Source organism: Cyprinodon tularosa, unplaced genomic scaffold, assembly GCF_016077235.1.
Source record: "Cyprinodon tularosa strain WSP-4 unplaced genomic scaffold, ASM1607723v1 ctg452, whole genome shotgun sequence".
NCBI lineage: Eukaryota > Metazoa > Chordata > Actinopteri > Cyprinodontiformes > Cyprinodontidae > Cyprinodon > Cyprinodon tularosa.
In genome coordinates, this window is record NW_024039177.1 from 201383 (window position 1) to 263667 (window position 62285).

At 40.5% G+C, this 62285-nt stretch overlaps 1 protein-coding gene across 1 annotated transcript; it reads left to right on the forward strand.

Annotated features, from left to right (window-relative positions):
- The first annotated feature begins 6208 nt into the window (after nucleotides 1–6208).
- Nucleotides 6209–55620, forward strand: LOC119793433 (synaptic vesicle glycoprotein 2B-like). Its single transcript, XM_038300649.1, has 15 exons — nucleotides 6209–6352; nucleotides 18029–18527; nucleotides 20152–20378; nucleotides 29021–29201; nucleotides 32673–32824; nucleotides 34681–34814; nucleotides 38316–38405; nucleotides 39428–39541; nucleotides 41361–41449; nucleotides 41555–41630; nucleotides 43171–43259; nucleotides 48929–49062; nucleotides 52161–52361; nucleotides 52440–52599; nucleotides 53130–55620. The coding sequence occupies exons 2-15, from the start codon at nucleotides 18292–18294 to the stop codon at nucleotides 53311–53313; spliced, it is 2067 nt and encodes a 688-aa protein (XP_038156577.1). The 5' UTR covers nucleotides 6209–6352; nucleotides 18029–18291; the 3' UTR covers nucleotides 53314–55620.
- The last annotated feature ends 6665 nt before the right edge of the window (nucleotides 55621–62285 follow it).

Genomic DNA, 62285 nt, shown 5'->3' on the forward strand with positions numbered 1-62285 from the left:
TGTTCCTGCTCCTCTGGTTTTTACCACCCATCTTCTTCCGCTATGTGTCTTTTTTTTTTTTTTTTTAGAAAAGTCTGTATTTATTGCAATGCTCCACTAAGCCCAACACACCACCGTTCTACTGTCTTTTCTTACATTATACAAATATTATATAGCACCTTTTAATTAACTATAGGGACAATGGTTAGTACATGATAAAAAGTTGATCAATGATAGAAACAGACTAAAGAAAAAGGCAGTAAAATAAAAAAGCCCAACATTATATTACAACTCAGTGCACAAATAAGGATACATGGGGTTGGGTGAACATGTTGGTCTTTAATTTGGGTTTAAGAATATGCCTGCTTAATGTCTTCGGAGAGATTGTCTCACAAGGATGGAGCACAAAACGAAGAAACAGGGTCTTCATTTTCTGCCTGCCTCTGGGAAGTAAAATCACCGTTCAGTTAAATAATCCTAACTGAAAACTGTATTTCTGCTCTCTGAACAAATCAATTTTATGGAACAGTTTTACCAAACAGATGACATTCCTCTGTTCCTCCCTCCCATGAACCCTTGTCTAGAGCACTTTATTTTCTGCTCATGTTAATGACATTTATTACATTACTGTCTGCATATTTTCTTGACCTTACAGAACCTTAAAGGCACCTTTAAATTATACATTTAATTCATATTGCTTGTACTGTGAATCTCTCTTTGATTTGAATTTGTGCAGTCAGAACTGACAGCCGACACGCTTCCAGAAGCCAGAATGGCCTCCTGCACCAATCGTTTTACAAGATCTACATCTAGGCTGAAAGAAAATAAAGATTTTTAACACATAATGCATTGTGTTAAAGGAATCCAGCTCCCCTGAAATTGCCCAGAGCGTTTCTTTTTCCTCTAAGTAGCAGGGCTCCCCAATTAATTCATGAATTTTCTGTGGAAAGAGCCGACAGGAGTGCAGGCTGCAGAGGCTGCTGTTTGGGCTCGGCCTGATTTATAATGCATGGACACGAATAGGGGGCAGAGGGTGGGGGGTGAGGAAAAAGGAGGCCGTGAAAAATAGGGGCTGTTTCAGTGGGCTGATAGTCCAGCTGCTAGAAACCTGATGGTCACAATGTAGGAGTCTGGATCCTCTCAGCTCTCCTTCCCATCCAGTTAAAGCTGAACTTTCACTGTAAAACTGAGAACAATTAATGAATATAGGACATGATGATGATGGCCTGCATAAAGTGAGGCAAACATCTATGTAGTTTGTTGTGGAGACGAAGGTCAGGCTAAAATCCACAAGATGCTCTACTCTCTATTTTTTTTGTGTAGTTAAACCTCATTTCCACACATGAAGACAAAATTTCAGACGAAAAGCTAGAAAATATGTCAGTCAGAAGAACCTTCTTCCTGATTTAATATTTAAATCCTGATTTATTGCATCATAAATCTCTTTGTTAGTGTAAATGTGGTGTTACTCAGGTCCAGTAGACCTGATGCATGATTAAAAGGCTGAATGTGGTGCAGGAAACCAGCCGGCGGGCAGGAGGGGGGGGGCGTCCGCTGTACTTTATCAGCATTCTGCTCATTGATCAGTGTTTGCTCCGTCTGCTCCAGCTTGGTCCAATCCAATCTAATGTGCAAAACGTGCCAGATCAGGAAGATCAATCTGAGAAATTCCAGACTTCTGGATCTGATACAGGAAAAAAATGTGCAGAGTCATGGATTCAGCCTGTAGTTAAAGTCAGGATTCTGTTTCTGTGTGGCTCGTCTGTTAGATCCAACAGAAAACTGAAGCATTTATGGAGCCAATGGCCGATTCATGTGTTGATATGAGATTTTTTTTTTTAAGCAAAGAAAGAAAGAAGAGATCAAATTTAAGTTATTAGTAGATTCACACTGATGCTGAGTTCAAACCTGCTGAGCTCACATGTGGTGAAATGATGGCTGTGATTGGCTGTGGACCCGTGGTGTTTCCACGCCGACTGGTTACGTCCGGATAATCCTGCTGAAGTGTTCCGCTGGGATTATGGATGTTCCCCGTTGCGTGGTTGTGTTTGAGCGCCTGCTGGTGTGACCGCAGAGCTGGAGTCACTGTGTTGGGAGTAAAAGGGGATTAAGGTCAGCTGGTCCAAAGCAAGTGCATTTTTAGGGGGGGGCAACCCGTATAATGATGACCTTTGACCTCTTCAGGATCCAATTTAGATCACAGAATTCAGATTTCTGGGTTTGGATGAAAAAAAACAACATTAAATGTAGAATATTTCAGGGTCGGGGCTTCAAACCTGCACAGTTTGGTCTGCTGCCATTTAGCAGGCAGGTCTGGGGTTCAAATCCTGGCATGAAGTCATAATGCATCGGCTTTATTCTCTGCAGCGTCCTACCACAGTCGAAGGACATGCTCAGACATGCGTACCTACTGTACATGGCTGTTTGCTCCATGTCCTGGTGTCCCCTGTGAAGGACTATTGACCTGTCATCCAGGGTCACCAGTGTCTGCAAGGAGAAGCAGGTGAAAATGATTGATTAATAAATATTTTGTATAAATGAAACCCCCTCCTCTGGCTCTATTCTTGTTAAAGGTCCATATTTTCTTACGTTCCCATTCATACATTTCTCTGTAAACTGTCTGGAACCGACCATCTGTGCTCCAGAGCTTCCTGTTTTGTTTCTCTGGCTGCTTTGTGAGCTACAGGTAAATATGAGTGAACTCTCCCTCGGTCTTTGCTGGAATATTTTAATGTCATGGCTTTCTAATCTTGAGTTTTTACTGGGTTAGAAGTTTCTTTTTTGCACAATGTCATATGTACTTCCTGTTCTGGTTTTATTCCATAGGTATTTAGTCAAAGCCTTTATGTTTGGTGTAATAAATGCTTCTCCTTTTCATAGCCTTCCTTCTTCCCGGACCTCATGGCTGCAGGTTGGGGACACTGCTCCTCTTCCATCACTGTTGTTACAGCTCAGTTTCTAAAGCTTTCCTACCTGGAGGTGAACACAGCCACTCCATAGCGAGGGCTCACTCTGACCTAAATAAGTCCAACACTAAACAGAGACTGTAGATATGCTTCATTCTATCTCTATTCTTCCATTCTGCAGAATCTGTTAGTTCAATCTCTAATGTTCTGCTCTTTCTGCTTTTTAAAAAAATATATAATATCAGCCGTGCTGCTGCCATCAACACCTTTGTTTGTAGATGTTCGAGATTGACCTGTTTTCCAGTGTGGTCCTGTTTTTCTGACTGTGACTGGCTGGATGTGCTCTCTTCATCCTCTGACATGGGAGCTGCCTTGGAGCTCGTCTGCTTGGCTGTGTCATTCCTGGACCGGGCCGCCTTTTCCAGCTGCTTTTTGTTTCTCTGCTTCTGTCTCCTTGAACCCCAGTCGGCCTCAGCAGATGGCTGCTCACACTGAGCCTGGTTCTGCTGGAGGTTTCTTCCTCTTAAAGGGGGTTTTTCCTCTCCACTTTCACTAAAAGCATGCTTAGTATGAGGAATTGCCTTCGAGTCAATGAGCTGATGCAATCAACTGGTTTTCCTTAGATAGAAAATGACTGGATGATCTGGTGAACTGTAAAGTGCATTGAGATGAAGTGTTGTAAATTTGGCGCTATAGAAATAAACTGAATTGTATTGATACTGTTGATTCTCATCAGTTGGAGTGAGAGAAAGCGATAATAACTGTCCTGTCTGATAAGAAAAGCACACAGAGCTCTAAAAAGGCTCCGTTTCTTTTCCCTGTCTTTAATTAGGCTGCTCTCTGCTGCGACTGAATCACATGAAAATAAATATCACCTGGAATCTGTTTTCAGGGGCGTGCACACATAGACACTAGGTGGTGCTAAAGCACTAGGAAGTTTGCCCTCTATCAAAGAAAATGCCCTTTTGAAACTCGTTTTTTTATTTTTTTTTTATTATTAATATTAAGATTTTACTGAGGTCGGTTTTGAAATGATCTTTTGAAAACCTGAGCCATTAAAAACGACTGAAACAATGCCCCGAAATGACCGACCTACTTGCGCACACCCGACCAGCCTCTCTCTCTTCCTTTGTCACGTGAACTCGCTCGGTCGCCCGCAGGGCATGCCAGATGCGCAGCATCATAGCAGTTTTCAGATAGCAGGAACGGTCGCTGACAGGCTGCTTCTCCCGTGCCCCATTAGCCAGGTAATATACAGATCAAGCAGAATCATTCTGTTGTGCATTAAAATGTCTCATTCAGCAGCACCAAACACGCATTTTGCCGACTGGTCACCAGATAAACTAGTTGTCTCCTTGTAAGATGCTATTTTACTTTTTATATTTTATATCCATATTTTTATCTTAAGTGTATACATTAGTCTATTTTATTGCATGACGTATACCCACAGTTTTTAGATATTTTTATAATTTTATTTACCTATTCCATATTATATGTTTCATGTTGCACGATTGTACCATAAAAAAATCCTAGTTTGTGAACTCCTTCACTAACAATGGCAATAAACCTGATTCTGATTCTGAAAGTTTTACACTGTAGCCCAAGTCAATGACAGATAACGTGAGGACGACCACATAGGCTACAAATAATTTTGGTAGAGTTTGCAATTGCAAATGTACGGACGAGGATTAGGGCCACTGAAAAAAAAAAATAATAAGTTAACTGATTTTTAAATTTTATTTCAGTTTAGTATGGGAAAAAAGTCAGAATGCTGACTTTAATCTCATAATTCTAACTTTTTTCTCATAATTCTGACTTTTTGCTGAGTATTCTGACTTTAATCTCAGAATTCTGACAATAAAAAAGTCAGAATTCTGACTTTTTTCCCATGTTAAACTGAAATAAAATGTAAAAATCAGTTAACTTTTTTTTTTTTCAGTGGCCCTAATCCTCTTCTGTACAAATCTATGTGTTAAGACAAACGTTTTCTGTTGTATAGGTTTTGTTAAGCAAAATAAATTAACACATTTTGGTCTCTTTATTGTCTCAATTGTATATTGATTTAGTAATTGCAGCATAATGCCAAGAAAGGAGGGTTAATCATAATGAAAAATCTTAAAAGCTTTATTTTTAAGTGGTTTGTGCAGCAGGTATTAAAATAGCTAATATTTTGTAGGCTACCATAAGTCATATCCACGTGACAAGACTTCCAGTCATGTTGCCCTAATAGCCCATTATTTAAACTAATGTGGCATATTTGTTAAAGCTATTATTATTATTATTATCATTATTATTATTATTATTATTATTATTATTGTCATGATGGTTATTATTAATATATTGTAGCCAGTCACAGCAGGGAAGCTCTATACCATCAACATATAACAGGACAGGAGATGAGGAAGAGTTCAGGGAAGACACAGAGACAGAAAAAGACCAGGATGAGGGAGAACAGATAGGTGAGGGAAAACAGGGAGATGAGCCAGATGAAAGAAGTATGCTTTAGTCTGTTCTGTTGGTGGTGTGACTTTTTTCCATTGAAAACTCACGTTTAGAGAATATTACAAATAAAAGTCAAATTTCATTCAACATGCGTTTATTTTTTTTTATAATTAAGTGTTACACGTGCGCTAAAAAGTGCCCCCCCCCCCCCTCCTGAGCACCTGCCCCCCCAAAATGTCTGTGCACGCCTCTGTCTGTTTTTAAGGTGGGACAGCAGGTTCTTCCTCTGCTTCCTCCTGGGAGACAGAAGCAGAAACCGACAGCAATATCTCCCAGCTGGATCACACGTATGATTTAAGCTTAAATGAAAAAACTGAATAAAACACTAATTTTTGGGGGGAGAAAACGGAAAGCAGGTCATGTTTCTGATAGGAGGGAAGGGTTTTGGGAGTAAATGGATCCCGTCTCAGTTTTCATCTTCTCCCTTCATCAATTAATGATGATTTTTTTACTGCAGAAAGACAGACTTGGGCAGCAAGAGAATAAATGTCACAAAAAGAAAAAAATGGAGGTTAAATGTCATTAAAGACTATATGAAAATAAAAGGAGGTAAAAAAACAAAGAGGTGTGTTCTCTGAATCACATCAAGCATCTCTGCTCCAAGTCAACACATCTGTCAACCCTCCTCCTCCTCCTCCTCTCTTCATCCCTCCACCCCCTCCCAGTCAACCATCTGCCTCATCAGATCCCCCCCTTCCCCTCACGGCAAAAAAGTGGCACGGTCCAGCTTATGTCTGAGCGCAGAGGACTGAACCACTGAGGGCGTGGCAGGGTGGAGAGGGCTGGGGGGCGGGGGGAGGAGCGCTGCAGTGAAACTGGGAGGGCTGGCAGCATCAGCAGCATCCTCTAATCTCTCAGCCTGTCCTCAGCGTACGATGCTCTTTACAAAGTCCGCAGCAGATTTATAGTTTCCTGATAAAAAAGGATTTACTTTGAGGTCCGGATCTTCAGTTCCACTGGTCCCGGTAAGAGAAGTAATTCCTTTTTGGGTCAGCTGGAGGTTTAAATTCTGTCTGGGTGAAATTTATTGTAACATTTGATCAAACATTAAATCATAAAAGATTTAACTAAAACAAAGATGTCAGGTCTTCATCTGAACTTTCTCCTCTTGTAAAGGAGGTAAAGCAGGAAAATAAGGATGAACAATGGAAGGAAGGACTTTCAGTTTTATTTCTCACATCAGATCAGGACCTTAGTCCGTTTCTGAGGAGCTGCAGAAGGTTTAAAGCATCTATTCAGCAGGGATTTAGTGCCATCAGCCTTATGCAATCACACACCAAAGCAAACACTCTTCTCACGTTACTATCCTTTTCACTCTGCATGTGAGCTCAAAGGAGCTGATTGTTACTGTCAACCCATCTGCTGTCTGTGGAGCGTACCTTTAAAAGCTGACTACACCTGAGAGCAAAAATATGATGCCTGAATTCTTCCTGGAAAACCAGCACGTCTTTCCTCCTACATGAATCTCCTCTGCTGACCTCCTTCATGATCCGAGAGAAGTCAGAGACTAAAAGCATCAGCATTCAGAGATTTTGAACCCTTTCCTCTGTAGATCTAAAAAGTTTTGGAAGCAGGTCTTTCAGCAGTTTGTTTGTGCTCCGGTTTCCTGTTTGTTATTTAGACAAATGAGTTAAAACTCTTCACAATTTATGTCCAAACTACCTCAAACACAGTGTCCTTCCTTTTTTAAAACTCAGAAAATCTAAAAAAAAGTTTTTGTTTGGTTAAAATGCCACCATATCCTCTCTGGAACCTGCTATGGTCCTGGAACTGACCCATAAACATACTACAAACCTTTGTTAACTGTAATGTGACTCAAATTCAGTCCATCTGTGATTTGAAAATCATCTTTTTTTTAAATTAAAGGCACACTATGCAACATTTTTCAGTTAATTAATGTGTTCCATAACGTTTTGGATGATTAAATGAGTCATTTCAGGTTGAACAAAAGTATTCTCGGCCGTCCTGGTGGTCTGTGGGGGAAATACCGCACTTGCAATTGCAGGAGCACTGACCCGCACCCACAGGCCCAGAAGTCTCGCGAGAGTCGGTCTTGCTTTACGGCGAGAACTGCTACACCACCCAGTTAAAAGCATGCTCGTTGCTAGCACAGTGGCGATCAATAAATCCAGAAAGACAGTACTTAAAATCATGTCATCTTATCTTCAACAAACTGGACTAAACCTAAGGATTTAAGGAAACATAAATAAGATCAAGTAGGTGGCGATAATGCTCCATTTGGTTGCAATTCGCCAGTAAAACAAGAAGAAGAAGAAGAAGACAGTGGCGATCTTTGTGCAGTGCTGCTTTCACACCGGACGCAGCAAAATCGCGTCTGCTGCTTCATTTTTACTGCTTGTACCAGTTAGTTCTGACGCACGGCTGAAGCAGCTTTGCTGCTCTGGCTGCGCGGTGCAAAAGTGTGTCTGACGCGCGTTGGGTTGAGCTTCACTATCCTTTCTCTGCCTTGCAGCTATATTTGCTGTGATCAGTGGGAATAAAGTAGTTTTAATATGTGTTTAAGTGAGAAAATACACCTGAAAACGTAATCAGTGCAGTCAGTTCATTCAGATTATCATCCTCCCTTACAATATTTTTTCTGTCGGAGCCGCTCAGACCCCCACATACCAGCGGTGCGCTGACAGTAGGAATCCCTTCATCAGCAGCCTCTGGCGGGTCACCTCCTCGCAGTTCACCGCGGCAGCTGGCAGGTGTTTTTCATCTAAATAATCCAAACTGCAGGCAGCAGGATAATAAAGCCAACATATTCTGCTGGCAGATTTCTGCATTTTAAGTTAATTTAGGCGTCAATAAACTGTTTAAGAGGAGTGATCATCAGCGCTGTGTCTCTCTCCCTGCCAGCTCCCAGATCAGCTTCTCTGATTGGTTGACGCGGCGCGTCGAGCAGCAAATATTAAATTTTTCCATCTCGAGCAGCTGCGCGTTTGCGGCGCGTCAGATGCTTAGTCATTTGTTGCGTTCGCCTGTCTGCTAAGCTCAAAACAACCGTGCCTGGCTTGACGGAGAAACCAGGAGAACAGCTGTGCATATTTACGACAGTGCACTTTTACTTTCGCCCTCTGGGGGGAGCCTCGCTGGAAAATCAACACCGGTTGCATAGTGTACCTTTAAGACTGTATTGCACAAGCCATTAAGTGCCCAGCCCTAATTTACATTGAAAACCATATATTGGCAGAATAAATCATCTGTTTAATAAAATCATCCTAAATCATTGGATTAATTAATATAAGGCAGCACAAATATTTATTGGTTTTAAAAGGCCTGGCCTCATTTAGCTTCCTGGTACATTCGGACATTCGAATGTAACGAGTACACAAGTGCCACCAGTAGTTCATAGGGTGAAGTGCATCCGACGCCACTGTCACCCCAATCCCAATTTTTTAGGTTTTTCTAACATCTGATTGGTTGAATGGTAAATGCCCCCTACTTATATAGCACTTTTTCAAGTCAGGAGGAATGGCGCCAGCAGGGGGTGGCCACCTCACTTGCCAGTGTAAATTGTAGTACTATCAGTTTAGCATTTCATCCCATTATGCACAGCCAGCGACGTAACACTAAAAATCACGCAATAAACCAATGAGTAGGTGTTAACGTAAGTCTTTATGATTTCTACAGGCAGGTTTACCACAATAATAGATTAAAACCCTGAAATTATGGCTTTTAGTTTCAGTGTGCCACCCCAAGATTTTTAGTGGCCCAATCTGGCCCCCGTATGAAACATTTCTGGAGGCGCCACTGCTTAGGAGACTTAATCAAAGTGTTTCACACTACATTCAGTCGTTCTCTCTCAAACACTGATGGTGGTGAGCTACACTGTAGTCACAGCTGTCCTGGGGCTCACTGACAAAAAGGCTGCTGAACACAGGGGCCACACGGCCCTCTGACCATCATCAGTAGAGGGAAGTTTCTTGCCTATATAGTTCAATGTCTTTGCCTGAGGACAAAACGACATTGAACCAACGACCCTCCTCTTGCAGGGCTGATTCCTGCATCGGATGCCACTGTCAAGTGTTTCTAAAAATTTGCATTTTTTTTTAGAAACATTCAATATTTTTTACTTTTAAAAACTTCTTTGGAGTAGCGAAAAATTAATTTAACATGAAAAATAAATTTTTTTCATATTTATATTTTTCAAATATTAACCTAGCCAATAAAAAAAAGAAAAATGAATAAACGAGAAGTTAATTGGGTCTGACTTCTGTGTTTATCTGGTTCGTCAATCTTTGCATTCTCCTTGGAGCTCATCTGGGCTTCACTCTGCAGAGGAATGGAGGAAGTGTAAATTGAGGGGGAGAGAATTTTGGGGCGGAGCCGAGTGCAGTGTAACTACACCTTGCAAAAAAATGAAAACTAACTGAAACTGTTATAAGAGTTTAGATAATGCAATAAAATGTACTGGATCTTAAGAGAAAAGGTGCTTATTTTCTGATTGTGTCTCTATCATAATGGATTCATATGAGTTGTAGTTTCCGTTTTCTTTTCTTTTTCGATGCATTGCATTACTTACACCAGCAGGTGGATGTTATGGCAATCGTGTAAGTTGTGTTGCTTCAAAGGTCTATCCTTATTTAGGATTTTATTTCTATTATTGTTAGTGTTTTTTAGTCTTGTAAGTCATATTACATAAAAGATTAAAACTATAACTAAAGCAAAAAAAAAAAAAAAAACTAAAAAATCTAACAAATACTGAAAACTAGATAAGTGGTAGATGGTAAAAACTGGAGGAAAATAAAAATGAACCTTGGCTGCTCATATCTGACGCTACAGTAGGAGGCGAGATGCACCACCTCTTTCTGCCCCACTGTGAAGCAGTAGACCTCCTACAGTCTGTTGTCTTCTTGCACGTCTCCTGCTCTATATAGAAACTCTATGCATTATTAATCTGCTCTAAATGACTGGGGTGATGGTGCTCTCTGCAGCTGCTTCAGTTTCCTTGCATCATACACTGTTTCCACCATCGTCACCAGCTACATGGTGCAGGTCTCCCAAAAGTACAAACCCTTCACTGTTCTGCTTTGATTTCTGTTCAGATGAGGGACTAACACGTGCATGAGGAGAAAAATCATGTCAAGATATCTTGTTAGTACCGAAATGTTGAGATCGTAGAATGCTAAAAAGCTTAAAACAGCAATAATTTATTTCCATCTGAGAAATAGAGGTCTATGTGTCTGATCCAAAACCAACAGAAAACAATCAATGTATGGACAAACATTTAATCCCTGCATTTTCTTCAGGTGATAAATATACGGTATAAAATAATATATATAGATTAATCTTAGATCAATAAAACTCCATGCTCTAACCCCAAAATGTAAAAATAAAGATCCTAGAAAACCTGCAAAATGTGTGATATGGTTTTGTAATGTGAATACCTTTATTGTCCCATAATTAGGAAATTTGTTCTCTGCATTTTAACCCATCCCCTTTGGGAGCAGTGGGCTGCCATTGTTTGGCGCCCCGGGAGCAGTGTGTGGTTAAGGGTTTTGCTTAGGAACCCAGAGTGGAGGCGCTGGGGATCGAACCAGGCACTTACAACCTTCTCAGAGCACGAGTGCACTGCTCTAAACACTAGGCAAACACTCCCCTATTTTGATCAGTGGTTCCCAAATATTATATTAGCATAACAAAAATAAAGACTGGGACCCTAAACAAATACATATAACGACGTCCCTCAATTCTTATCTATACTTTTGAAGCAAAGATGTGATATTTATTAATTTAATAACATTTTATTATTTGATTTATAATTTTAAATATATTTTTAACAATTAATTTTTAATTGTGCATTTTACAATTGAATGTACATTAGATAAAAAAATAATGCAAACAATAAGAAGAATAAATAATTGCATGCTAAATCTATTTTTTTATGGGACATTAAAATTTATTTACTCTATGATGTATTTTGCCTCTGTTAAAAAAACAGGCTGAGGGAGGAAGACTAATTAAACTACTGAAAAATGATCCTTCTCCAACAGTACTTCACCCTTAAAGCTAATAAGTGTCATGACTCTGTACTTTTTGGTTCTGTTTAAGTTTTCTTTTTGAGTTTTCAGCTATACTTCTTATTCTTGTCTTTCTGTGTTTTCTAGTTTATTAGTTTAATTTCCATTTTGTGTTATTTCTAGTTGTTTTGAGTTATTTTGTATTTCTTGAGTTACTCTCTGTTGCCCCCTTGTGTTTGTTTCCTTTCCCATTGGCTTGCTTCTAGATGCTTCTATCCACACCTGTTCCTTGTCAGCTCATTAGTCCAGTCTTTGTTCTGTCTCCCATATATACTCTCCTTTTGTTGTTCCTCAGTGCTGGTACCTCGTTAGCTTCTCATGCACGTTTTCCCTGATGTCTCATAGATACATTTTTTTTCCTGTATTTGTTATTTTGGATATTTGAATTCCTGTCTTAGGCTGCTCAGTGGAGCAGTGGGTAGCAGTGCGGTCTTATAGCAAGAAGGTTATGGGTTTTATTCCCGGCCCGGGGCTCCCCTGAGCTTACATAGGTTCTCTCCAGTGACTCCATCTTCCTCCCACAGTCCAAAAACATGACTGTTAGGTTAATTGGCTTCTCTAAAGTCTTCTTAGATGTGAGTGCGTGTGTGAATGGTTGTTTGTCCTGTTTGTCTCTGTGTTGCCCTGTGCTGGACTGGCGACCTCGCAGAATGTACCCCGCCTCTTGCCCGTAGACAGCTGGATATAGGCACCAGCACCCCTCGTGACCCTGTTTGGGATAGTCGGATATCCGGAAAATGTATGGATGGATTCCTGTCTCACTTTCTTCATTAAATCTACAAAACCTCTTCCTCCTCACCTCTTGAAATTTTGAGGACCCTATTCGGGTTCTCAAAACCTAAACCCAACCAATGTTTTGTTTCCAATGTTTTAATCCCCTTCTTTTCCTTTTTTTCCCCCATTACTTGTTACTCTTGACTTTGAAAATGACTTTGAAGTCCATACTGCTTATGGTACGCTTGGCTGTAGCGTGTTGTTACTGACTTTCTTGCTGTGAAAGATATTTGGGACAGACTTCCTTCCAATAAAGATTTGGTATTTTGAGGTTTGTTGGACATTTGTTTATCTCTGTAGGTCCTGATACATTTGCCTTTTAAACACGATGGACCCATAGGTGGGTTCATTTTAGACAGGTGTCTAAGCTAAACAAGCCGACAAATGATTTTCTCACAAATATTTATGGTTTTATCCACATCCAGGATGGTGTCAGGAATCAGTTTCATGTTCAGTAAACAGGCAGAATCCAACAGGAGCCAGAGGACAGGTCAGGCAAACAGATCAGAATGGGAACAGGCAGGCTCAGAGTTCCAAAGGTAGAACGAGTCAAGATCAGGCACTCAGAAAACACTTAAGCTGAAAGACTCTCACCAAGGGGTCGAATAATCTGGCACTGATGATTGTTAAAAGGCAGGTTAAGTAGAGGCTGGAGCAGGTGAATGGTAATGAGAAACTTGATGGAAATAGGTAGGTGCATGAAATGAGTAATCAGGGCAGTCATCTGAGCCAAGACCATGACAGTTATCAATGACAACTCATGATTTCACTCCTTTTATCTTGTGTTTTTCTTTTAGTGTTGCATTCTATCCTGGTATATATGCGCTCATTTTGTCCACTCCAAAGAAGTGTAATATCCAGATGTCTTTTGCCCAAAAGAAAATGTGTTGTGATAATCCACCAAAACTGTTTTTTTTTCCATAGAAAATTAAAAATATTTAAGGAGGGCCGGCCCTCGCACGCTGAAGTTAGTATCACAGATTACCAGTTCAAGCCTGGCCATGTAAACATAGCTAGTGATCTGTCAAAAGGGAGATTTTCCTCTCACTGATGCAGCATGGATGATCGGTGTGAGGGATTGCTACCAAGTCAATTATAAAATGTTATTAAATGTCTACCTGGTCTATATGCTCATCCAGGAAGAACAAACCCTGCAAAGTCATTGACTGGATGAAATCAGCTATTTATCATAGATAGAAAATGTTCAACCAATCTAAACCAAGTTCCATGAAAAAACAAGCTAAAACGTTCAGCCCTGGACAGAAATTATATCCCCAGTTGGTTTTTCTCCTCATGCTGCTCATCCAAACCTATCTTCTTTGGTCTCACCCCTCCAGCAGACATCTTTAAGGATGTTTTGGCGATATAGAGCTGTTATTTCCTCTCCACACTCAACTGATGAATCAATATTCACTTTTTAAAAGACTTTGCTCTTAGATCATATGATAGAGCATCAATTTCTCCTTATTTTCCATTGTTCCGTCAACATTTAACAAGAACATGGAGTGATAAACAATCTGATGATGTAATCAGGGTGAAGGATGCTGTTTGGCTACCTGCCAAACACCTGTGACAGATTCACTGTTTATGAGATTTTTATAAACTTTCTTTAAATCCTTTCGCCTCTTTTGTCTGTTTATTTATATTTTGCTGTCCGCAGATATTAAACAGACTAAACTGTTTGCTATACCTTTTAGTAATTTATTATGACCATATTACCCTCCTTTACTTCATCCTCTCCTTGTTTGATTAATGAATTATAAAGTTTCCAGCAAAAGACATTAACATCCTCCCAGCATCCCATTACAGCCGCATGGTTCGCACTGTTTTAAGAGAAAGTAAAAAAGGCCTTCTATCAATATCTCCACTTGAGCCATATCGGCTTCCAAAGAACTAAATTAATTAAATTTTAGTAATAATTCAAATTATATAATCCACATTTATCATGTAGGGAGCAGATTGAAAGCAAACTTTGAGATACCTGTTAAAATTGGTTTAAAAAGTAAGTTCTGACAAAACCGATTTGTGTCATGATGCTTTTAAGAGATCTGACCCACAAGCAGTAAACTACTCAGAGAACCAGGGGAAAAGTTTAACAGGTTTATTGAGGTGAACCACAGGGGGTGGAATCTGGAACTCAGAGAGTTCTAGAAGTGAGAAGGGAAGTTCACAGTGATTAGTTCAGGGGCCGTAGGAAATTGGATTGAGTTCTTGAATACAGTGGAAAAGTGGTTTATCCAGAGGAAGGGGAACTCGTTGGAGGGTGGACAGGTTGGTTTTGGTTGGACCCTGAGGAGCAATTGAGCAGACCGCCACTTAGATTTTCATAGGAACTTGAATGGGTTGTGTGGAGGTTTTTCCCCTGCTCAGTGAGAACACAAACGAGAAGGCCAAACATCCAGTTTGCAGGAAGGCTTCCTGCCGAAAGGCAAAGACAAAAAAACAACGTTAAACTCAGTGAAACAAAGGCTCAGGTTAGACTCAGCTAATCTCAGCTTTGCTAGAGTACCCAAAACTGGCAAACACTCTGGCGTCAAGATAGTGGCAGTCAACAGCTCAAATACTCCTCAGTGATGAACCAACCAGCCGCAAGTGTGCAGGAGGACCAACAAGGACGGGGCACCACCTGGTGGTGGAGGGAGAGACAAACACAAAAACAACCCACACAAACTGTATTCCTAACAATTTGGAAAAGATGCTTCTGTCTAAGCTGTGATTTTTATAATCCTCCTATTTATATGTAGCTTTTTTATTATACTTTTTACTTTGATTAAGTAGAAGTTGCCCAGACTGTCTGATCACATCATTTAAAATGTTTAATCTAAAGTTTTAATCCTACATTTACTGAGAAATTGAGTAGCTATTTTAGCACCTTTTGACTCCTCCTTGAGTTTTTTTTACCTTCCACCTTTATTTTGGTGAGATGATGATGAAGTTGTGCTACTTTTACTTCTAGTGCTAGGTTACCCTATCTTTTCCACACTAGAAGAATCGATGATGTTGATGACATTGCATCTCTACTTCAAAAACTCCCAGCCATGCTGTGCTACATCATTGTCTCTGTCACATGACCAAACACAGATCACATGTCCAACCCCCTACACCCCCCTCCTGGAACACAAGATGGAAATAGACATTGGTTATTAACATAATCCCCGCTTTAGTTATTGGACAATGACTGAGCAGTCTGATACTGGCATCAATGTCTATATATCGTACATCTCTATCCTAAGGGTTGTGATCAGAGTATAGAGGAAAACGTTGTGGGCACCACTCTGCAGCGCCGGGTCACATTAAATCTCAATGGGTGGATAAACAAAGCTGGTTTGTTTATAACAAAGTGCAGTAATAACCCAGCAGTTTTTTCCCTCTCTGCTAATGCTGCTCTGCTGGTAATCTAATGGACTAATGTTGTGTGATCAGCATCAGCCTCAAGGGGAAGAGAAAAACCACAGAGGCATCTTTTTCTAACACTAATGTTTGCTGTTTTGGCTGATCAACAAAGTGGAAAACTGCTCTGCACTTTATCATCTATCATCTTAACTCTCATGTCAGACAACACTGAATTTACTCCAGTCTATCAATGACCTGCGGCCCATCAGATTAAAATAATATATTTTTACTCAGATAACTTGGAACCAAGAGAACACTTTGATGTCTTTAATTCTCTCCTATAAGACTTTCAGAAAGTTTGGGAAAGAATTCAGGTTTTTATGTTTATCTTAAAAAGATTAATAGAGACATGAACATGAACGTCGTAACAACATTGAAAATTATCTGACCTCATCTAACTTGTGCTACTTTTATTCTAATTTTGTCCATTCAGGGATTTGTAGCAAATTAACACAAAAAAATTAAGTTAAAAAATCCCACAAAAAACCCTAACGCTACCTTTTAATTTAAAGGTATAGTGGAGGATTTTTCATGAATTTTTGAAAAGACCTTCCCTCTCCACTTAAAATAAATGCACGTGCACAACCTTGTACAAGCCCGTCAGAGGGAACGCCTATTAAATGCGTGTGAGAGTGTGCACAAGCCCATTTCTCCTCGTGCACGCTCTGTTTAAAAGTTGCTGTTTGCATCGCTCATTCAAGCTTACTTTCCAGAAGATTTGCAATTTTTCCACTCTTTCAGACTCACCACTGGCAAGTTATAACGGGGACGAGCACATAGGATGCCCTTACATAAACATATCACCAGAATGATTGACAATTAGGAGCATGGATGCAAGATGCAAGAAGTAACTTCAGCATCCAATCACAAAACTGCTGCAGTGGCGCATCAGATGTTTGTAAAGTGAGCTCCTCTGGTGTGACAGCGGTGACAATCACACAAAAAAAGATGGTGGGCCAAGCAGGAGCTTGTGAAAGGTCTAACTCAGGGAAGTGGGCTTACCACTTGGTCCTAGTGACCAAGACGCTTATCTGTGTACTGTAGCGTAACATTATTTTTGGACAGTAAAAAGTGCTGGGGAAAATCGCCCCCTCCAAATGACGTCCATGACCCAAACATGGAGAACATTCACGACTGTCCATGATTAGGACCACTTATTTTGATGATCCATCTGGATAAAGAACATCCTTCACTATATCTTTAGGAGCAGACTTAAAAGAAATGCAACAAGTTTAATGGGTCTCTTATAAGTGCCTGAATGGAGGCTGGGAGGCTCCAGGCTGTATCCTGCTTTTCATCCAGCGGCCTTTAAAGCCTCCTATCTCTTTGTGACAAAAAAAAAATCCACAGTTTTTGTAATCATTCTTGGTGTTTTAAAAAAGCTTGATATACAATATAGCATGACAAGAGCCTTCAGAAGAAAAAGTGGCCCATAGCATAACTAATCCTCTATTATGCTTATGAACACATTAGGCACATTTTCTCAGTTTGATCCCTGGTTGTTACTGTGTTTTCCTGATTGATACTCTTGTTGCTATAGAAAAAAAGGGTCTTAAGCTTCAATCAAGCAGCTTTTATTAATCTCTGCCAGGGAGAACAGATGCAAGTTTTTGCCAGTTTTCTGTCTTTTTCAGTCATCAGACAAAGTGTTGCACTCTTTAAGCTGTGAGGGAGACCTTAATCCACTCACATTTCAGACAGTTAATGTTAAAATAACCTTGAATTAAAGGAGTCTGGCTCCATTTCCAAAATATCTCATACTAAAAAAACAGCTTATCAGGCATTAGTATAATAAGCCTCAGGCTTGGGCTGGTCTAGCAGGTGTTGCCTGACGAATACTTTGATGCTGTTATAAAAACAAAACTTGGTTCCAGGTAATTAGAGATTCGCTTCCATACAGAAAGCCCATATTCTTATCTTCAGCTACCACAGTATAAATGTCAGATTAAATAATACTACTTATACTTCAGCGATAGTATCAAGGTGCAACTTTAGTGTATCTCTTATACTATATCCGTTGGTTGTGCTGTTCTTCTTACATCTCTTTGCAGGTGATGAAGCAGACTGAAGACGTTCTATCATTGTCTCTCTTTCATCTCTTCTTTCTTTCATCTTTTCTCCTTTTTCCTGTTTTTCTTTCCTGTTCTATTTACATTGCAGTGTCCATATAATCTGTAATACTCCCTGCATAATCTTAATAATTCTATTCATATGCATAAATCAATGGCGATAGCTGTACTGCTCCACTTGTGAAAGCAAAATCTTTTGGGCCCTTTTTTGGCATCAAGACAATTATTCTTATTGCCAAACGGCCAGAAAGGTCACTGTTAAAAAAAAAAAAAAAAATATTCAGTTTATAAAATGGAAGAAAATTGGAATAGATGAGATTTTTTCCCACCACACTGTGAAATCACGATGACCTAATCGATATATATTTTTTTATTTCAGAGTCAAACTTCAACCCCAGGGGTTTCTTGGCTTCCAACCAACAATATCTCATTGCAGAGACTTTGACTTCACCCTCTGTGGGAAATGAATGGGAGGCACAACAAGTTGTCGAAACAAATGATAAATTCTCTCTACAGAATTTAGATTTTAGTCACCAAAAACCACATGCAAGAGATTCCCTTCTGTTACCTGATTGAGGAGACCACAAACAATCTGGACGAGGCCTTTTGGATACTTCATCTATAGATAACAACCCAGCTGCAATGGCAGACCATTACCAAAACAACACATATCACCAAGGAGGCGGGGACAGTTATGGGACTTACGGGGAGGGCGGCGGTCATGATGGATACGGATACCAGGCAGATTATCCTCCTCAAGAGGAGGACGCAGCGAGCGACGTGACTGAAGGACACGATGAGGAAGACCAGATGTATGAAGGAGAGTACCAGGGGATCCCACATCCTGACGAGGTCAAAGCTGCGCAGAGAGCTGCACGGTGAGGCACTGCACTGTTTAAACCTTCTGCAGAAAGTTCTCTAAGCACGAAAACTTTCAGGATTTCAATTAAGATGAGGTCCGGGCTTTGACTGGGCCACTGGAAAACTTAGTTTCCTCTCTACACAGGCTGGGTGCTGTCTTTTAGATTGTTGTTCTTCTCTGTTGCCAGGACATCCTTACATGTCTCTCTAGGATACTTTAGTACCTATAGGAGTTCCTGCTCCGCTCAAGACGTGACTTAAAACAAGCTCAAAACATCAGTTTCTTCTAGTGTATCGCTGGCACTGTTACCGGTTTTTTTGTCAGAACGCTGTTTGGTTTTCTCCAAACCTGGCTCTGCTCGTTGTGGCCATTCATCCCTAGAAAATCACGACAGAAGTATAGCACTGCATTTTGATGAGGAGCGCCACCTTATGGCAGCCTGAGTTCATATTTCTTGTTCTCTGATGTATTGTTTAATCTAGACAGTTGAGTGCGTCCTCATCATTACCAGGAACTCTGTGAAGTCTCAATTTGCTGATTCTTTTAGCTACAATGTAGTGCTGCCAGTGGCCATCAGGGGAGCTAAAACTTACAGATCTAGCTCCCCTAGTGGCTGAAAGTTAAACAGCGTTGCATTAAACTTTAAACTGTGCAGCAGAAGAAAAAACAAACCTCTCAGAGAATAAAAATACTTTGCAAGTAAAACGTTGGATATATTCCGGTTGAAAATAAAAAAGCAAAACAACCCCCCCACCTCCAGAAAAACTGCTTCCGGTTGATAGAGCAAAATATTATTGACTGCTTCATCATCCCCTCCAGGGCCATTTTTTTTCCAATCCTGCTGGATTCTTTTTGCTCTTCCCCTTCTCTTCTTTTTCTTTTTTTCTTTATTTGTTGATTCCAAACAGCTTAAAGGTGCATGCTGCCACCAACTGTACAATGTAGCTCTGGATTTACCGACTTTGACTTTTTAACTTAGTATTATTTTAAATAAAACCCAGATAATCCTAATAATCCTAATTTCCTTTCTTTCCCAGCCTATTCCTAATATTCACCGTAAACTCCATCGTCTCAATTGTTTTTGCTTATTTTTACTACTTATTTTACTACTTTACTTCTATGGCAACATTACTGCACCCCTCATTAGCCAGGCATAACTAAGTAAAGTAAGTAAAAGTGAAATCTATTTGTATTGCACTTTTCGCAGATAAAAATCACAAAGTGCTTCACAGCAAAAATGTAATACAACAAAACAATGTAGAATACAATGTATAGCAACATTTTAAAAACAGATGGAAACATACAAACAAAGCCATCAAAACCACATGTCTAATAAAAACACCTGCTTAAATAGCATCGTCTTCAGTTGCTTTTTAAAAGAATCTACACAATTCATACAGCGTAAAGAAGGAGGCAAAGCATTCCACAGCCTTTGAGCCACTGCCTGAAATTAACGATCCCCTCTGGTTTGTGGAACAATGTTTGGCCCGTTGACCTCAGACTATGGGACGGAGTATAGAGCTCTATCAGCCCAGAGATGTAGGGAGGAACTTGACCATGCAGGGCTTTAAAAGTAAGAAAAAGGATTTTAAATTGGATTCTATCAGGTTCAAATGTTGTGTCTCTTTTCTATGTTTCAGAGCAAAGTCCAGAGAAGGCGGTAGTGCCGCTTCTGAACTTGAGGAGTTGTCAGAGCAGTATGAAGACATCATGGAGGACTGTGGCCATGGGAGGTTCCAGTGGACGCTCTTCATTGTGCTGGGTTTGGCGCTGATGGCTGACGGAGTCGAATGCTACGTGGTTGCCTTCGCTCTGCCATCGGCAGAAAAGGATCTCTGTCTGTCCAATGCAGAGAAAGGAATGCTGGGTAAGAGCTGAGATTATAAATCCCACTGAATATTTCCTCTGTGTCACACTGGAGTTGTAGTTAGCTTTGTTTCGTTGCAGCAAAAAAAAGGTCCCAGGTTCAAACCTCAGTCAGCAATGCTTCTCTGTTTGGAGTTTGCATTTTTTCAATATACAGTTGGGTATAACTGTTCCCCAACCACAGTCTAAAGTATGGATTTTAGGTAACTGTCCACTGTGCATGCCCCTTAGATCTTGCCCTGCCTTGGGTCCAGGGCAGGCCAGTGCAAGTAGCTATTACCTTTAAGGCATATAAACAAATAACTGACAGCAGAAAATTAAAAACAAATAAAAAAACAGAAAAAGAATACTCCACTTCTGTACATGGCTATCTCCTATCTACAGCACTCATTTGGCAAGTGGCATCCCTCATATGCATATGTATATCATACATATGTATAAGCTTATAACATCATCCAATGTTGGTCCTTGGGCAAGACCATGAAGGCTGTTGGCCTACATCAAAAAATGAGAGTGAATAATCATAGAAACATAAATGCTCAGATGTCGTCACTCAAACAAGGTCTGCCTGAAGTGTTGAGGAACCAGGAAATGATGACAAGTGGGCTTCTTGAACAAGAAGACAATGGACACAGGAACATAATAATGCATTACTGGAATGCTATTATTCCAGTAACTCTTACTGGCAGCGCTATATGAAAAGGCTATGGGAACTATGGAAGCTTCTCAATACCCACATTCTGAAATAACAGCTAAATGCCTAGTAGCTCAATGTTCCAACAACCACATCCCAGTTTTGCGTATCCCGGACCCGTGACATAATCAATGACCCATCACACCCCCACCTGGGACTGCTTTCCCTGCTGACCTCTGGAAAGAGGCTTTGCAGTATTCTATGCAGGTTCAGGAGATCCTGCAACAGTTTCTTCCCCACGGCGATCAGACTGCTGAACTGTTAAAAAAACTCTAAATCATGTCACAAACTTCATTACACTGATAACACCAAACCAGAAATACTGCATATTTTCATCATATTTATTAATGCTCTGAACTTCCATATCAATGCGTTTTTGCACCATGTTTTTTTTTCTCCCACACTGTTTACATTTGGTCACTGCTGCACTTCATGGATTGGAAATGTTCATTTACCGTCTGAAAGCTGTACAAAATGTATACAAAAATACAATAAAAGTTATCTAAGTCTAGGTTTCACAGTTAGGGTACCAGTAGATCCAACAAATGCAAGCAGTGGGGGACCAAGACACAAGGTCGGATGGGGGTTCCAACATCAGTCCCCCTGATGCCCATTGATGCAAGAACAACTGACCTAAGAAATAGGAAATAGGAAAAGTAAGGGGCTAGCAGATGATCTACTGGATGATGTGACTAACTACGATCCCTAATGTGACCATCGAAAAAAAACAGTGAGCTGATAAATAGTACAGCACTAGAGATCCTAGAAAAGAGCGTCCGTAGTGGCCAATGTAATTCTCCCAGAAGAGATTGGAAGCCAAAATCAGGTAAAATCGAAAGACGTAAACCAACTGTCTGAACTCCAGAGGGAATAATCTGGCAAAGGAAGGCTGCAGAAATACAAATAGATGCCCATTTGTGAGACCCTGTAAACTGCCAAGCAAAGACTCCAAGCCTTGGATGCCAAAGAGATGAAAGCCAGATGAGTGAACAGGCTGTTCTCCAATGAACCAGCTAAGATGTTCTCCCAGTGGGAGGGTAAAAACACACGAGCCAACCCACCAAGGATAGTCCTTGAATAATACTGGAAAAGAGTCTGGGAGAAAGAAGCATTGCAAAATCAATGATGCAAAGTGGTTAAACAACCTAAGAGTTGACTGCGCAAATCTGTCTGAGCAAGGTCCAGTCAACATCACAATGGCAGACCTCCAACAAAGACTCTCAGGTATGAAGAACTGAACAAAATCAGGCCTGGACATGATCCAAACCTACTGGCTGAATAAACTGACTTATCTCCATGAATGCCTAGCAGCACAGATGACCTGGCTTTTGAAGAGTGGTGCCCACACTGAAGGGCTGACTGGGGGTTGAACATTCCTGATAATGAAAGCCCTCAAGAAGGGGACAACCCCAACCAACTATCAGCCAATAAACTGTCTCTCCACAACATGGAAGCTCCTGTCAGGCATCATAATGGCAATGACAAAAAACAAGGAAGAACACATGACAGAGACACAAAGAGGTATGGGTAAAAACACCAGCGGAGCCAAACACCAACTGCTGGTTGACATAACAATCGCCAGAGACTGTACAACCAGGCAAACACACCTGTGCACAGCCTGGGCTGATTACAAGAAAGTCTACAACTCAATGCCACACATGGATCCTGGAATGCCTGAAGGTGTCAACAGCACTCTATGAGTCTTCATCGCAAACTCCAAGGGGCTGTGGAAAACCACACTTGAGACAAACTTTAAGCCCCTTGCAAAAAGCTCCATCAAATGTGGAATATATCGAGGAGATTTTCTGTTACCCTTGCTGTTCTACATAGGCCTGGACACCCTCAGCCAAATAATCAATAACACTGGCCAAAGATACCAACTCAGAAATGGGGCCACTATCCGCCACCTCCTCTACATGGATAATATCGAGCTGTATTCTAAGAGTGAATGAGATATTGACTCACTGATCGACATTACCAGGATTGACAGCAGGGACATTAAAAAATCTACAGATGAGAAAAAGACACATAATAACAAGTAGAGAATGAGCTAAAGAAGTGTTGTTTTTATTTAATCAGAGTCATTGATGCATATTGAGGGGCATGATGGCTTGCAGGCTGGAGTCTGGCTTTTAGAAGGCGGATGATGACTTATAGGCTGGAATCAGGCTTTTAGAAGTCGGATGATGACTTCTAGGCTGGAATCAGGCTTTTAGAAGACATATGATGACTTATAGGCTGGAATCAGGCTTTTAGAAGTCGGATGATGACTTACAGGCTGGAGTCGGGCTTTTAGAAGACATATGATGACTTACAGGCTGGAGTCAGGCTTTTAGAAGGCCTATGACCGTTTACAGGCTGGAGCTGTGCTTTTAGAAGGCTTATGATGACTTACAGGCTGGAGTCAGGCTTTTAGAAGACGTATGATGACTTACAGGCTGGAGTCAGGCTTTTAGAAGGCTTATGATGACTTACAGGCTGGAGTCGGGCTTTTAGAAGGCCTATGACCGTTTACAGGCTGGAGCCGTGCTTTTAGAAGGCTTATGATGACTTACAGGCTGGAGTCAGGCTTTTAGAAGGCTTATGATGACCTATAGGCTGGAGTCGGGCTTTTAGAAGGCCTATGACCGTTTACAGGCTGGAGCTGTGCTTTTAGAAGGCTTATGAGGACTTACAGGCTGGAGTCAGGCTTTTAGAAGACGTATGATGACTTACAGGCTGGAGTCAGGCTTTTAGAAGGCTTATGATGACTTACAGGCTGGAGTCGGGCTTTTAGAAGGCCTATGACCGTTTACAGGCTGGAGCCGTGCTTTTAGAAGGCTTATGATGACTTACAGGCTGGAGTCAGGCTTTTAGAAGGCTTATGATGACTTACAGGCTGGAGCCGTGCTTTTAGAAGGCTTATGATGACTTACAGGCTGGAGTCAGGCTTTTAGAAGGCTTATGATGACTTACAGGCTGGAGTCGGGCTTTTAGAAGGCTTATGATGACTTACAGGCTGGAGTCGTGCTTTTAATATGCCAATCAGGCTGACAGGCTGATGGCAGGTGTTGAACAGGCTGGAGGCAGGTAGAATAGACTGGTGACATGCAGAGGCGTCCGACCAGAGAGTTATATGCTGATAAGAATCCAGTTTGGACAGAGCAAGCACAGGAACTCAGGAATGCAGGCTAGCACACAGTCACTGGGTTGAAACTTATGCAGACAAGGAGGAAACAATCTGGCAAAGACTGCCAGGCAGCAGAGATGGGAAGTAACGAAGTACAAATACTTCGTTACTGTACTCAAGTAGATTTTTCTGATATTTTTACTTTACTTTACTACTTATTTTTATGGCGACTTTTTACTTCTACTCCTTACATTTTTACACAAATATCTGTACTTTCTACTCTTTACATTTTAAAAATTGGCTCGTTACTTTAGTTTTGAATCATTTCAATGGAGTTACCGTTATTATTTTTCATGTCATCCATACCAAATTCAATCTAATTGGATGGGAATCTATCTGCATTTGACGCACCACTACAAGATGAATCGACAGATTCGGCGATATTCATTCGCGGCAAATCATTGCAGCTTGGTGGCGGTGGCGTTAGCATAGTAGTATGGATGACGAGATGATTGAAAATGAACACAACAGAGATCTAGTCCTATTGGCAGACATCCATTTAAAATGTAGGCAATGGCATGAAAAAAGTGGTTTCTACTTTTACTTTTATACTTTAAGTAAATTTACAAGCCTGTACTTTGTTACTTTTACTTGAGTAAAGAAGTTTAATCAGTACTTCCACTTTTACCAGAGTATTTTTTAACACAAGTATCTGTACTTTTACTCAAGTATGGAAAGTGATTACTTTTGCCATCTCTGCCAGGCAGACAGCTACTGGGCTGGAGGAATGAGGTTAATGGGAAAGAGGCAAGTGCATCTGCTCACTTTGATCAACTGACTGGAGCAGAACAGAGAGTGGTTTAGCTCAGCAACACCAAACTTAACGAAACAGGCAGGATTCATCACGGAGATGGATGGGGGATTACGGTTTTCTTCTCCTGGAGTTTTGAAGGATCTAAGCTGAAAGCTGTTTACTTATTGCTTCATATGTGCTCAGTATCATGACAAAAGGAACCAGAACCTCGATGAAAGCAGCCTCTGCAGGGTTCCCAGGTTCCTCTATAGTGATCCATGTTTTGCCTTTATGTTTGTGTATTGTATTCGTGTTTAAAGTATTTATTCGATTTGCTGGTCTACTTTTTTAAAAACAGTGTACTTAAATGTACTGGTAAAGTCACAGTACCTTAACTTTTTGCAAAGGTCTCTCTGGATAGAACCAACTCTCGTCCTGGGATTTAGGAGGCTCTACCTTGGCCCTATTGTGGCTCTACAATACATTATGCCTCATCCAAAACGATTAGGTTGTCCTGAGATTTTTTCTGCATTTCTGCAACTAGATATTTGGGCTGCTGGAGGACATAGGGACCACTTTTCCTCATTCTGCTTCATTCTATATCTGTTTTCCCATTCTGCAGTATTTGCTAGTTCAACCTCTTACTTTATGCTCTCTCTGATTTTTCTCATTGTATTATGTTGATATGGTCTGTTCCTGCTTGGTTGTGACACCATCCTGGAGAGAAATATCAGCAGTGCTGCTGCCTTCAACGCCTTTGTTTATGACAAAGGTATTGATTGCAGCTGTAGACGTGTTTTCAACTGTCTAAAAATTACGGACTTTCACCTTTCACTTTTCAACCAAATGTAGATGTCTGGATGCATATTATGACATATTTTCAATGTCTTTCAACCAACTTTTGCTCGGTGGGTATTCTATCTCTGAAGTACTTTGAGATGTCGTGTTGTGAATTGGCGCTATATAAATGAACTGAACTGAATTGAGTTAAATTTAATAGCCTTTGGATATCTCAGCTGGAGCCAGTAAAACGTCATATCTGGGTTCCTCTCGTCATATCCTCCTGAAATTAATACTGTCACAGTCTTGGTTTGTTAGTTCCTGTTTTCTTGGTTTTCCATTTGTTGTCCTCTGCTGCCCTCTTGTGTCCTCTTTCCCTAACTCTGTTTTCTGTTCTGCCCTCACCTGTTTTCAATCCCCTCGTTAGCCCTCTCTTTGTTTCTGTCCCCTTTAAAAGCCTCCCTCTTCAGTTCCTGTTTGCTTGATGTCTCCCTGGTTCTGGTTCGTTTGTAATTTCTGTTGGATTTTTGATTCCTGCCTCAGCTCCTGTGAACCTTATTAAACCCACTTAAATTCACCTCTGCCAACTTGCCTCTGCATTTGGGTCCTCAGGCCAACACCACATCTTGACAATTACCTCGGTATGTGGAAGTGAATGGGTGTGATCACAGTACCACAATTCAGCCTTAATGAAACTTCATATGTTTTACTGTTGCAAACAAAAACAAATCTATTCTCACGATGTGAGCTCATCTAATAAAGACTGAAAATTGAGTGACTCTGAGGTTATTAAAGCCCGATAGCTTTGTAGAGGGAGCTGTTAATTTTCTCCTGCAGTTTAATTAGCTAATGAGCAGCAGGGACTCAGCTGGATGGATGGTTGGGAGTGCGGAAAAGGGAAATGCAGCAGTCGTCTTTGAGTGTTTATGCTCGTTACTGAGAGTCGGTGCAGCAGAGAGCTTTTATTTAATGATGCAAGGCATTGCTTGAATAGTTTGTGTTGCTGGAGATGGAGGCTGAGGACGATCAGGGGGGAAACAGAAGCTGAAGGTTTCTGGAAAAGGAGTAGAAGAATAGGGAGGCAAATCGAAAAGTGGGGAAAGCAGCATCATCTTAGAACATTAAGATGATGCTGCTCTTCTTCTGGACATCCATTCCATCCAGTAAAACAGGAACAAATGTTTACAATTCATATGTCTTTTATTCTGTTAAAAAGGTATTTGCAACAACATACATTGAGTCTCTATTTAGATTAACGTTCTCAGATTATGGGATGTCAACAGCCTCTGTTTAGGTTTTTGGCCTGATTCAGAGATATGGACTTTTTATAGACCATGTGGGTCAAATACTCTTTAGCTTCAGGTCACAGATGAATGTTTCCTCAGGAATTCAGAGACAGAAATCATTTCATTCCATCAGTTACAGGTCGCTATTATGTTCAGAAGACCCAGACCATCATACTTCCACCACCATGTTTGGCTGTTCTGGTTCTGAAATACTTAGTTTTACATCAGAAATACATGAAAAACATGTTGAGCACATTTCCAATAACATTTATTCCCCTCAGTCCACAGAATATTATCCCAGAGGTCTCAGGGATCATAGAGATGCTTTTCCTTTATTCCAGTCTCTGTCTCTCACTGCCCAATCATGAACTCCAACCTTTACTGGGTGAGATGATGCTTGCAGAGCTTCAGAAGTTGTTCTGGGTCTGGGGTTCTTTTGAGACTTTCTGAGCCAACAGTGAGTTCTCAGAGCAGGTGCAGGCTGGCCTCTCCTGGGGAGGTTCTCTGTCATTTTTTTCCTATGTTTTTCTCTGCACTAACTTTGTGAAACTGAACCAAACAATGTGGTTAATCTCTAAAAAACTCAGACTTTAGCAAAGGAGGGAGACTACTCTCTTACAGCTGGTTTGTTTTGCATAGACTTCAATAAAATCCTTTTTTGAAAATTTCTCTTACAGAATATAATATCTTGTTTTTAAAATTTCTCAATTTGCTAGATGCTAACTGTTGTTTGATCTGAAACATCCCGATAGGATCCAAAAAAACAAAGAAAGAAAGAAAAAAACAGAAAGCAAAGACGTCCCCGCCCCCTCCGCAGACACTCTGCTGCACCTCTCCCGAATTGTAGGTGACCACAGACAGGAGGCCGGCTTGTTTTGTTTTTATGACCGCAATTGCGGCAAAAAATTCATGTTCTGCAAAAAAAGGTGTACTTGAAGATGACAGAAACATTTCTGGACCTGATCTGCCACCTGAATGAAACTGAGAGCAGAGAGAAATCAGAGATCAGCTTCACAATCCTGACACGCCATCAGGTTTCAGTGACCTGGAATTAAAGTCAGATCTTATTTTAAACTATATTCTTTCTTACTGAACATTCTCTTCATATGAGAAGAATGAATCTGACTCTGGATGCTTCAATCATTTGCGTGAAAATATAAGATTTTCTTGCTACTGCTGATGTCATAAATGATCTAACACACCTCCTCAGATTGTAACTAATGAGGAGTGTGTTTTTGACTTTTTTCAGCTCATTCCATCCCTTTAAAGGTAAATTTTGCAGCTTCATCCACCAACAGCCCCCCTTCAGCCTTCCTCCTCCACCTCCTCCTTCTCCCCCTCCTCCCTGCTTCTCTGTCCCATGCCTCCTTGGTCCACCCACCTTCCAGGTTCGATCCAGAGCTGTTTCTACCTCCTATTGTGTTTCTGAGTAAGCAGTGGGCTGGCCGATCAATGCTGCCTGTGCTGACCTTGGAGGGAGCTGCAAGAACTCTCTGCTGCCTCATCCTATGAAAACAGATATATAATGAAGGTTTTATAACTAGAGATTCTTGTGCTGAGTCACAGCGTCAGTTTCCCCCCCCTCTTGCACGTCCATCTGCCCACTCTGGGGAAATGTCATCAGCCAGATGGCTCCTGGCATCGATCAGGTCTGTGTTTGGCAGCATCCAGCTCAAAGCGCTCCGGACATTTCATAAAGAGCTGAGTGAGCAAACATGACTCAGACTTGATTAGCCCAATCAGACTGACTGTCTGACAGGATGAGAAACAGCATTGAACCGAGTCCAGTTCATTTAGGAGTTCTGTCGGAGCACTTTGTTGTTAATGGAAAGCGTTGGTTCTGACGGCATTAAGGGATCAATAAAAACAAAGCAGCAGATTAGGAAACAGATGGAAAAACAAATCCTGCAACTTATTTTTTCTAAATTCTGAGAGAAAATATGAAGTTAAGTGTCTCTCTGTGTGTCTCTGTTCTGTGCAGGTCTGGTGGTCTTCCTGAGCATGATGGTTGGAGCCTTCCTGTGGGGCGGTCTGGCTGATAAAGTAGGCCGGCGGCGCTGCTTGATCTTGGCGTTGGCCATAAACTGCATCTTTGCATTCCTGTCATCGTTTGCTCAGGGTTACGGCTTCTTCCTCTTCTTCAGGCTGCTGTCTGGCATCGGGTAACTTCAACATGTATAAGAACATGTTAAAGTCACTTCTCCCTTTTTAAACCTTTGTCATAGTTCCTGCTAGTTTCTAAAACATAGTTTATCAGTCGATAAATAATTCAAACATCGTGACCTAAAATAGGGCTAATTGATTTTACTGAAAATTAATTATTTTGACATTCCTTTGCACTTACTGCCATTATGCAGATGTTTCCATGGTTACATTGTTTCATGACCTTGAGTTGACATTGAGTTTTAAAGGTTCCCCCCCGCCTCTTTGAAAGAGTTAAATGACCTTTCATAGATTTATATTTCCAATCAATCCATATGCCGTTCTTAAGAACCAACCTGTACCTGTTGTCACGTGTTGGTGGATTTTTGGAGGACCCAAATGCAGAGGCAGAGAGGCTGAGGTGAATACTTGTAGATTTAATGAATAAATTGGTTAACAAAGGCAGTCCAAAAATCCAACTAAAATGTAACAGACCAGAAGCACGGAAACATCAAGGGAAACACGCACAAGGAGCCAGGGAGAGACGAGGTGAGAGGACAACGGCGACGACAGGACCAGCAACAACAAGGAACCAACAAAGAGTGAGAGCAGAGGGAGAGCATATATAGCTGACAGAGACAAAGGGAGGGCTAACGAGCTGACAAGGAGCAGGTCTGAGAGGAGACAACGAGGGAGCCAAGGGGAAAGGAACAAACACACACACACACACAGGGCTACAGAGGACAACAGAAAAACATGAGAACTAACAAATCTAGAAATTACAACAAAAGGAATTAAACCAATAAACTAGGAAACAGAGCAAAGTAAAGCACAATATAACCAAAACCATGACACCTGTGTAATTTTGACTCTGACCTGTTTTTTTCTGTCAAATGCTTTCTAAACTTTTTTCTTTGAAAACTTTTTTTTTCTCTTTAAACGAGGTGTTGATCTCAGATAATCAACTAATCAAAAGAAGTAAATCTGTAAATCAGTAAAACTGCAGTTTTCATCTTAATATCAATAGATAACAGCTGCAAATTTTTAGACTCTAATATTGTGAAAGAAATCTCTGTTTCATTGTGCTAACTGAGAGGTTCATTACTGTTTTTTATGCACAAACCTGCCAGAGATGTTAGTGACTGAGAAGGTAAACCTCAAAGCAGAGCTTTATTAACCTTTATTGTTTTCTGTCAGGAGTCGGGATCAAGCATCAGCTAAACTTTATAGTTTAGCTCATGGCTGTTCTCTAAACCTCAAGGCTAGGAACAACTTTTTAACTTTATAATGTAAAGAATTCATCATCTGCTGTCACTAATCAGTTGAAGCTGACACCAAATAATAGCATCTTTAAGGGGATTGTTGGAGGGTTACAATGAATCTACATGTCACTGGGAGTAAAGGGTTAAGCCAGCAGTGAGTTCTTATTTTATGCAGGTCACCTGCTGGATTGAAGGTTGAATATGATGAATCAAACTGGGGAAAACTGATCCCAGAAGTCTTGACCCACTCTGGGTAGTATCATCATTGCATCCAGCAGCCATGCCTTCCGATTTATAAAGCTCACGTTCCTGCTCCCTCCATTTGCTATTGAATATAAATATTTCCTTCAACTTGTTTAACACACATGGTCATGTTATATGCCTCTACCAAAAAGACTAGAATCCTGTGGATTATGATCAAATTAAATGCTCCAATCGACCATCCTGATGGTGATCTGATCTGCCTTTTTGAAACTAAATATGAGCTACAGCATTACAAATAAAAGAAAAAGCCTAACAATGCAATTATGATCCTTTTATAAAGGTTTGTTAACAGTAGGTCATTGTAATGTTGTTTAAATGGTGGAAGATAATGAAATTTAAGCTTCAAAAACATATATTGATTGGTTTGACTGATATGAAATTAATCGGTATCAGTATTGGCCTTAAAAAGGCGTATCAGTTAATCTCTAGTTAAAGGTCACAGCTGTTGCTCATACTTCTCTTCAGATACGATCCAGCTTGATGTTCCTGGTCTGCAGTGTTCATGAACTGCAGAGATGGAGTTATATATGACCAACAGGCTGGCGGTGGTTGATCCAATGCAAAGGAGACCCAGCTTTGATTGGTTCTGGTAGAAAGGTGTAAGAACACAGAGAGTACTGCAGTTCGATGCCTGATCAGAAATCTATCCCATTCTAAACTCCTACATCAAAGAAAAAGAGCATCAAATATTGACCATGTAGAAGAACAGCAAAAAAACCTGGGTTCTACATTCACCCATATCTTCTATGATGTAGAACTTTAATAAATCTGTTTTATAAAACAATTGTTAAAGCTACAGTGTGTAACTTTTTGCGACATCTAGCGGTCAGACTGCAGACTGCAGCAACATGAACATCCCCCCCCCCCACCGCTTCTCCCCCCCAACAGTACGGCGAGCGTTACGGGACAAAATGTCTTCCACGACGTCCGCATCACCTACCTTCTCAAGTGATGAGGTTTGTTTACATAGATAATTTTACAGATAGTATTTCATTAGTCTGTGTAGGGTATAGATTTCATGTAGACTTAAGATAATAAATATACCCGTTATTTTTTCTACATCGTTGTGACATTTTGGCGATGTCGCAATCACTAGTTTGTTGGCTCTGCGCTGCCGAAGCGCAAAGATGTCTGCCTCCATGGCTGCGAGACCCGCTCCTATGTAATTATAAATAATGAATTCTAAGGCAACGCAAATATTAAGGTTAAGAGGCTGAGCTCGTAGATGATGATAAATAACATAGTTATGTATAATATATTACATTTCTGACTTTATATCCCTGTAATTATTACACACTGTAGCTTTAATGAGCCATAATAATTTAATAATATTTCTCCCCACTAATTAAGGAACAACAACCGTTTTGTGGCAAAGACTCTACCTCCTAATTCCTCAGAATAAACACCCATGCCAGGTTCTTCTATACATCAACCCAAACTTAATATTTAAAATATGTCGCTCAAATTATTTTCTTGGTAGTAATTTATAAAAAATAAAACAAGATTAGTATGCTTCTGCTTCCTTTTATTGCAACAGTGAGAATCCAAACAGAGATGCGCTGTGCCCAACAGAGATGCATGGACCTGCAGCTGCAGCTGGGCCGGTGTTGGGTTGCAGTGATGCAGCACAGTAGCTGTTAGAATAACTGCACTCTGCAGGGACTCAAAATCAAGGTCACACAGACTGAGCTCAGTACAGTGAGCACTGTCTGAAGTCTGCCTGCTAAACCTCACGCAGCATCAGTTTTATGCACAGAAAAGATAAAAAAGTGAGCATTTTAAAGGAAAAAATTAAACCATCCTTGTCTTTAATCTGAAATATTTTGTTTTATCTCTCAGCAGTTTTAAACAAAGATTGATTTATCCTTCATCTTGCTATTATCTGTTTCCCTGCCCTGTGCTTCTCCAGTGAAAACCCTTCACTTACTGCACTCTGTTTTCTGCTTTGGATGTCTCTGCTGTCAGGATCGGTGGCACCGTCCCCATCGTCTACTCCTACTTCTCAGAGTTCCTGCAGATGGACAAGAGAGGGGAGCATCTGTCCTGGCTGTGCATGTTCTGGATGATTGGAGGGATTTATGCATCGTTCACTGCATGGGGAATCATCCCCAGATACGGTATGAATCTTTGTTGAGGGAAGCAGGAGGAGCCATTCCTGCAAAACCAACAGCTCAGTGTATCAGCTGTGCTTAATGAGACATAACTTTTAACCAGGAAACATCACAAGATCAGGCTACTGTAGCTATAATCTCTGGGTACCCCAAGTTTCCAAAAATATTTAAGTCTTCCTAAATGACTCTTAGATATGTGTGTGTGTGAGGATTGTTTGCCCTTGGATGGAGTGGTGACCTGTCAAGGTTTCACTTTCTGATGTACAAAAAGGGGTGATACTTATCCAGGACATTCAAAGATGCTGATTCACTATGTTCATTGAGAAAAACGTTACTAAACCCACTAAAAATAATACTCTTGTCATGGCTCAGAACAAAAGACCCAGTATTCAAGGCAAGACGGACAGTGGGATTACTTAAAAGCCTTTATTACAACAACCGATCTGTGAATCTGCAGTAGCAGCAGCTAGGGCATCTAAAGTAGCAACCTCTGCAGGAGAGAAGAACAGGTTAGTGACCAAAATAATCTTACCGAGGATGATTATGAACGCGTGAGTCACTAACCTGGTTTAACAGTTCAGTCCGTGCCCAAAGAAGGGGGTAGACTCCAGCCGGTTGGCTGACAAGACGTAGAATTTGCAGCACAGAGAACCTGAACCTTGAAGACTGCAGAACAAGCAGGAGATCAGATCCAAGCAGATGAGTGAAGGCAGGATAATCCACAGGGCAAAGTCAGAGGCAGATCCAGGTACAGTCCACTAATAGAATCCAACAGGAGGTCAGGTCAAGCAAACAGATCAGAGCAGGGACTGGCAGGCTCAAAGGTCAGAAGAAAGAAACGGGTCAGGATCAGGCAATCACGACACAATCAGTAACGCTAGAGAACTCTCACACTAAAGACTCCAGAATAATCTGGCACTGATGACTGGGAAAGGGGCCATTTTAGAAGCCTGGATGTCAACGCCACTCCAGACAATTTGAATTGAGAAAGCTTTCTGGATGGTAGGAGAAATGTCTTCAAAGTTGGAAAAACAAAGTCCAGTGGTTTGAATTTTAAACTTTTTTGGAATGACTTTGACATGGTTGACCGAGAATCTTCTCCAGCATCTAATACTCTAAACCATAAATGAACACTGACATTACTTCAAAAGCTTAGATTCATAAGGTTTTGGTGTGAGCTGACATTTCCCTTTGTTCCAGCTTGGTTTATTGGCTGTGGGAACAGTATTCATAGCTAATGATCTATAAAGAGGTGCATCTTATGGTAAACTATTTACCGCATTCAAGTTGAATTACATGTAAAATGTGATAAAGGGCGGGGGATGGGAATGGTGATCCTTCATCAATAGTGTTTTCCAGCCCATATGCCTCCAACTGGACACATTATCTTCTCTATTTCACCCGTTTTGTTTCAGCTGTAATGTCATGTCTTTATCAACATATATAGAAGTAATGACCCAGTTTGGTGAAACAGTTTTTTCAGTTTGTGTTCAAATGGGAGTAAAAATGGGAGTGAAAAGTCCTCAGAAAAATAAAAAGCTCAAGTAAAGTACAGATAGTAAATAAAATATTTAAGTACAAAGTATTTGTACTTAGTTACTTGCCACCTCTGATCCTGGACACAAACTGTGTAGACATTCATATTCAGGTTGGAGAATCACACTGATGAACCCAAAAGTTACAGAATCCCTATTTCAACCTAATCCTTAAAAACATTTGATATCTACAGTTTTTATTTAAAAAAACAGTGCTTCAGTTTCCTGATTTACATATCCATCTTTTAAATTTGATTCACTTATGATTTAAAGCAGAGGAGAGGCATTCCTGTCTGATTGGCTGTTATCGTGTCTTTGTTTATAAAGGTTGGGGTTTCAGTATGGGCTCAGAGCTCCAGTTCCACAGCTGGAGGGTCTTTGTCCTCATCGCTGCTCTTCCGGCCATCGCCTCTCTGGTTGGACTCACCTTTATGCCTGAGAGTCCTCGCTTCCTGCTGGAGGTGAGACCTGCGGACACTTGGCAGCACAGCTCTGAGGGATTTCAGTATCTATGAACTCAGCTTTAAAAGCACAAAACGATAATTTCTGAGTTTTAAAAGAAGTAAAAAAGTTTTAGAGAACATAGCATCACTTGGTGCCTAGAAGTGTTATTTTAGTGACCCCAACTGCTACCTTTGGTCAGCTAGGTGTAATCAGAGCCTTCCTTCATCAGCTTTAGATATTATATGATTATATGATTTCTTCACAAACAGAAATGAACAAATCAAACTGACTAAAGTGCAAGTAATTTAGTGCAAAACGAACAGACAATCCTAACACACAGTAACCTCATGTGCAAAAAAAGGTTATTCTGAGTTTTTTTCAGTAAAAAGTGAACATTTCATCTAATATTAAAAAGTAATCCAATCCACTTTATTTTTATGGAGCATCTAAGGAGGATGAAATGTTTCAAGTTTAGTGTTTAATGTTTCAATCTGGAGGCACCATACCTAGAGCATGAGAGAAATATAGCCTCATTACAATCAGACATTTAATTTTTAATTTTTATCCTGTGCAATTATGTATTTGATTTTCTTTTTTACTTTGATGTCACTTTTAAAGAATTGGCCTTAAAAACTGAGCTGCTGTAATTTGTCTTCACATATGTTGAGCTTGTATGATCAATCAGGCCAGCAACCCTACAGCAAGTGCTGTGGGTTTCAGCCGATCAAATGCACTCATTTGATCAAGTGACACACAAACAGAGACAGCAGATCAGTCCAACATTTCCCCACCATGATTTCAATAAAGGACTCTTAGTGATACTGTTCAGCTGCCATGGAAACTCAGTGTTTTATTCAGTGCAAAAACCCATTTCAACAAGTTCTGGGAACCAAGCGGGTTGAATTGAAATCATGCTTAGAATTCTTCAAAGATAAAATGGTTTTACTATTGATTATAGATGGAGCTAATAATAGCTGCCTTCAACAGCAGTGGTGGTTTGCTTGTGGGGTTCAAAAAAATATATTAATAATGAAACTAATCATAAAGGGTGTTTTCTATGTTTAATGTAAATACTTCAGATAAACATTGATAGGGGGTAGGGCCAGTAATTTTTCAGTTTTAGAAAAACCAAACACACAAACAAAAACAAAACAATAATTAATTGTTTAATGTATGAAGTGAGCCACAGAGCCAAAAAAAGCACAGCAACACCTTCAACTCCAAATCATTGCTTCTGCTGCACTAAAAACAGTGATAAGGAAAAGAAAAAATGGAAATAGAAGAGCATATCATCATAAAAAACTGAGTTAGTATTACGAGTGGTGGGCGGTCAGGGCCATTAAGGCCTTCACTGCTGGCCTAAAATCAATTAGAAACACTAACCTACATTTACAACCTAAAATGTTATTTTCTATCCAATTGCATTTATTGATTGCAAACAATCAATCAAATCAAATCAAGTTTTGCAGCGTTTCTCTTGTGCCCAAAGGTCGTTCTAACCCCTAAACCACTCAATCACTATATAGTGCGGGGACTATATAATGGACTTTATAGCCAACTCAGTTAACTTACCATTTGGACAGATGATCACTAGATTTTCTCCCTGTTGGTCAAGTAACTCCTCCTCCGCGGCGCAGTGCCTGCATCATCTTAGTTATTAGTCACCACTATCGGGTAGCGACAATCTATGACTAAAGTGGGCCGCTGTGACAGCAAATCCCGTAAGTCTGCGATATATCTGCCTCTTCTGATGCCTTTCCTTTCTTCTCATACACTTCATAGACTCTTTTCTCTTACAACACTCGGCCATTTTCAAAGAATCACGTTGAGAAAGGTGAGCTATAATGACTGAAACCGTAGCTCACCCAAGATATACGCCTGAAAGTTCGCATTTGTGCAGAAAAAGATAGCTGACTGGCGATAAGCCAGTAGGACGGCCTTATGTAAACATACCACCGGAATGATTGACAATTTGGAGGACCACTTACTAAGATGATCCACTCGGAAATAAAAAATCATCCTCTATACCTTTAAGGTAGCAACCATCTGCATTTTAGATTAGATTTAAAAAAAAGTTGTTCTGGCCTCAATGGCTGATAGTAAATGGAGATATTAAGACTTCCTGTTAAAAGACAGAAGGATGGAATTGTTTATAAAAAAATCAGCATCTCTGGTGAGTGTGATATATTTAATTGTCATGCTGTATGCGCTATTTTATCTGTTAATTAGCTGCATATTTTATCTGAAAGGCTCCTGGTGCTTTATTTGTGGTGGAACTGTGGTTATAGAGTAAAAGATTGTGGTTGTCTTAACTGGGCTTCTTGCTTAATTGACTTCTTTATTTACACTCACACTAATGTTCCTCTCGGTTATACCTGCGCTTGTTACAGTTCATGTTTGCAAACCATTGGTGATTTCTTTTATTAAAATGGGAAAATGGTGATATTAACCTCTTAGGCAAGAAACCCTTTGTATTACCAAAATAGGATGTGCAATGTTATTAAACATTCAGTGAACAGGAACCTTTGGCAAGCTCCTGTGTCTGTTAGAAGTTGTCTCTAAAGGTGTATGTTATTATTTTATGGGTATACATATTATATACCTATATATATACATATTTAGATTCAGACGTCAAGGGGATACGAAGAACATTAAATGGAGGGGCGCACATTGAAGGTCTAAGTACCAGCTGCAGCACCTGCCACTGAGTTAGGCAAAGGGCCATTAAAGGGGCCAGGACCAGTTCTACAGGGGCACTGGCCCCTACTGTCCCCTGTCTATCACTGCCCATTAATAACCACATTCAATATTTGTGTAATACAGGGTAAAAGAATCACAGAATGAACGAGGAGCAGAAATGGGCCAAAGGATCCAAAACACACGGGTAAATCTACCTCTGACTGGCTGAGAGTTAAATTATAAAGTTCTAGGTCTAGTCTAAACCTAGATAAGTATCTCGATGAAATCCTGTTTTGTGACTTAAATTTGTACATGTAAGACCCCCTCTCAACAGCTCAGACTGATATCAAATTAAAAAGAGGACGGGACATGGAACCAGCAATGAACAGTGAGTAAACATTGAGTTTAGCCACTGAGAGGGTGTGGAAAGTTACTTCAATGGAACAGCTGTGGTAGAAGAGCACAGACACACTGAGGGAGGGAGGGGGGACTGATTGACATTAATAAAGTGAACTAAATTAACCAATCTGGGGAGAAAAACAAAAAAACATAAGAGAATAAAGTGAAAAGCAAACAGAGGAAAGAACCTATACGGTAAAACCTCAACAACAATAATAAACACAGTATGGCAAGAACTAAACAACACCACACTACTCAGACACAATCATGGGTGGATCATGGGTTTTTATTTTATTTGAACGCTACATTGATGGATACGTCCATCTCGGTGTGAGTTTGGTGGATTACAAATCTTGATTTAATGTCCTGAGATAAGAACTGATTACTGCAGAAGCTTCTCTTTGAAAATTATCAAATCTGTGTGATTCTGTGTGGAGCAGCATGCGAAACACGACGAGGCCTGGATGATCCTGAAGCAGGTCCATGATACCAACTGGAGAGCCAAAGGGCAGCCGGAGAAGGTCTTCACTGTGAGTGAATGAAACCACCAGAAATTCATAAACCACTGAAGCAGCTCGTAATACATGCAGATGCAGAAACTCATGATGAAAACATAATTTCACAAACTCTGGGAAGATGTAAAGGTTTTTATATAAAAAAGGTATAAAGCAGATCCTGGGAATAGATCTTTCCTCTGTTGCTGAGCCCTGCTGTCCCAGTTTTTAGCAGACAGCTAAAGGCTGGGTGAGACAAGGAGCTGCTACATGGACACGTCTCATCTGTACGCTAACATGATGTATTTTTAGGATCCAGGTGCTTTTTTATTCATGTTTGAGGAGGAGAGGCTGAATATTTTGTTCTGGTGTTTGAGTAGATCTGATCAGAACCAGCATACGGGTCCATTGGTTTAGTTATTGCTACAGCCATTAAAAGATAGAATATTTCTGTGATGTGAGAAAACATAAACAGAAAATGAAAATAAAAATTAGACATCAATGAGAAAACCCAACATTAAAATCAGAATTAACAGTACGCAAAATAGTAAAATATCCAAATAATTCAGTCAGGTTTCTTTTACCTGCATGCATGGTTTCATTTTCGAGATCTAGCTTTATTTTACTTTCATAATTCTAATACGGTAATTTTTAGATTGTTTAACATGGACTTATTTGATATTTATGTTAAGCTGTGTGTCCTTTATTTCTTCTCAGGTTTAATTTCAGATAATCTGACATGATTTGCAGACACCATCTTGTTTTTTTTTCCTGCTAGATATTGAATCCAGTACAGGTTTTGTGATATAAAATAATTATTTTTCTCAATAAAAAAAGCTTCTTAAATGGTTGTTTTTTTCAATCATTGAGATTAACCAGCTCCAAATAAAAAAATACAATTTTTTTTTCCAGTCCCCTGACTTCCTCTTATCACAAATCATTGTTAATATTAAAGGAATTCTTGCAAGTGAGGTTTGATGATGCAGTACAAACCAGTAAGCCAGTTTAAAGCTGCACTGACACTCCAGAAAACCCACTTCCTCTCTCCTGTCCCTCAGGTGACTCATATCAAGGCGCCGAAGACGGCTGAGGACGAGTTCATTGAGATTCAGAGCGCCACGGGAACGGCGGTGCAGCGGTGGGCTGTGCGCTCTCTCACCCTCTGTAAACTGGTACGCTACAAACATATATCAGTTCAAACTGGTTTGGGCTCATAGATTAAAGGCTCTCCAGTATAAACATTGTCGTCCTGATTTTAGGGAATCCTTTCCACTGATCTGGTGAGAGATGTCATCAGTACAATCTGAGGCCCTGAGAATCTCCCTACCAGCTTTTTCTTGGTTTTTTCCCCTTTTTGATAAAAGTTTTTGTTTTACAAAAAAAATATCTCCAGTTATTTATCAAATCCATCCTGGTTCTTAATTTGTAAAGATAACTACTTACAAACATTTTCTGCTTCATGTGTACTGTTGCAGCATTTCAGATTTACTGTAGAGAGAAGCTGGTTGCCTCCAAGTCTCAGAGCATATCTTCTTTAGAGAAATTATATTTCAGTCATTATATTAATTGTGTGAATGACTTTATGAAATTGGGGCTGGATCCAGCAAATGTCACTGATCTAAAGGTAAACTGTCCTTTAGCCGTTTCAGATGTGTGTGTCGCTACATGGATGTCAATGAGTGTGTGTGGGGGCAGGACAGGGGCAGGGGTTTCCAAAGTGTGGACTGAGGGCTGTTTGCGGCTCTCAGACTGACTTAACCACAAAGTGGTATGAATTAGCGTTGCCAAGTTAGTCCAACAAATATGTCAGTGTTAAAGTCGTAGGGAAGTCATATTTAAATGTCAAATCATTCTGGCTTAAACATGTGTATAAATGTGCTCTTTATCAGACCATTTTGACCTAAAATTGAGAAAATTTCCATTTTGAAAGAACATCCTGTCTTAAAATCAATTTTTTTTATCTTAGCAGGCCAGTGAGTTATACGTCAGCCTGAATACCTAAATTCGGCCAATCATATATCAACGGTCAATCTAATTTTTTCGGTCATAGCATCTAGATTCATATGTCGTAGCTAATATACGCAATGGTTGAAATAAGATATAAGAATAATTTATTCATTATTACTTTCCCACTGAGTCCCATCCCAGTGTTTACAGGGATGGACGTCTGTGTCTTCAGCAGGCGTAGAGCTAACAGAACTGGCAGTGTTGCGAGGCAAGGGCTCAAACATGTACGGCTGGAAGCCTTCTACACCAAACCAAGCTTCTGCCGCCCTGGCGTCCTCTTCCACAACATCTTCGTCCCCGCTTTCCTCCTCTAAATAAAAAATGGATGACGGAGGAGACTCATCCACAACCTCCGACACTAAACTCTCCTCCTCTTGCATGTTTCCTCTGTCCATAGCGTTCCTTGACAGCGTCGTTTCTAAGTCACCAATTTAGTGCTACTTGGTCCCAATGGAATTTCCAATTGGGAACCTGCTAGCACTAAAGTGCTAACTGGTTAGCAAGATCCTTCGAGAAACCGCCCACAACCAAACTTGCTTGCGGACCTTCCGCCACAACAATCCCGCCCTCTTGATAAACAACCAATCACATTCACTTAATTCCCTCGTGTAAAGTCATGCACCACTCTGGAGAATTCGGGAAAAACATTTGAAACGGCCGTTACCCTACGACTTTAAAGATTTTTACTGATACAAGTTTTCTTTAAAAAAATCCCAATAAAGTGAAACAGATCCTGTTGTTGATTTAAATAATTCCTGAACAATCCATGACAAGATGCCAACCTGAAAACTTTTAATGCTGCTTTTTTTTTAGCATTCTTCTCATCCGGGCAAACCTGAGAGGCCTTTTTCGATCTTATGATCGACTTACACATCGCTTTTTTTTTTTTTATAACAATTTGACTAATTTGTTTAAAGACTATCTCTGTTGCTGATAAAATGATCAGTGGGTCTAAAAGTAAAATGAGTGGACTGTTTTCTACAGGTGCTGAGAAACATAGCATCCCTGCTGTCTGCAGAACTGAGGTTTGCCACGCTCTTCATGGCTGTCATCTGGTTCTGTATGGCCTTCAGGTGAGTTCACCATTCATAGTCAGGATGTGCAGACTTGGGGCTGAACAGGTTAGGACCAGAGAGTTCAGAGGTTATAAATCACGTTTTCACTGTTGTTTTTTCCAGTTACTATGGTCTGTCCGTTTGGTTTCCTGACATGATAAAACACCTGCAGTACGAGGAGTACGAAGCCAAGGTGAAGGTGAGCAGAACATCACTCAGCAACTTATTAGTTAACAACATGCTGTTATATTTTGGACTGGGGGAAATTAGTTTGCAGAAACATTTCAATTGGTCTTAAACAATAGGCTAAACAAGTTTCCCTCTGAAATCTGAGCAGGATCCCTTATTCATGCAGCAGCTTTGAGTGTAGACATGAAACTTATGAGAAAATCTTTTCACCAATATGTGTTCTGAAATGAAATCTTTGTCATTTTTTCTCTCAACAGAGGAGAACTTTTAAAATGAGGAAGTTATGTCCCCAAAAAGAGGCCTTTAACAAAAAAATCACTTTTCAGAAGGAAGAACTTCAATTAAGGGATGTAGAGAGACCATTTCCAACATTTCCAACAGTTTTTTTGTGTGTTGGAAATGTAACTAATGACAGTCTAAAATCCAGCGCATATACGAAAACAAACAAACCACACACATCAGAATGACCGCACACCTAATTGAAATAGTTAGCTCCACGGGTGGCTCTACCTGGGAATTAAAAATTTTTTCAAGGGAGCTCTGAGCCAGTTTTCATGTCAGAGGATGAAAGGGAGCACATCCATTTAGGCACAGTAAAATCTGAGCCCATAGCTATGTCTAGGAGAGAAACAGGACTAAACACTGAAATTCATCTACGATGGAAGTTGCTGATGTCACTCCCCAGGATGGTGTCACAGATCAACAGAATCACACCAGAGGAAAATGCTATTTCAAGAAAATGCAGAGAGAACATAAACTTAGAAGTTGGGCCAACAAATACTGCAAAATTACAGAATCGAGACAAAATGAAGAAGAGGGAGGAAAAGTGGTACCTATGTCCTCCAGCAGTCTAAGCATATAGCAGCATAACTATAGAAATAGCTCAGGATAACTTGGGTAGTGGCATATTGAAACTAAAAGCCATAATTCCAGCATGTGAATCGGGTGTGTATGTGTGGTAAACCTGCCTATAAAAATCATAAAGACTTAGGTAAACACCTACTCATATCTTACGTTGCTGGCTGTGCATATATGAACGAAAAGCTAAACTACAATTTACACTGGCAAGTGGGGTGGCCATGGCATTGCACAGGGTGGCCGCGGCCACCCATGGCCCCCCTATAGTAGCACCACTGAACCTGAGACACTCTGACTATAAGCTTGATCAAAAATCTAAGTTTTAAGCCTACCCTTAAAAGTAGACAGGGTGTCTGCCTCACGGACTAAAACTGGTAGTTGGTTCCACAGGATAGCTAAACAATCTGCCTCCATTCTACTTTTAGCAATTCTAGGAACCACTAGTAAACCTGCAGATTGAGAGTGAAGTGCTCTGTTAGGAACATAAGGAACAATCAGATCACTGATCATCAGATGGAGATCGGTTATTTACGGCTTTATATGTGAGGAGGAGGATTTTAAATTCTATTCTGGATTTAACAGGAAGACAATGAAGAGAAGCCAGGATAGGATGTTTCTGAAAAAAATAGTTTCAACCGTCTTTGAAAAAAAAGAAACTTCTGCTCATATTGCTTTGTTTTCTGTCTGTTCAGACATTCCACAGAGAAAGAGTGGAGAATTTTCATTTCAACTTTTCCTTGGAGAACCAGGTGCACAGGGACGGAGAATACATTAGAGACAGGTGAGTCTGAGTCCGTCAAGCTGTGAGTCAAACAGGAGGTTCTTCAGTTTTCTTCTCTCTGAAGCTCCTTTTCAAACCTGCACCATTTAAACTTGTAACTCGGGTTACATGTTGATATTCTTGGTAGGATCTGTTGTACATTTTGTGTCTGTAGGTGTGTATGTTGGGTACTTTTTAAAGTTCCTCTTCTCTGACAGGAGCTTTAGTGCTTCTAATTAAAATCTGACATGTCATTCTTAACAGCTCTTCACCAAAATCCCCAGGGATATGTTATATTTTAAATGTCTTGAAAAAGAAATTTCAGTCTACTTTTTTGCTGTTTTTTGTTTCTTGTTTGCTTTTAAACATTCATGATTCATTCATATTTTTACAGTGACACCTGATTTCAGCTTTTCTATGGTTTGTTTTACCAAACAACCGATTTTGCTCTTTCTCTTTGAGCAGATATACAGTGTGTAGATCTGCTGTATATTATGAAACTTCTATGCTTCTTGCAGAATGTAACAGACAGAATAGACCCTTTGCCTGGATTACAGCAGGACATTCTGTAATCCATCATTCTCAGACCAACATGCTGCTGGAACATTAAACATGTTGGCATTTCCTCAGTGGGCCTGTTCTGTTCATTCTGCAGCCATTGAAGTCAACTCATGTTAATAATGGCCTTTCTCAACCTGCCTTACTGTCTCCACATGTGTTCTTTGGGATTTATTAAATGCTGTTTACAATGACAGAGCTAATCCTTGGGTAGCCTTGCATTGTGTTGTTTAACTATCCAAATGTAGAAATGAATGAACAGTCTTGTGAAACTGATATAGATATATCTGTAAAATATGATCCACAAGCAGAAACATTAACAGGGTATTATGAGGTCTTGCAGCGTATTTTCACAAAATGGCATGGGGAGTCTTTATATAAATAAATTAGGTGCAGCATGCTGTGACCTTTCAAGTGCACTTTTGCAGCTCGACACTGAGCATCAAGTAAGCCGATCTGGGTCCTGGAAGGGAGACAATCATTGCATCCAGGCCGTGATTTCTCCTCCTGCATAGCAAAAAAATCTTCAACAAAAAAAAAAAAAAAATATATATATATATATATATATACACTATATTGCCAAAAGTATTTGCTCACCCATCCAAATTATTGGAATCAGGTGTTCCAATCACTTCCATGGCCACAGGTGTATAAATTCAAGCACCTAGGCATGCAGACTGTTTTTACAAACATTTGTGAAAGAATGGGTCGCTCTCAGGAGCTCAGTGAATTCCAGCGTGGAACTGTGATAGGATGCCACCTGTGCAACAAATCCAGTCGTGAAATTTCCTCGCTCCTAAATATTCCACAGTCAACTGTCAGCTGTATTATAAGAAAATGGAAGTGTTTGGGAACGACAGCAACTCAGCCACGAAGAGGTAGGCCACGTAAACTGACGGAGCGGGGTCAGCGGATGCTGACGCGCATAGTGCGAAGAGGTCGCCAACTTTCTGCAGAGTCAATCACTACAGACCTCCAAACTTCATGTGGCCTTCAGATTAGCTCAAGAACAGTGCGCAGAGAGCTTCATGGAATGGGTTTCCATGGTCGAGCAGCTGCATCCAAGCCATACATCACCAAGTGCAATGCAAAGCGTCGGATGCGGTGGTGTAAAGCACGCCGCCACTGGACTCTAGAGCAGTGGAGACGTGTTCTCTGGAGTGACGAATCGCGCTTCTCCATCTGGCAATCTGATGGACGGGTCTGGGTTTGGCGGTTGCCAGGAGAACGGTACTTGTCTGACTGCATTGTGCCAAGTGTAAAGTTTGGTGGAGGGGGGATTATGGTGTGAGGTTGTTTTTCAGGAGCTGGGCTTGGCCCCTTAGTTCCAGTGAAAGGAACTCTGAATGCTTCAGCATACCAAGACATTTTGGACAATTCCATGCTCCCAACTTTGTGGGAACAGTTTGGAGCTGGCCCCTTCCTCTTCCAACATGACTGTGCACCAGTGCACAAAGCAAGGTCCATAAAGACATGGATGACAGAGTCTGGTGTGGATGAACTTGACTGGCCTGCACAGAGTCCTGACCTCAACCCGATAGAACACCTTTGGGATGAATTAGAGCGGAGACTGAGAGCCAGGCCTTCTCGTCCAACATCAGTGTGCGACCTCACAAATGCGCTTCTGGAAGAATGGTCAAAAATTCCCATAAACACACTCCTAAACCTTGTGGACAGCCTTCCCAGAAGAGTTGAAGCTGTTCTAGCTGCAAAGGGTGGACCAACGTCATATTGAACCCTATGGATTAGGAACGGGATGTCACTTAAGCTCATATGTGAGTCAAGGCAGGTGAGCAAATACTTTTGGCAATATAGTGTATATATATATATATATATATATATATATATATATATATATATATTATATATATATATATATATATATATATATATATATATATATATGAGTGAGATTGTTCTGACCACTAAAATATTTATAAAAGACGTTTATAATGTCATGATTTTATCTAAAGCTCGGACCCACATGCAGTGAAGCCAAACAGAGAGACACAGAGTAAAAGTTTCAACGGGTTTAATTGAAAGGTATTTAGTGTTTGGTGCAGAGTTCCTCCGAACACTGCTCGGCCGGAAAACTGAAAGATGAGGGGAAGACAGACTGTTAGGTTCAGGCTCAGTGGGGAATTGGAGTTGTATATCGTGAAGGAGGGGATTAGTTGCAGACTGGAGACACGTAGACTCCAGTCTGTGTGTTGGTCTTCCAGGGTTTGTTTGATTCAGCGGAGGGCAGAACAGGGTTTACCCAGAGCTCGGACAGAGTGAAAAGATGCAGCCGCTGGTTGCAACTCAGTTTTCCTGTGGTACTTGAACGGGTCGTGGTGAAGATGACTTCCTTACTCAGAGAGAGTTCTTAGCGTGATCAAAGGGGCTGGATCCAAACCTCCTGTTTGGTATCCGTCACTCAGTGTAAGACTCAGTTGATCCCACTTGAGAGAAGGTGGTCCAAAAAGGTCGAGTTTGCAGGAAGGCTTCCTGCCGAAAGGCAAAGAACAAACAAAGCTGAGACTCAGGGAGAAACAAGCGCTCAGTAAAACTCAATGTGATCTCAGCTTGACTAGAGGACAAAAACTCGAAATGCAAAAACTCAGATTAGACTCAGCATAAACAAGGCTTGACTAGAGTACCACAAACTGGCAAACACCCTGGCGTCGAAGTAGTGGCAACCAGCAGCTTTAGAGCAGTCCGGTGATGAGGCAACAGCTTGCAGGTGTGTGAGGAGGCGAACCGGAGCCAGGCGCCTCCTGGTGGTGGAAGGGAAAAACACAAAAGACAAGACAAACAGACGAACACAAAAACTGGGATCCTGACAATAATTAGTACCATAAAATTGCAAAACATGCCAGGGAAATAGGTTTGATCTTACTTGTAGTTTATAACCCTAACCCTAACATACTTAAATAACACATGAATTTACTTCCAACCTCTACATAGAGCAGTGGTTGTCTGCAGTGAGCCTGGCCGGCCTGACGGAGGTTTCACTTCTTCCAACTTACATAGTCTATATTTCAAGAGGGAAGCTCCGCTTGTAGCATTGATAGTGTCAAGCTTTGTATATTGGTCTGAAGAATCATTTAAAATAACTCATATGTGTCAAATCTTTAGGTAACAAAGTCAGCGGTGTGCCTTTATCGGTTTAATAATCTGAAACCAGTTAAAAGTTTTACTACTCTCGGGTTAAACTGGTGCTTCTAATGGGATTTTGCTGTTATTCATGATAAAATAGTAGCAGAGAGCACAGTTTTTAGCTCGAATGTACGGAAGCCGAGAGCAGTCATACTCAACTTTTTTCTTTTTTTTTGCCTTCTCGAGATAACGACATAACTATCTCGTTATCCCGGCTTAACAATTAATTGTTTTCTTGAGATAACAAAATAATTATCTGGTTATCAAGAGAAAACAGTTATTGATATCTCGAGATAATGAGATGATTAACCTTTATTGAGTAATGAATGAGGTTTGCCAACAGCCCTGGATTCCGCGTGCGCAATTTTTTTGGTTTTACTTTTATTTTCACTCATTGTCAGGTTGTGGTGGATGATTGGATTCCATGGAATAAAGTAGAAACAAATCTGACTGTTTTTCAATGAAGATCATCAATCTGGACTCATTTTGGGGGTTAATGCATGTTATAGTTGTTGCAGGCATAACACCTGGGCTGTTCAGAAAACACCTGGAGGTATAGGTCTAATTACTTATGAATCAGTGGAAGCAAATCATAAAATCAACAATGTTGTCTAAAAGGTCAAAACCAATCATCTCGTTATCACTATAAAACAGCTTTCGTTATCTTTAGATAATGAAAAAATGAACTCGTTTTCTCGAGACAAGCAAAGAGAAAAATTTTCCGTGGGACACGACCGCTCTCGGCTTCCGTACAAACGTATACCACGATATATTTCTTAAATTTGGTCGACGGGATACAATTTCAACAGAGATGGCAAAAGTACTCACTTTCCGTACTTGAGTAAAAGTACAGATACTTGTGTTAAAAAATACTCTGGTAAAAGTGGAAGTACTGATTAAACTTCTTTACTTAAGTAAAAGTAACAAACTACAGGCTTTTAAATTTACTTAAAGTATAAAAGTAAAAGTAGAAACCACTTTTTTCATGCCGTTGCCTACATTTTTAATGGATGTCTGCCAATAGGACTAGATCTCCGTTGTGTTCATTTACAATCATCTCGTCGTCCATGCTACTATGCTAACGCCACCGCCACCAAGCTGCAATGATTTGCCGCGAATGAATACCGCCGAATCTGTCGATTCATCTTGTAGCGGTGCGTCAAATGCAACGTAGATTCCCATCCAATTAGATTGAATTTGGTATTGATGACGTGAAAAATAATAACGGTAACTCCATTGAAATGATTCAAAACTAAAGTAACGAGCCAATTTTTTAAAATGTAAGGAGTAGAAAGTACAGATATTTTTGTAAAAATGCAAGGAGTAGAAGTAAAAAGTCGCTATAAAAATAAGTAGTAAAGTAAAGTAAAAATATCAGAAAAATCTACTTGAGTACAGTAACGAAGTATTTGTACTTTGTTACTTCCCATCTCCGAATTTCAATATTGATGAATCCCAAATAAAAGCCTCAGAAAGACTACCAAGGATCCCCACAACAGTTGCTTTTGCAAAACCATGATAATTCAACATGATAATTCAACATTTTAGAAATATTTGCTTTAAAAAAATAAAAGAAACATAAAACTACATAAAACCCAAACATCAGTCAGTGACAAATGCTGTAATCATAGAATGCATGTATATTGAAATGTTGGAAATTTCATTACTAACAAAAGGTTATACTTAAATATTACATATATTAATATTAAAATACTGTCCAGGCGTAATTGAACTTGAAATCAAACATGACTATCTTTTATTATTTGAATCGGTTCTAATATTATTAGTCTCAAGTAAAATTTTCTGTTGATCTATTGACATAAAAAGGCAAAAATAAACATACTCTTCTTATTAAAACTAAAAAAAGAAAATTCCTGTTAAACAAAGTTTGGCGGGCTTCACGCCCTGAATTCCCAAAGACACGATTGGATCTGTGCACTGAGAAAGGCTCTGTGTTGGTCTACTGGTCTGTCCCCATCCCATCCTTATAGGTTTGTCGGCATAGAGATGAGATCGGTGAAATTCCAAGACTCCCTGTTTGAAGATTGCCACTTTGAGGACATCCGGTCTACAAACACAGTGTTTGAAAACTGCACCATCCGCTCCACACTCTTCTACAACACAGGTGGGTTCAGCAGCGCCAGACGTTACATGTTTCTGGTATTTTCAATATTTACCAAAATAATTCATAGCTTCAAATAATATTTACTGAGATGTCTTAATTTCTCAGAGCCAAATGTATGAGAAAAAAAAAAATTGTGAGGAAATTTGTTCTTTTCTGCATCACTTTCTGCTTTTGTTTAGCTAATATTTCAAAAAAATCTGGGCCTTCATATCAGCTGATATTTATGAAATTCTCGTAGCCTGCTTCTAGCATCCTCCAGTTCTTTCAGTTTTTGTTTGTTTGATCCTTGCTAATAAAAAAGGTATTGAGGTATTTTTTTCAGATGTTTTCTTACTGAAGGTTTTTAACAGTTATTCTTTTAATATTTCTTATTATTTTGGCTCTATTTTACATGTTTTTTTCTGGATTTAATAGAAAATTAGATAAATAAAACCAAAAAAGGCTTAAACTGTTTCTAATTAGCTCACAATGAAATGTGAACAAAATCCTGGAAAAGTCTGAAAAATAGAAAACCCAGGATCTTAAGATTTTCTTTTTAGAAAAAAATCCTTTACGTTTCACCTTGAAGTAAATTTTGCAGGACTATTGAAGATCTGCGCCTGTCTTTAGTGTTTGTCACCAATTATTGGTTCTCTCTGTGTTGATGAATGTCAGATACTTTAGCTTGCAAATAACACAAGTCTGTATGGTAGAGCAAAAAAGTGGTGATTCTCCCATGCTGTGAAAAGTGAGCTTGTCAGAACAGGACTTTACCTGAAATAAGCAAAGAAAATGTAAAACAAAAACATGTCAGGTTACCCTGCTGTGTAGGTAAGAGCCTGTATCATCTGCATAGAATGAGATCCTAATAGAGCAGAGCGGTCAGAGACTATTCTAAAGCCAGAGGGAAATACTGTGATATAAGTTCAAACCAAGTCCAAACTCAGCATCTGTGCTTTGCCCACACACATTCAAGAGCCTGAAGGAGGAACAAAAAAAACAGGCTCATGAAAAACCCTCATAATCATTATATCAACATCCTCCCAACAATCTCCTCGAAAAGAAAAGGCATCAAGAATTTCCTCTGGGTAACATAACAATGGGAGGAGTTGATGAATGGAAAACTGCTTGGTAATGTGAACATTTAAAGAATCACAACTTAAAATAGGTGCTAAGAAAGCACTTACATTTTACACAATTTCCCTTTTTTGATCTTATTTCAACTGTTGCGTATATTAGCTGTGATATATGAATCAAGATGCTATGACCGAAAAAATTTGATTGATAGATGACAGTTGATGTATGATTGGCCGAATTTAGGTGTACAAGCTGACGTATAACTAACTGGCCTGCATGAGATAACGAAAAAAACCCACAGAGTTTAAGACAGGATTTTTTCTTAAATGGAAATTTTCTAAATTTTGAGACAATATGGTGTGATAAAGAGTAGATTTATATTCATGTTTAAGTCAGAAGGATTTGATATTCAAATATGACTTCCCTACGACTTTGTTGGTTTTTTTTTGTTAACATAGATGGCTTCCTTCACGCCCCTCTCAAACCACCAAACAATAAAGAAGATGGATGGTTTAAGAGGGGCGTGAAGGAAGTGAAACATCTTCACACTTGGAAACAAAGTCCAGTGGATTGTTTTGTAGACTTTTTAGGAAACCCAGATACAGATAAACCGGTACTGTGGGTGAAACAGAGGCATTACAATTCAATTGGTTGCAATATGTAAAAAAAAAAAAAAAATGTCTTGAAGACAAAGGAAGCTTGTTCACAATGATAAGAAAAAAAGGAACAATCTGATATTTAAAATAGTGGACTAAATAGGGAACCACACTGGCCCTAACAAACAGGTGGCTGATACCTGTGAAAATTATTTAGAAAGTAGAGACCAGAAGGAAAAATAATGACAAATAAAAACACCCAAGCTTGCATCTGCTAAACCCTACAGTAGATACATGAAAATTCTCTTTGGCTTCTCCTTAAAGTACTAAAACAAAGCTTTAATATCAGTGACACAGGAGGAAATCCTATACACTACTGTTTATGCTCCAAAAACATTCTAAATGACTTTGTTTCGAGTAAATTCTGGACGCTACCCACTCAGGACACTTGGAATACATTGGACGAGCAGTATGGAGGAATATTGACAGGTTTTTTGTGGACTTTTATGGACCTTTCTGCCTCGGGCGCAATAGACCTCCATTATTTGAATGTCAGCAGACAGCAAGAAGCCTCCCAGATCTCCAGATGCATTTGAGATATCAAAAAAGTACTCCAGAGTGTTGTTCAGCATGGGGGTGAGTAGAAAATGAAGGCTAATCATGTTTTGGGTGTACTATTACTTTAAATGGTTTGAAGATCAGGCCCTCAGATTGTATAGACTACCATCACCATCATCAATAAGGACATTTACTCTTGCATCCATCAACTCTGCAGCCACATCTGAACACCTCGATACATTTAGCTCACTGAACACCAACCTTCATACTGTATTCCCAGCACTCTTCCAGTCTCAAACCTCTAGGAACTAAATATTTTTTTGCATTTTTCCAGAATGAATCTGGAATGAATGGAATGAATCTCAAACTTATTTTACATGTTGCTTTGAGGCGCTAACTGGCTTACAATCTACTTCCTTTTTTACCCCCTGTAAACATGCACAGTATCATATCTATGTTTGCATTATAAATATACATGGAGGGCTTTATTCACTAACAAACTGAGCAAAAACAAAAGAAAATCTCATAACCTGATTATGCACAATTAAATAAGAACAATGATCCACCTGACAGCTCCTCTCTTCTTCTACCCCATCGTCGATATATGGAAGCTCTGCCATATGGTTCATATTCTGGTTACACCTTTAAAACCATTCCTTTCTGTAGCAGTGGAATCAATCCACCTGCCTTTGTGCTTTTCAACCTTGTCTGCGATGCAACTTCCTAGAAAGTCGTGGAGACAGCTCCACTCTGTCTGTGTCCCATCCACATCTTCCACTCCTGTTTGGCTGCAATCAGAATGAAAGAAACATTCATTTGCAAAAAGGAAGTATATTTGTCTGGCACCCCCGCTCCTCACTCCTCTGAATCCTCTCCTGTTCTCTGCAGACCTGTGGGATGAGAAATTCATTGACTGCCGGATGGAGAACACCACGTTCGAGCACAACAAACATGGCTGCCACCTGGACACGGTGGAGGAGAACGACGTGTTGATCTACCTGGTCAGCTTCCTGGGCAGCCTGGCCGTGCTGCCGGGCAACATCATCTCAGCGCTGTTCGTGGAAAAGATCGGCAGGGTCAAGATCATAGGTGACGTCTGGGACTAACGAGTGACTCCTGAGTTTTACAGATGGCAGCTCTGTAACAGGTGATCTCTGGTCTCCTCAGGTGGCTCCATGCTCATTTCTGCTGGCTGCTCCTTCTTCCTGTTCCTGAGCTTCAGCCAATCGGCCATCATCGCCTTGCAGTGTATGTTCTGTGCAGTCAGCGCTGCTGCGTGGAACGGCATAGAGGTGGTGACCGTGGAGCTATACCCCACCTCTAAAAGGTAACTCCCTCTAGCTTTCACAGAACCATGACGCAGCAGAACAACACTGCTTCACTTTCCCCCAGTTTGCAGACATGAAGCTGTCCTTTCAGACAGTCCAACAGTCCTTTAGTTGGTTTTTACTGTTCCTAAAACAATGGCTTCCTCCCGCAAATGATACTTTTCCTCTGGCTGATGTTTTCTCTTTCATGTTCTAGACTTTAAAACTGACTCTGATCTAATCTGCCTCTAAAGGAGCTTCTGCTGTCATTAGCTAACTTCTCTCTCACATTGAAAATACTATTTGATCAGTGTTTCAGTGTCCCTGCCCAGGCCACCCCGCCCAGGGAGAAAGTCTCTGACACTGAGCCTGGTTCTGGTTCTGCTGGAGGATTATTCCTGTTTTCTCTCCACTGTCGCTACATGCATGGATCCAGCTTAGTGTAGATTATGCTGGAAGGAATCTTTCCCATCATTCATCAGTAGAACACCGAGCTGTCAGTCGGGGTCTTAGAGAATCTGGTGTTGATCAGGTTGTGTTTTTGTCGTAGGGCGACGGCGTTCGGTGTGCTGAACGCTCTGTGTAAGCTGGCAGCCATCCTTGGCAGCTCCATCTTCGGCAGCTTCGTGGGGATCACCAAAGCCATCCCTATTCTTCTGTCGTTCGCGGCCCTGGTCTGCGGCGGCCTGGTGGCCCTCAAACTGCCCGACACGCGGCAGAAAATCCTGCAGTGACGGGCTGAGCCGTCTGGAGGCGGAAGGGCCTGGAAGCTGTTGGACTTCATGATGCGGAAGGCGAGAACAGAAACACCTGAGCTGTTCGAGCCAAACGGCAAGCGCTCGTTTCTCCATGTGAAACATATTCATCTGTACAGGGGGGAGGTTTTTGTTTTCAGGGTTTCAGCGACCTGCTGATGACTGATCCCTCCATCCATCCTCTGCGTCTCTCAGCAGCAGCTCCATGAGTGAGGAGGATCTTTGCCTTCCAGCAGTCTTAGAAAACTTATATTGATTTGTTGATAAAAGATGCTCGCTGTAGTTATCAACCTCTAGGATTTGTTTTTATCAGCAGTTACAGAAATCTGATTTATCCTAAAATCTGCCAGCAGGTTTGTCCTCTGAAATCTGACTTAGACATCAGGGATCACTGAAGTAGATCTGGAATCACTCCTCCTAAACTTACATGGTTTGATCAGGTGTTAGTCATTTAAAGAAAGTCTGGTCATGAGGTTTAGTCCACCGCCTGTATTCGTTGAATGACTGTCAACTTGTCTCTAATCATTTAGTAGAACCAACAAGAATCAAGCCGTTCAATCTTTTCCTTTCGTTCTGCATCTGACTCATTTATGAAGCACAACCAGTGGATGTTTGGACAAAAACATCAGGCTAAGCTTTCAGAGCAGGCTGCCACCCATCGAAAGGTGTGAAATGAGTTATTAAAGTTTCACACCATCCATCTGGTACAGATTCACCTGTTTATGGGGGGAAATTTGTGCCACTATTGTTGAAATCAAAGAACTTGCTTCATGCTTATATGGTATTGGGTCAATATCACTGTTGTATCCAGTTAGCTCTATTGCTGTCATTAACATTCCCCCCATTTTCAGTAAAGTATAGATTATTTCCTCTAATAAAGACAAACATTCAGCAGGAAAAGGAAAAGTTAATAAATCACCATCATCCAGGAGGAGTTGATTCCAGATTTTTTTCCTGATCAGCATTTGTATATTTAAGATTGAGGCTAATCTGCCGCAAACTGTTCTAGAAAACCTATCAGCAGCAGTTTGGCTAAATGTTAAACAGGTTTTTGTGGTTTTAACAAATGTAGGTTTACCTATAGGTCAACCTATAAGGTTTATTTATTTCACTCCAAATGCAGCCTTTGCTGTTTCATCCAGTCTGCTTCAGGCTGGAGTGTGCTGGAAATATTTTTCCTCCGATTGGAGCCTAGTTGCTTGGCTATTTCATCCCGCCTCCAGATTTTAACATTCATCCCATGAGACTAACAGAAGCATCTCATCAGCACAATATCTGGAACAGCTGTTTAAAGGTCCAGAGTCCAGCTGTGTGTGTCTTCCTGTCCTGTACTGTATGTCTTGCATGAGATCCACCGTCTGAGAGTGCTTCTAGGAGAAACAGAACTTTCTGTGAGTAACGTGAAAAGTTTCTGCGTGCTCGGATCAGACCTGCTCAGTATATTCGATTTATTTATGTTTCGTTTCTCTCCTCCTCAGCTGGGTTCTTTGTAGGAAATTAGGGCTTAAAAAAACAGATTTCTTTTATTTTATTTGAGTTTAATATGGGAAAAAAGACAAATACTTTTTTTTCTCAATTTTGACTTTAATCTCAGAATTCTGACTTTTTTTTCCCCCTTTTTCCCATCCTAAACTCAAATAAAATAAAAAATATATTAACTTTTGTTTCCCCCCAGTGGCCCTAATTCTATTCTGTAGAAAATTCATAATTCTGACCTTAGGTTCAGGATTCTGTGAAAAAAGTCAGAAATCTGAGAAAAAAGTCAGGAATCTTTGAAAAAAAGAATTCTGCCTTCTTCCCACATCAAATTGAAATAAAATGAAAAGGATGAAACTTTATTAAATATGCATTGCCCCTATTCCTCTTCCATAGTTCTGATATTATTATGAATGTGATTACACCACCATCTAGAGGAGGAAATTAAAAACCACATCCAAGATTTTTTAGATTTTCTCTGTACAGAAAATTAAAGCGGGTCAAACAAATATCAGGAGATTAGTAGAACAAATTCATATTTTCCTCATCTACCTCTTTCAGCCTGTTGTTTTTTTGTTTGACTCCCTGGTCTATGAGCTGTCCATGGTTGAGCACCTGCACTTGTTTGTTGTTGTCTTTATGTTGTTCAGTTTGGTTTTGGTCCGGTTCTGGTTGTGAAGGTGGCTGCATGTCTGTCTGGTGTTTTCTCTTGGCTCCGTGTGTTCACCATAATGAATAAGTGTAACATGGTCTGAGTCTGAACTGTGTTTTTACTCAATAAAACAGAGAGAAGATCAGCACTGAGCACGAGCAATGCCTGCATTGTTTTTGTTTGCAAAACACAAAAGTCCTTAATCTGTTGCTTTACACTCCGCTTCACATTTTCTCACTCTACAAACAGAAACTTCACTGTATTTCATGGGTATTTGCACAAGCATTGTACATCTACAGATGGAAATCTTTTCCTATTCCTCCTTATAAACCCGCTGAGCATCACAGACAGTCTCTAAACCCTGCCACAAAATCTGGGTCGGATTTAGGTCTTGCTTTAGATCAGACCTTCCCAAAACCTTCAGGTTTCCCCTGGAAAATAGGCTACGTTCGGTGGAGGGAACCTGTAGAGCAACCCACCATCTGTCCACCTTGTTTTTGTTAAAGAAAATATAAATAATTTGAAAATATAAATATTCTATCCCATATTATTGTAATAATAATATTAGAACTTTATTGATCTCACATTAGAGAAATTTGCCTCTAAATTAAACTCCTTAATGGGCTGCCATCGTGGGGCGCCCAGGGAGCAATGAGGGGTTAAGGGTCTTGCTCAGAGACCCAGAGTGGCAGTCTGTTGGAGTGGGGCTCGAACTCAGAACCTCAGGATTCCCAAACCACTAGGGCTCAGAGGCCTGTTTTTTATTTTGGGGCTTAATACTTGATTGTTCCAAATGGATTTAAGGATCTCATTGGCTTTACTGCACCTCAATTGGTAAAAACAGGCCTTGATCACAGTAGGACAGTTGAGTACAAAGGTCAAGGTTATTATTTACACTGCAGTCAACTCAACTTTGTGCTATATTTTACAAATACAGTTATGTCCCTGACCCTTTACAGTTTTTTTGGATTGCTTAAGCACGATTTTCAAAACAGGGCCCGTGTTTTCAAAACACTACACACAATTAGCACAACCACACACCCAATTAGCAAAACACTACAGATCCTTTGCATAATTAAACACTCTTGTAAAAACTATACACTTCTGTTTAAAAACCACACTTTGTTACCATATGAAACACACACGTTTCACATTACTATACTCTGTTTGCACGAGTTACACTCTGCTGTGATAAATCTAAAACACTTTTAGCACTTCTACTTCCCTATGATTAGAGTTGGCTACCATCAACAAAGTACAAATATAATGTAAATTCACCAAACACAAGACCAATGTTGCAGACTGAAGAAACTCATTTATTTCTCAACACGCCCAAAATGTTGACATGGAGATTCATAATACTGTAACAAAATGTCACTTTACGTATTGTACTGTAAGTTTACTGTAAAAACAAAACAAAACAAAAACTAGACATTGTCTCTTCGCCTAGCTGGATCTGGCCAGAGAATTTTATCAACATCGCAGGCAATGTTGTCATTAGCAAGACACCTTGGAAAGAAACATCTTGAATGACGAATCCATCCTTGCATTGCTGCTACCTCCATCTGGTCACAGGTCTCCTCCATGGCTTGGATGAGGGGTACCTCAGCCTGGAGACGGAGATCATATACCTTCCACTGCCATGCCGAGAAAAACTCTTCCATAGGGTTGAGAAATGGAGAGTATGGTGGAAGCCAGTTCTGAACCAGAGCAGAGCGGTGAAAAGACACATTGTCCCAGACAACAATGTATTGCATATGATCGATTTGATTTGCTGCTGTTATGTTGTGCAATTGGTCCAAGAATGTAAATATGAGTGCTGTGTTGTAAGGGCCCATATGGGCATGGCGGTGGAGGACCCCATTCTGTGTAATGGCTGCACAGAGTGTTATATTACCCCCACGTTGCCCTGGGACATTGACTATAGCCCTGTGGCCAATGATGTTTCTTCCCCTCCTTCGTGTTCTCGTCAGGTTGAACCCAGCCTCATCTACGTAAATGAACTCATGCTGGATCTCCTCTCCATCCATTTGTAAAACTCTCTGAAGAACAGTGTCAGGCAAAATTGTGTTCAGTGTAGATCTCGTATACATATTACAGTACAGTAAAAGATTATGAGACAGTATGCAAGATCACAATGCTTAGGTGAATACATACCTCTGCATAATCATGCCGCAGTCGTTTTACCCTTTTGGAATTGCGCTAGAAAGGCACTCGATAAATTTTCTTCATTTGAATATGGTTTTTTATTAGGATGCGTGCCAGTGTTGATGTTGAGACCTGATGGATATTGTTGAAACCGACGTGGTTATTGACAATGTTAGCTTGGAGCTGATTGAGGGTTATGGTATTGTTGGCCAAAACCATGTTTACTATCTCCCTCTCTTGCTGTTCTGTGAACATAGGAGGCCGTCCTCCTCCTTGTCCTTGTCCTCCTCCTTCTCCTCCACCTCGTCTTACTATTTCTCTGACTCTTTCCATTGTGCTTGAAGACCGATGAACTCACCTGCTTCTTTTTATAGTGCTTATACACCTGATTGGTTTGTCTACAATTAAGCAAACAAGTGTTTGCACACCTGATGACTGTGTTGAATCAATTGTTTGGAAGGTGTGGTAATTTGACAGTCAGTGCTTTGGTATTGCAAGGAAGTGACTTCATAATAGATTTTTGTCTGTAATGTATGTTAAGTGTGTTTAGTGTTTTGCAAATCACTGTGTGTAGAGTTTTGCAACAAGTGTGAGGTTGACAATGTGCTTATAGTTGTGCAAATATGGGCTGATGTTTTGCTTCTTGGGTGTAAGGTTTTGCTAATAGTGTACTACTTTTAACTTTAGTGTGTAAGCAATCCAAAAAAACTGTAAACACTGGTGCTGTCAGAATGAGGCATATAGTGTGGCATATTACAGTTGCAATGGAAAGAGTCAGAGAAATAGTAAGACGAGGTGGAGGAGAAGCAGGAGGACAAGGACAAGGAGGAGGACGACAAGGAGGAGGAGAAGGACAAGGAGGAAGAGGAGGAAGGGGAGGAAGAGGAATTAACAGAGGAGGAATCAACAGAGGAGGAATCAACGGAAGAGGAAGAGATGGAGGCCATGCTGGAGGTGGAGGTAGAGGTAGAGGAAGAGGAGGACAAGAACGTGCTCAAAGAGGACCGAATCTGACAAATGAGATCCGTGCAACACTGGTTGACCACGTTGTCAACCACGGCCTGACGATGAGGGAGGCTGGACTGAGAGTACAGCCAAATCTAAGCCGATACACAGTGGCAAGTGTGATAAGAACATTTCGACTGGAAAATAGGTAATTTTAAAAAATCATATCAAAAACATCTGCACGGTTACAGCAACTGCTTACAGTACTGTATTCTATGCACTATCAGCACTTCTGTTACCTTTTCCTGTGAAATTACTGTACTATTGTTTACTGTTTTTTTTTCTACATAGGATTGAGGGTCAGGAACGATGAGGGGGAAGGCCTCCTATGTTCACAGAACATCAAGAGAGGGAGATAGTAAACATGGTTTTGGCCAACAATGCTATAACCCTCAAACAGCTCCAAGCTAACATTGTCAATAACCACGTCGGTTTCAACAATATCCAACAGGTCTCAACATCAACACTGGCACGCATCCTAACAAAAAACCATATTCAAATGAAGAAAATTTATCGAGTGCCTTTCGAGCGCAATTCCGAAGAAGAGTTTTCTCGGCATGGCGGTGGAAGGTGGAAGGTGGAAGGAGGTACCCCTCATCCAGGCCATGGAGGAGGCCTGTGACCAGATGGATGTAGCAGCAATGCAAGGATGGATTCGTCATTCAAGATGTTTCTTTCCAAGGTGTCTTGCTAATGACAACATTGCCTGCGATGTTGATGAAATTCTCTGGCCAGATCCAGCTAGGCGAAGAGACAATGTCTAGTTTTTGTTTTGTTTTGTTTTTTACAGTACAATACGTAAAGTGACATTTTGTTACAGTATTATGAATCTCCATGTCAACATTTTGGGCGTGTTGAGAAATAAATGAGTTTCTTCAGTCTGCAACATTGGTCTTGTGTAGTGTTTGGTGAATTTACATTATATTTGTACTTTGTTGATGGTAGCCAACTCTAATCATAGGGAAGTAGAAGTGCTAAAAGTGTTTTAGGTTTATCATAGCAGAGTGTAACTCGTGCAAACAGAGTATAGTAATGTGAAACGTGTGTGTTTCATATGGTAACAAATTGTGGTTTTTAAACAGAAGTGTATAGTTTTTACAAGAGTGTTTGATTATGCAAAGGATCTGTAGTGTTTTGCTAATTGGGTGTGTGGTTGTGCTAATTGAGTGTAGTGTTTTGAAAACACGGGCCCTGTTTTGAAAATCGTGCTTAAGCAATCCAAAAAAACTGTAATATGAAACTCTGAACTATGAAAGTCCACTTTTGGTTGATAATGATTAAGCCCCCGCAGTGATAGATACACTTTGAAATTGTCACTTTCTATCAGTCATATCAGACTTCATCAAAACAAGGAAAGGAACCCAGCTTCTGTCATCACCCAGCTTATCCAAAATACAATGAATGATTCTGCACAACGAGTAGGATATGAAAAATCTGATATGTACATCATATTCATGTGAGGAGCGCGGTGGCAGACCTTACATCAAAGCACAAGTGCTGAAATAGCTCAGTTGGGAGAGCGTCAGACTGAAGATCTGAAAGTCCCTGGTTTTGGCAGAGACATATGGTGCACTTCACAATGTGGCCAAGTACTTGTTTTTCCAAAGGGGTCTAAGTATCTCAAGGACTTTGCTGCACCTCAAATGGTAAAAACAGAACTTTTAACATAGGACAGTTGAGCACAAAGGTCAAGGTTTCCATTTACACTGCAGTCAACTCAACTTTGCGCAATGTTTTACAATTACAGCTATGTCTTTGATCCATTAATATGTCATTCCAAAAGTTTGGACAGCGTCAGACTGAAGATCGGAAGATCCTTGGTTCAGAGGCCTGGCATGTTGTTTATTTTGTGGCTTAATACTTGATTGTTCCAAATGGATTTAAGTATCTCATTGGCTTTACTGCACCTCAAATGGTAAAAACAGGCCTTGATCACAGTAGGACAGTTGAGTACAAAGGTCAAGGTTTAATGTTACACTGCAGTCAACTCAACTTTGTGCTATATTTTACAAATACTTTGTGCTATATTTTACAAATATAGCTACATCTTGCAAAGTGGAGTCTGTGAGGATTGAACCAGGTGCTTGCAACCTTCTCAGAAGTGCGCTGCTCTAACCCACTAGGCCAACGGCCCCCCTGTATGAAATTATTGACAATTCTTAAACAGTCAGTACAGTCTAACAGTCCTTAAAAAAAGCCTATTTAAAACCAACAAAACCATCACAATAAATATTCACTTTTTGCTCCTAGGTTAAATCCTAATTCAGACAGCCAATTTTAATTTAATCAAAGCTGCTCACATGTAAAATGAAAACAAACATAAATAAAGAGAAATCAGGCACGCAACAAACTGATCCCTCTCAGAGGTGGTTAAATCGACCAATCATTGTCTCAAAGGCTTCACAAACCTAGAAAGTAGCACAGATAGATTTTAGGAAGTGCTTATAGATATTGCGTTTTAGTCAAACTAATATCTTTACTTTTACTTCGTGTTAGTGTATTCGTACATACACTCACCGGCCACTTTATTAGGTACCCCATGCTAGTAACGAGTTGGACCCCCTTTTGCCTTCAGAACTGCCTCAATTCTTCGTGGCATAGATTCAACAAGGTGCTGGAAGCATTCCTCAGGGAGTTTGGTCCATAGTGACATGATGGCATCACACAGTTGCCGCAGATTTGTCGGCTGCACATCCATGATGCGAATCTCCCGTTCCACCACATCCCAAAGATGCTCTATTGGATTGAGATCTGGTGACTGTGGAGGCCATTTGAGTACAGTGAACTCATTGTCATGTTCAAGAAACCAGTCTGAGATGATTCCAGCTTTATGACATGGCGCATTATCCTGCTGAAATTAGCCATCAGAAGTTGGGTACATTGTGGTTATAAAGGGATGGACATGGTCAGCAACAATACTCAGGTAGGCTGTGGCGTTGCAACGATGCTCAATTGGTACCAAGGGGCCCAAAGAGTGCCAAGAAAATATTCCCCACACCATGACACCACCACCACCAGCCTGAACCGTTGATACAAGGCAGGATGGATCCATGCTTTCATGTTGTAGACGCCAAATTCTGACCCTACCATCCGAATGTCGCAGCAGAAATCGAGACTCATCAGACCAGGCAACGTTTTTCCAATCTTCTATTGTCCAATTTCGATGAGCTTGCGAAAATTGTAGCCTCAGTTTCCTGTTCTTAGCTGAAAGGAGTGGCACCCGGTGTGGTCTTCTGCTGCTGTAGCCCATCTGCCTCAAAGTTTGACGTACTGTGCGTTCAGAGATGCTCTTCTGCCCACCTTGGTTGTAACGGGTGGTTATTTGAGTCACTGTTGCCATTCTATCAGCTCGAACCAGTCTGGCCATTCTCCTCTGACCTCTGGCATCAACAAGGCATTTCCGCCCACAGAACTGCCGCTCACTGGATGTTTTTTCTTTTTCGGACCATTCTCTGTAAACCCTAGAGATGGTTGTGCGTGAAAATCCCAGTAGATCAGCAGTTTCTGAAATACTCAGACCAGCCCTTCTGGCACCAACAATCATGCCACGTTCAGAGTCACTCAAATCACCTTTCTTCCCCATACTGATGCTCGGTTTGAACTGCAGGAGATTGTCTTGACCATGTCTACATGCCTAAATGCACTGAGTTGCCGCCATGTGATTGGCTGC

Coding starts and splice junctions, on each gene's coding strand:
- LOC119793433 (XM_038300649.1), top strand. CDS start 18,292: ATGGCAGACCATTACCAAAACAACACATATCACCAAGGAGGCGGGGAC. Junction 29,202..32,672: donor AGGCTGCTGTCTGGCATCGG/GTAACTTCAACA, acceptor CTCTGCTGTCAG/GATCGGTGGCACCGTCCCCA. Junction 39,542..41,360: donor CTCTCACCCTCTGTAAACTG/GTACGCTACAAA, acceptor TGTTTTCTACAG/GTGCTGAGAAACATAGCATC.